General features: G+C 40.4%; 1 long non-coding RNA gene across 1 annotated transcript; it reads right to left on the reverse strand.

Moving 5' to 3' along the window:
* Positions 1–29,563: 29,563 nt before the first annotated feature.
* LOC140690735 (uncharacterized) lies at positions 29,564–59,893 on the reverse strand. The gene is made up of 3 exons (XR_012066013.1): positions 59,693–59,893; positions 59,202–59,336; positions 29,564–29,745 (listed from the first exon to the last, which is right to left on the reverse strand). It is a non-coding gene; the product is annotated as an uncharacterized lncRNA (long non-coding RNA).
* Positions 59,894–65,162: the final 5,269 nt, after the last annotated feature.

The raw sequence follows: 65,162 nt of genomic DNA on the forward strand, positions 1-65,162 counted from the left end.
TATATATGGGGAGGTACAAGCTCCAACTCGGTTTTACAGTGAAAATGGCAGGCACTTCAAACCGGCACTAGGAAACAGACTGAGAAACCAGAGTAAGGGTTTCCCCTGCAAACCGTTCCCTTTGTGCTGGATAAACGAACGTCTCTCCACATGCTCAGTTCTGAGAGATAAGTGTGTGTGAAAGCCGTCCTTCACCTAGCTTGAAGGGAACACAAAGTTTCTTTTAAGTTGCCAACTCCACTCCATACGTATATATGGGGAGGTACAAGCTCCAACATGGTTTTACAGTGAAAACGGCAGGCACTTCAAACCGGCACTAGGAAACAGACTGAGAAACCAGAGTAAGGGTTTCTCCTGCAACCCGTTCCCTTTGTGCTGGATGAACGAACTTCTCTCCACATGCCCAGTTCTGAGAGATAAGTGTGTGTGAAACCGTCCTTCACCTAGCTTGAAGGGAACACAATGTTTCTTTTCAGTTGCCAACTCCACTCCATACATATATTTGGGGAGGTACAAGCTCCAACTCGGTTTTACAGTGAAAACGGCAGGCACTTCAAACCGGCACTAGGAAACAGACTGAGAAACCAGAGTAAGGGTTTCTCCTGCAACCCGTTCCCTTTGTGCTGGATGAACGAACGTCTCTCCACATGCTCAGTTCTGAGAGATAAGTGTGTGTGAAAGCCGTCCTTCACCTAGCTTGAAGGGAACACAAAGTTTCTTTTCAGTTGCAAACTCCACTCCATACATATATATGGGGAGGTACAAGCTCCAACTCGGTTTTACAGTGAAAACGGCAGGCACTTCAAACCGGCACTAGGAAACAGACTGAGAAACCAGAGTAAGGGTTTCTCCTGCAACCCGTTCCCTTTGTGCTGGATGAACGAACGTCTCTCCACATGCTCAGTTCTGAGAGATAAGTGTGTGTGAAAGCCGTCCTTCAACTAGCTTGAAGGTAACACAAAGTTTGTTTTCAGTTGCAAACTCCACTCCATACATATATATGGGGTGGAACAAGCTCCAACTCGGTTTTACAGTGAAAACGGCAGGCACTTCAAACCGGCACTAGGAAACAGACTGAGAAACCAGAGTAATGGTTTCTCCTGCAACCCGTTCCCTTTGTGCTGGATGAACGAACGTCTCTCCACATGCTCAGTTCTGAGAGATAAGTGTGTGTGAAAGCCGTCCTTCACCTAGCTTGAAGGGAACACAAAGTTTCTTTTCAGTTGCCAAATCCACTCCATACATATATAATGGGAGGTACAAGCTCCAACTCGGTTTTACAGTGAAAACGGCAGGCACTTCAAACCGGCACTAGGAAACAGACTGAGAAACCAGAGTAAGGGTTTCTCCTGCAACCCGTTCCCTTTGTGCTGGATGAAAGAACGTATCTCCACATGCTCAGTTCTGAGAGATAAGTGTGTGTGAAAGCCGTCCTTCACCTAGCTTGAAGGGAACACAAAGTTTCTTTTCAGTTGCCAACTCCACTCCATACATATATATGGGGAGGTACAAGTTCCAACTCGGTTTTACAGTGAAAATGGCAGGCACTTCATACCGGCACTGCGAAACAGACTGAGAATCCTGAGTAAGGGTTTCTCCTGCAACCCGTTCCCTTTGTGCTGGATGAACGAACGTCTCTCCACATGCTCAGTTCTGAGAGATAAGTGTGTGTGAAAGCCGTCCTTCAACTAGCTTGAAGGGAACACAAAGTTTCTTTTCAGTTGCCAACTCCAATCCATACATTTATATGGGGAGGTACAAGCTCCAACTCGGTTTTACAGTGAAAACGGCAGGCACTTCACACCGGCACTAGGAAACACAATGAGAAACCAGAGTAAGGGTTTCTCCTGCAACCCGTTCCCTATGTGCTGGATGAACGAACGTCTCTCCACATGCCCAGTTCTGAGAGATAAGTGTGTGTGAAAACCGTCCTTCACCTAGCTTGAAGGGAACACAAAGTTTCTTTTCAGTTGCAAACTCCACTCCATACATATATATGGGGAGGTACAAGCTCCAACTCGGTTTTACAGTGAAAACGGCAGGCACTTCAAACCGGCACTAGGAAACAGACTGAGAAACCAGAGTAAGGGTTTCTCCTGCAAACCGTTCCCTTTGTGCTGGATGAACGAACGTCTCTCCACATGCTCAGTTCTGAGAGATAAGTGTGTGTGAAAGCCGTCCTTCACCTAGCTTGAAGGGAACACAAAGTTTCTTTTCAGTTGCCAACTCCACTCCATACATATATATGGGGAGGTAAAAGCTCCAACCCGGTTTTACAGTGAAAACGGCAGGCACTTCAAACCGGCACTAGGAAACAGACTGAGAAACCAAAGTCAGGGTTTCCCCTGCAACCCTTTCCCTTTGTGCTGGATGAACGGAAGTCTCTCCACATGCTCAGTTCTGATAGATAAGTGTGTGTAAAAGCCGTCCTTCACGTGCTTGAAGGGAACACAAAGTTTCTTTTCAGTTGCCAACTCCACTCCATACATATATATGGGGAGGTACAAGCTCCAACTCGATTTTACAGTGAAAACGGCAGGCACTTCAAACCGGCAATAGGAAACAGACGGAGAAACCAGATTAAGGGTTTCTCCTGCAACCCGTTCCCTTTGAGCTGGATGAACGAACGTCTCTCCACATGCTCAGTTCTGAGAGATAAGTGTGTGTGAAAGCCGTCCTTCACCTAGCTTGAAGGGAACACAAAGTTTCTTTTCAGTTGCTAACTCCACTCCATACATATATACGGGGAGGTACAAGCTCCAACTCGGTTTTACAGTGAAAACGGCAGGCACTTCAAACCGGCACTAGGAAACAGACTGAGAAACCAGAGTAAGTGTTTCTCCTGCAAATCGTTCCCTTTGTGCTGGATGAACGAACGTCTCTCCACATGCTCAGTTCTGAGAGATAAGTGTGTGTGAAAGCCGTCCTTCACCTAGCTTGAAGGGAACACAAAGTTCCTTTTCAGATGCAAACTCCACTCCATACATATATATGGGGAGGTACAAGCTCCAACTCGGTTTTAGAGTGAAAATGGCAGGCACTTCAAACCGGCACTAGGAAACAGACTGAGAAACCAGAGTAAGGGTTTCCCCTGCAAACCGTTCCCTTTGTGCTGGATAAACGAACGTCTCTCCACATGCTCAGTTCTGAGAGATAAGTGTGTGTGAAAGCCGTCCTTCACCTAGCTTGAAGGGAACACAAAGTTTCTTTTAAGTTGCCAACTCCACTCCATACGTATATATGGGGAGGTACAAGCTCCAACATGGTTTTACAGTGAAAACGGCAGGCACTTCAAACCGGCACTAGGAAACAGACTGAGAAACCAGAGTAAGGGTTTCTCCTGCAACCCGTTCCCTTTGTGCTGGATGAACGAACTTCTCTCCACATGCCCAGTTCTGAGAGATAAGTGTGTGTGAAACCGTCCTTCACCTAGCTTGAAGGGAACACAATGTTTCTTTTCAGTTGCCAACTCCACTCCATACATATATTTGGGGAGGTACAAGCTCCAACTCGGTTTTACAGTGAAAACGGCAGGCACTTCAAACCGGCACTAGGAAACAGACTGAGAAACCAGAGTAAGGGTTTCTCCTGCAACCCGTTCCCTTTGTGCTGGATGAACGAACGTCTCTCCACATGCTCAGTTCTGAGAGATAAGTGTGTGTGAAAGCCGTCCTTCACCTAGCTTGAAGGGAACACAAAGTTTCTTTCCAGTTGACAACTCCACTCCATACATATATATGGGGAGGTACAAGCTCCAACTCGGTTTTACAGTGAAAATGGCAGGCACTTCAAACCGGCACTAGGAAACAGACTGAGAAAGCAGAGTAAGGGTTTCTCCTGCAAACCGTTCCCTTTGTGCTGGATGAACGAACGTCTCTCCACATGCTCAGTTCTGAGAGATAAGTGTGTGTGAAAGCCGTCCTTCACCTAGCTTGAAGGGAACACAAAGTTTCTTTTCAGTTGCCAACTCCACTCCATACGTATATATGGGGTGGTACAAGCTCGAACACGGTTTTACAGTGAAAACGGCAGGCACTTCAAACCGGCACTAGGAAACAGACTGAGAAACCAGAGTAAGGGTTTCCCCTGCAACCCTTTCCCTTTGTGCTGGATGAACGAACGTCTCTCCACATGCTCAGTTCTGAGAGATAAGTGGGTGTAAAAGCCGTCCTTCACGTGCTTGAAGGGAACACAAAGTTTCTTTTCAGTTGCCAACTCCACTCCATACATATATATGGAGAGGTACAAGCTCCAACTCGGTTTTACAGTGAAAACGGCAGGCACTTCAAACCGGCACTAGGAAACAGTCTGAGAAACCAGAGTAAGGGTTTCCCCTGCAACCCGTTCCCTTTGTGCTGCATGAACGAACGTCTCTCCACATGCTCAGTTCTGAGAGATAAGTGTGTGTGAAAGCCGTCCTTCACCTAGCTTGAAGGGAACACAAAGTTTCTTTTCAGTTGCAAACTCCACTCCATACATATATATGGGGAGGTACAAGCTCCAACTCGGTTTCACAGTGAAAACGGCAGGCACTTCAACCCGGCACTAGGAAACAGACTGAGAAACCAGAGTAAGGGTTTCTCCTGCAACCCGTTCCCTTTGTGCTGGATGAAAGAACGTATCTCCACATGCTCAGTTCTGAGAGATAAGTGTGTGTGAAAGCCGTCCTTCACATAGCTTGAAGGGAACACAAAGTTTCTTTTCAGTTGCCAACTCCACTCCATACATATATATGGGTATGTACATGCTCCAACTCGGTTTTACAGTGAAAACGGCAGGCACTTCAAACCGGCACTAGGAAACAGACTGAGAAACCAGAGTAAGGGTTTCTCCTGCAACCCGTTCCCTTTGTGCTGGATGAACGAACGTCTCTTCACATGCTCAGTTCTGAGAGATAAGTGTGTGTGAAAGCCGTCCTTCACCTAGCTTGAAGGGAACACAAAGTTTCTTTTCATTTGCAAACTCCACTCCATACATATATATGGGGAGGTACAAGCTCCAACTCGGTTTTACAGTGAAAACGGCAGGCACTTTAAACCGGCACTATGAAACAGACTGAGAAACCAGAGTGTTTCTCCTGCAACCCGTTCCCTTTGTGTTGGATGAACGAACGTCTGTCCACATGCTCAGTTCGGAGAGACAAGTGTGTGTGAAAGCCGTCCTTCACCTAGCTTGAAGGGAACACAAAATTTCCTGTCAATTGCAAACTCCACTCCATACATATATATTGTGAGGAACAAGCTTCAACTTTGTTTTACAGTGCAAACCGCAGGAACTTCAAACCGGCACTAGGAAACAGACTGAGGATCCAGAGTAACTGTTTCTCCTGCAAACCATTCCCTTTGGGCTGGATGAACGAACGTCTCTCCACATGCTCAGTTCTGAGAGATAAGTGTGTGTGAAAGCCGTCCTTCAACTAGCTTGAAGGGAACACATAATTCCTTTCCAGTTGCAAACTCCACTCCATACATATATATGGGGTGGAACAAGCTGCAACTCGGTTTTACAGTGCAAACCGCTGGAACTTCAAACCGGCACTAGGAAACAGACTGAGAAACTAGAGTAACTGTTTCTCCTGCAACCCGTTCCCTTTGTGCTGGATGAACGAACGTCTCTCCACATGCTCAGTTCTGAGAGATGAGTGAGTGTGAAAGCCGTCCTTCACCTAGCTTGAAGGGAACACAAAGTTTCTTTTCAGTTGCAAACTCCACTCCATACATATATATGGGGAGGAACAAGCTCCAACTCGGTTTAACAGTGCAAACCGCAGGAACTTCAATCCGGCACTAGGAAGCCGACTGAGAAACCAGAGTAAGTGTTTCTCCTGCAACCCGTTCCCTTTCTGCTGGATGAAAGAACGTCTCTCCACATGCTCAGTTCCGAGAGGTATGTGTGTGTGAATACCGTCCTTCACCTAGCTTGAAGGGAACACAAAGTTACTTGTCATTTGCAAACTCCACTCCATACATATATATGGGGAATTCAAGCTCCAATTCGGATTTACAGTGCAAACCACAGGAACTTCAAACCGGCACTAGGAAACAGACTGAGAAACCACAGTAAGTGTTTCTCCTTCAACCCGTTCCCTTTGTGCTGGATGAACGAACGTCTCTCCACATTTTCAGCTCTGAGAGATTAGTGTGTGTGAAAGCCTTCCTTCACCTAGCTTGAAGGGAACACATGGTTTCTTGTCAGTTGCAAACTCCTCTCCATTCGTATATATGGGGAGGAACAAGCTCCAACTCGGTTTTAGAGCGACAACGGCAGGCACTTCAAACCGGCAGTAGGAAACAGACTGAGAAACCAGAGTAAGGGTTTCTCCTGCAACCCGTTCCCTTTGTGCTGTATGAACGAACGTCTCTCCACATGCTCAGTTCTGAAATTTAAGTATTTATGAAACCCGTCCTTCAACTTGCTTTTTGGGAACACAAACTTTCTTTTCAGTTTAAAGCTACACATTTGGAGTGACTTTCGTACATCTAGCACAGTTGAAACTTGTTTCTGGTGGAACCCTCACCCTGCTTTCTCAGACTTTTTCTTATTGCCGATTTTAAATTCCTGCGATTTTCAATATTAAACAGAGTTGGAGCTTTTACCTCCCCTTATATATGTTTGTAGTCTGGTTTCCAAATGAATAGCATCTTTTTTCCCACAAAGCTTGTTGTGTTTTTTTTTTCACACACACTTCTCTGTAATAATTGAGCATGTTTATTGTCATTCGTCTATCTAGCATTAAGTGAATTTTTGTCAATTTTAACACTTACTCTTGTTCTGATTATGTTTCCAAAACTGCTTAGACGTTCATGCAGTTTTCACTGTTAAATCGATTTCGAGTTATTACTTCCCAATACATATCTATATAGTTTTTTTCCAGTAGAAGAAACTATGTGTTCACAACATGCTTTGTGATTCACGGATTTCACACAAACTTTATTCTGAGAGTTTAGCATTTGAGCAGACGTCCTTTCATCTAACCTAAAGTGACTGGGTTGCAGTTGATTCACTTACTCTGGTTTCTCAGTATGTTTTTTGTGTCAATTTGAAGTTCATGCAATTTTCACTGTAAAACAGGGTTGAGCTATTTCCCCCATATATATGTATGTAGATTGTTTTCCCAGTGAATTAAACTCTGTGTTCCCTTCAAGCTAGTTTATTGATGGCTTCCACACAGTCTGAACTCTCAGTACTGAGCAAATGGAGTTACGTTTGTTCATATAGGATAAAAAGATTAGGTACCAGTAGAAACTCATACTCTGTTGTCGCAGTATATTTAATATTTTTGGTTTGAATTTCATGATGTTTTCACTGTATAACCTAGTTGAAAACTGTACCTGCCAATGTATATTTATGCAGTGTGTTCCTCACTGTAAACAAAGTATTTGATCCCGAGAAGATTTGTGATTTTCGGCTTTCACACACATTCAATTTTTGAAACTGAGTATATGAGGTGGGATTCGTTCATCTAAACTAAACAGAATGGATTCCTGTAAATACACTTACTGTGGGGTCTGAATATGTTTCCTAATTCCGGTTTGAAATTGATGCATTTTTCACTTTAAAACCAATTTGGAGCTAGTACCATCCCGTATATATATATATATATATACAGTGTAGTTTCCTGCTGAATAAAACTTTGTTTTCCCAAAAAACTAGCTAATTGATGACTTTTACACTGACCTAAATCTCAGAATTAACATGTGGAGAGATATTCGTTCATCTAACCTTAAGGGAATGTCTTGCAGTAGAAACGCTAACTTGGTTTCTCAGTATGTTTCCTAGTGCCGGTTTTAATTTCATGCAGTTTTCACTGTAAAACCGAGTTGGAAATATTACCTTCCCATATGTATTTATATAGTGTAGTTTTCCAGTGTAAAGAAAGTGTGTGTTCCAAACAAGCTAGTTGGTTGACGGCTTTCACACACACTTAACTCTCAGAATTGAGCATGAGGTGTGAATTTTTTCATCTAACATGAAGGGAATGTGTTGCAGTTGAAACATTTACTCTGGTTTCTCAGTATGTTTCCTATTGCCGTTTTGAAGTTCATACACTTTTCACTTTAGACACGAGTTGGAGCTTGTATCTCCCTATATATAGAGAGAGAGAGATTAGTTTCCCACTGGATAGAATCTGAGTGTTCCCAAGTTGCTTGATGATTGACGGCTTTCACACACAATTAATTCTCAGAATTGAGCATGTAGAGAGACGTTCATTCTTTTAGCAAAAAGATAATGGTTTGCAGTAGAAAGAATTACCCTGGTTTCTCAGGATGTTTCCTAGTGTCCTTTTAAAGTTCATATATTTTTCAGTGTAAACCCGAGTTGGAGGTAGTACGCCAATATATATGTATATATGTAGTGTCGTTCTTCACTCTTTAGAAACTATGTTTTCCCTTCAAGCTAAGTGATGTTTTACATTTGCACACATTCATCCCTCATAACTGAGCATGTGTAGACGCTTTCGTTCAATTACGATAAAGGGAATTCTTTGCAATTGAAACACTTACACGGGTTTCTCAGTCTGTTTCCTCATGCCGGTTTGAAGTTCATGCAGTTTTCACTGTAAAACCGTGTTGGGGCTAGTACCTCCCCATATAAAATCATGTCATGTATTTTCCCCATGAAAAAGATTGTGTTTCCCCAACAAGCTAGGTGTTTGACGGCTTTCACACTCACTTACTCTCAGAATTGAACATGTTAAGATACGTTCTTTCATCTTGCATAAAGAGAAGAGGTAGCACTTGAAATATTTACTCTGTTTTCTCAGTATGTTTCCTAGTGGCGGTTTGAAATTCATGCAGTTTTCAGTGTAAAAACGACTTGGAGCTATTACCTTCCAATATAGATATATGTAGTGTATTTCCCCACTCAAAGGAAACTATGTTTTCCCTACAAGCTAAGTTATAGTTTACATTCACCCTTATTCAACACTCAGAACTGAGCATGTGGAGAGGTATTCTTTCAACTAGCTTAAAGGGAATGATTTGCAGTAGAAACACTTACTTTGTTTTCTCAGTATGTTTCCTAATTCGAGTTTGCACTTCATGCAGTTTTAACTGTAAAACCAATTTGGAACTAGTACCTCCCCATATATAGGTATTTAGTGTTGTTTCCCACTGAAAAGAATTTGTGTGTTCCCAAAAGTTAGCTTCCTAACGGGTCTCACACTCATTTAACTCTCAGAATTGAGCATGTGTAGAGACGTTCATTCATATAGCATAAAGGGGATAGTTAGTAATAGAAACACTTACTCTGGTTTCTTAGTATATTAACTAGTGCTGGTCTGAACTTCATGCATTTTGCACTTTTGAACCGACTTGGAACTAGTACCTCCTCATTTATATGTATGTAGTGTATTTCCCCCAATCAAAAGTAACTGTGTGTTCCCTACAAGCTAAGTGATAGATGGCTTTCGCACAGAGTCTGCTCTCAGAACTGAGCATGGGGTGAAGCGTTAGTTCATCTAGGATGAAGGGAATGGGTTGCAGTTGAACCACTTATCTGGATTCTCAGTTGTTTCCTAGTGCCAGTTTGAAGTTCATTCAGTTTTCATTGTAAAATCGACTTCGGGCTAGTACCTCCCCGTATATATGTATGTAGTTAGTTCGGCACTCAAAAGACACTGTGTTCCCTACAAGCTAAGTGATAGATGGTATTCGCTAGCATTAAACTCAAAACAGAGCATGTGGACAGGCTATCGTTCATCTAGTATAAAGGGAATGGGTTGCACTAGAAATAATTACTCTTGTTTCTTAGTATGTTTCCTAGTGTCGGTAAATTTGCTGCAGGTTTCACGGTGAAACACTTGGACCTAGTACCTCTCCATATATATGAATATATTGTAGTTTTCCACTCAAAAGAATATGTTTGTTTCCAACAAGCTAGGTGACTGTCGGCTTTCACACACACTTAACTCTCAGAATTGAGCATGTGGAGTCTGGTTCGTTCATCAAGCATAAAGGGAATGGGTAGCATAAGAAACACTTACTCTGATTTCTCAGTATGTTTCCTATTGCCGGTTTGAAGTTCATGCAGTTTTCACTGTAAAATCGACTTGGAGCTAGTACCTCCCCATATATATATGTAGTGTAGTTCCCCAGTCAAAAGAAACTGTGTGTTCCCTACAAGACTAGTGATAGATGATTTTGCACACATTCAACCCTCAGAACTGAGCCTGTGGAGAGACGTTCGTTCATCTATGATGAAGGGAATGATTTGCTGTAGAAGCACTTACTGTGGTTTCTCAGTATATTTCCTCGTGCCGGTTTGAATTTCATGCATTTTTAACTGTAAAACAGAGTTGGAGCTAGTACCTCCCCATATATATTTATATAGTGTCATTCCCAACTCAAAAGAAACTGTGTGTTCCCAAAACGTTAGGTGATTGACGGCATTCACGCACACTTAATTCTCAGAATAGAGCATTTTAAGATATGTTCATTCATCTACCATAAAGGGAATGGGTTGCATTAGAAAGACTTACTCTGGTTTCTCAGTTTCGTTCCTAGTGCTGGTTTGAATTTCATGCAGTTTTCACTGTAAAGTTGACTTGGAAATATTACCTCCCATATATATGTGTATATTGTTTTTCTCCACTCAAAAGGATCTGTGTGTTCCCTACAAGCTAACCGATAGATGGCTTTTGAACACATTCATCTCTCAGAACTGAGCATGGAGAGAGGCGTTCATTCATCTAGGATGAGGGCAATGGGTTGCAGTAGAATCACTTAGTCTGGGTTCTCATTATTTTTCCTAGGTCCGGTTTGAATTTCATGCAATTTCCACTGTAAAACCAAGTTGGTGCTAGTATCTCACCATATAGATATTGTGTAGTTTCCAATAGAAAAGAAACTGTGTTTTCCCAACAAGCTAGTTGTTTGATGGCTTTCACACACATTCAACTCTCAGAATTGAACATGTGTAGAGGCATTCGTTCATGTAGCATAAATGGATTTTGTAACTTTAGAAACACTGCGATTTGTACGTATGTTTTCTAGTGCTGGTTTGAAGTTCATGCAGTTTTCAGTGTAAAATCGTGTTGGAGCTACTAGCTATCCATATATATATATATTTAGTTTAGTTCCACACTCTAAAGAAACTGTGTGTTCACAACAAGATAGGTCATTGACCGATTACACGCACATTCAACTCTCAGAATTGAGCATGTGGAGACGCGTTCGTTAATGTCGCATAAAGGGATTGAGGAGCCATAGAAACACTTAATGTGATTTCTCAGTATGCTTCTTAGTGTGAGTTTCAAGTTCATGCACTTTTCTCTGTTAAACCGAGTTGGAGCTAGTACCTCCCCATATATATTTATGTCGTGTATTTTCCCACTGAAAAGAAACTGTGTGTTCTCAACTAGCTAGGTGATTGACGGCTTTCACACACACTCAGCTGTCAGAATTGAGCATGTGGAGAGGCGTTCGTTCATCTAGCATAAATGGAATTTGAAAGCGATTATAATGACCTATGTTGGTATTAAAACAGTAAAGGGAGGATTAATTTAGAGCCTGTATAGTTATGATCAGCATACATGACAGAATTTCATTTTCAGCATAAATTTCTTTTTTTAACGTTCAGAAAACTTAGTTCTTTCCTGTAACTGGATATAGATAGTGAATGTTTTAAAGTCTTTGAGCAACTGCTTTAAACTAGAATTGTTACTTTGCTTCTGGTCTTTAACCTAAGGGAATATCCAGAATTCCAGTGGCAGTTCAAAGCAAGGGCCTGAAACTTGCCTATTACTTGTTTTAAGTACAGTAAGAATAACTGTATACTAGAGTACTGTGGATAACTGAAGGGCTGCTTGGATATGTTATATGTAAGTTATATTTTCAAAAATTATTAATATCATGAAAATCAATCAACCTTGGTGATCTATTTGGTATAATTTAATCTTTAATAATGTAAATTTTGATAGCCCTTTTATTTATGTAACTTATGAAAAATAAGTTGGCTTTATATAACTACTTTTTAAATAAATGATTAAATTTTGGGTTTTTTATCATTTGCTTATTAAAAATAGGATATTAATTACACAATATGTATTTTCCTTCAAGTTCATACATTTTTCCCAAAACTATCTTGACTTGTTTAGATAAGTTAACCCATAGTCTGATTTATTTTAAACACTCAGAATGTTCTTATGTATGTTGCTTTATTAGAGAGCAAGAATTCCTTATTATTTTTAATAAAATATACTTGCAGGAAACTATACTGGGATTCTTTCATTCACAGAGTCAAGCAATGATTCCTGTTTTGTTAGATCAGGTGTCTAGGTCTCTCAACTTCCAAAAGATTACATGGACAAAGTTAAAAACGCCATTAATGATCTACTAAGAAAGTTTATTGTGTTCCTTGATTAAAAGTATAAATATGGGTCAGCCTTAAATTCGGATGTAAAACTGTTATGAATTACATGAGTCTTCTCCAAAATTCTTTTTTTAAACATTTTTTATTGATTTATAATCATTTTACAATGTTGTGTCTAATTCCAGTGTTCAGCACAATTTTTCAGTCATTCATGGACAATAACACACTCATTATCACATTTTTTCTCTGTGAGTTATCATAACATTTTGTGTATATTTCCCTGAAAAATTCTTTAATTTGGGCTTTAAACCCTCCAGTAAAATACTGGTTTGAAGGAAGAAGAAAGTTGAGAAATGATTCAATCCAAATTCTATGGGAATAAACAAAGCTAAATGTTTCAGTCATTATTTGAAGCAGAACAGATATGTTTTCTGCACCATATGATTTTAATATTATTCATCTGAACATACGGTATAGACACCATGAGACCACAAGCCAACAAACAAGATGTCAGGTAAAGCAAGAAAAACAACTGAGGGGATTTTCTACTGCAAAATTTCCCCTAACTCGAACTGTAATAGAGAACAAATCTGACGCCACATTGGATCTGTTCCTTTAGTTTGAAGCACTGTGCCCTGTTTTCCAGGCTTAATCTTGCTGGCTCTGCACCTTTTGTAAAACAACGTTGCCTTTAGCCTAATACCTACAGGAAAGCCTATTCTTGGGGCTCTGACCTTTAATGATGTTAGCACTTCTGCACTTATGCAGGGATGGCAAGTTGCAAAATAGAGAATAACCTTTGTTTTGTTGGAGATTTACAGGGACACCACAGCCTGACACACATGGATGACTGCAAGAACAAAGAATGCCTGCAGCAAGAAGTTTGCACAGCCAACCACACTCCCTCCCCTTTTTAGCTTAAAAGGGGCCTGAATTCTGACTTGGGCAAGATGATTCTCCAGGACATTAGTCCCCCATCTTCTTGGTCTGCCAGCTTTCTGAATAAAGTTACTATACCTTGCTCCAAAACCTTGTCTCCTGATTTATTTTTTTATCGCTGTTGTGTAGCGAGCAGAACAAGTTTGGCCTCGGTAACAGAACCAGCTTTGTCATTTCGTCTGATGTGAAATCTCTCTGGGTGTACACGTGCTTGCCTGGTGGTGGTGGTGGTAGTAGGCAAAAATATTTCACTTCTCCTGATTTCAATAGGCTAAAATTTCCTGCTATTTAAGTCAACTCTAGACTTTTACAGAATCACCTGCAGATGTGCTTCTGGAAGCTAGAAAAATTCCAACAATGAAAATAATTGTATTGTCTCCAGACAAGATACTTTTCCTCAAAACTGAGTAGCTGTGAGACACAATTCAGGAGTACAGATAGATGCAGTGTGCTTCATTTCCCATGTTGTTCCAACACAATTTTCCAGTTATATCAAAGTAAATTAAAATCAGTCTTCAATAGCAGATGCTCTGGCATGATACAACAATGTCAATTCCACATATTGAGCCAGAGCAGCTTTAGAGTAAATAATTTTATACCAAATCCTGCTTGATGTCCTGTCTTCTCCCTGGTGGCTAATTCCTTCTTCTGTCTTCCTAAAAGTTCTCCTGTTATGGGAAGTTAGCCTTTACTGTGCACATTCAATTGAGAAGACACAAATTAAATATAGGAGGGGATGACATGCATATTTAATTCTTACTTATACATAAATACACACACACAGGACCTGTGTCTTGGAAGACGTCACTTCCTAATATGGGCAAGAGGATGGTCTATAGTTCAATCAATGGTCTAAAAGCAGTTTTCTAGGATATAATAAAGCAATGCCTGAGTTATAAGACAGAACAACCCCTGGATATGAAACAGTGGCACCAATCAGTGGGGGCACATGTGTGCACACACACGCCCATGCACACAGAGCAGCCTTGGAGACACTCCATCTGTGCTGATGGAGCAAAGTCATGCTGGGGAGATGAGGAAAAAGTGCCTAATACAATCAAACCAGGACACCTGAGGAATGGGTCATAGGAGTCAATTAAATTTTCTGGTTAGCTGTAGGTCAAACAAAAACACTTTTAGTTTCAAACGTCATTATTAAAAATTTTGTTAAAGCACAGGAGCCTGTTTTCCTGCCTTGCTTAGTGTCATATGCCATATTAAACATGACAGATTCATGCTTCTCTGACTGTGGAATGGGAAAGGCCTTGCTGTCCTATTCTGAATATTAGTCTATGTTTTGCAGCACAGTGGATACTGAAAATGGGGCAATTTGAGTGAATGGGAATGGACATAACCTAGCAGTCATTCACTGTGTGTGATCTGCCAACTTTCTCCAAAAAGAAGGGGTAGCAAGCAAATCAGATTAATTCAGGGATCTTGGGGTGGGGAGTCGGGTGGGCTGACAGCTGGGTGGTCTCATGTAGCTGTTTTACTGTGTAAAATAGTGACTATGAGCCACAGTGACACATTGTCAAATTCTTGTGCCTGTAGCTGTGATACCTGGCCAAGTCTGTGCAGCCAATTTTATCGATGGTGCATAATGAAAATAACTAACCTTCCCTGAGGACCATCTTATGTGAAATCCATTCATTGTCTCACTGAATTCCCTAAGCACACTTTTTGGTACATAACAGTCTTAAAATATGAAGCAGGGATAAAATGAAGCTCTGAAGTGTTGAAGCCTTGCCCGAAATCATGCAGTTGGGAAGACGCGGTGCTGGGAGCTAAGCTCGAGCCAGACTACAGAACCTGAAGGGCCCAGCAAGTCCCCTCACCCAGGAACCTGGCCCACAGCCACTGCCAGGTCCTGTTCTGTTTCTATGAGTGCTCATGGGAAAGTGCCAGGGACTTAGCGTAAATATGACTTGATTAAGAAATTCAAACTGGGATAGCCTTTTGTTTGGGACTGCAACCTGGGAGTGAAACTGGCAGTGAAGTAAGGGAGGAAACAGCCCTGGTTGTAAGAACATTTCTAGGGAAGAAGGCTCCCTGATGGGCTGGCATGGGAATCGCTGTGGTTGTGAGCCCCCTGTTGCCCTGTGGGGGTGTGGGCAGGGAAGGAGAGAGACTGTTCAAACTGGTCATAGTCACTACAGTTTGTAAACAGCTGAGTTCTGTTCCCTCACAGCTCAGACACATGCAGGACATGAGGCTGCTTAGCTAATGACCAACAGTGGGTAGCAAAGGCCAAGAGTGGGGTGGGGAGGAGAGATGGGACCACCTTCTAGAAGAACCTCTGCCCCAGGGGTCCAGGAATGTAATGAATGATTGGGGATTCATAAAGGGTTTATATGACCTCATCAGGTAGTTCCTACTTTAAACTGAGAGTCTGGAATATATGGTAAAATACGGTGGAATGACTGCTCTTATTTTAGGTTCTGCAAAAACTTAAACAGATGGATTTCTATCTCCATTATACAAGCACTGCTGGGTAACCTTTAGAGCCATGTGAGGATCAAACGAGTGAGTACTTATTAATACTATTACCATGCTTCTACTGAATTAACACTTCTGCAACAGTATAATGGACACGCTTCTTAACAACTGCCTCTGTAAGAGCTCTTGTAAGTCATAAATAATATTTATAAAGAAAATATATTAAAATAATAACAATTACAGTTACAACATTTATGTTGTTTATAGCGATGTCAGTGTTAGCATCTGCCTCTCATATTAAACAATGCCCAACACTGGATTCCTTAGGAAGTAATGCCAATGCATGTTTGGACTTTTCAAAGTCTTCAGCCCATGAAGACTTTTTACTCACATTGGTCCACCACAGCCAGAATTGCTGTTCCTTGCATGGTGGGCTGCCATGCTGCGATGTCCTGGGCTTTTTCTGGTACCATGCGTCTATACAGGGTAGTCAAGTTTCCACATACCCACTCTGATTTGCAATATATTGTTCTCCAGAGCCAACAGATTGGCCACTGGAAAGAGGCCACAGATAAGGTGGTGAACCCAAACTGAATACCTGTTGAAGGAATGGACACACAACATGGAGTGGTGGATGGATGGAAGGACAGCATCAATTCCTTTACTCCTGTAAAGAGAGAGGGGCAAATGGTGAACTAAATCCCAAAGAGAAAAGACATTCATGGTAATAATAATGTTCAACAGTGAAAGAATCCAAACAAAAGGCAAATATAAAATCTCTCGGAAGAAGACACATTACAACCTGTTTCTTTCACGTATATACCCTTAGTAGGAATAACATATTTAAAAATCTTCAACCAATCATAGTTATTTTCTGGTAACAAACTTGGGAATCTTGAAGCATATTATTCACTCTCAGTGTTGAAATAATACAATCTTGGAAGATGATTTGTCATTGAGGATTAAGAAAAAGAATATTGTGGTTGTATATAAGAATTTAAAAAGGAATAAGGAATGTACTTTTGGGAAAGCTCTGCATAGAGAATGTTGGAGGAAATGCACTGAAAATAGGCAAGTGAGCAAGCTCCCTTGAGTCTGGGAAGGTGAGTGCAGCACATTCAGAGAGTCTATGAAGTTATTACAAGTCACAGAAAGGTATGCAATTAAAGTGTCTTCCTAAGCAAAATATCCTTCTTCAGTAATTTTTATCTTGATATTTCTATGGTCTGTGTGGTCACAGGAAGTCAAAGTTATGGTGGTGGCTTAGAAGTTCTTTTCTCTCTGTCTGTAATTTACAGGGCATTGCTACAGATGGGGCAGCAGAGATCTGCGGTAAGCTGTTCCATGGGGTGGGGGAGCAGTTAGAAATGATAAGGCCAGAGATCTAAAAGACTTTTAGACCCTAACTGGCAGACTTTTAAGTAAACTACCACAGGTATGTAACTAAGACAGTGGATGAAAGGCAAGTTTGTAGTCCCTTTAGTGTTACTGCTCAGTCAAGGGATAGGGACCACTCTGGCCAGGAACGGCAAGACCGTGGATTGGGTGGATGAGTAGGAGGAGCTGACATTTGCTTCTGACCTGAGAGGCAGGGGTGTGTTGCCGAAAAACCGACAGTGCTGGAAAGAAGCCTCATGTCCCCAGCCTAAAAGGAGATGTCATATTCAGGGAAGTCACAGAGAAAGAACCAGAGTTAGTGATGCCACAGGGTCAGCAGCGTGGCAGCAGTGATGTCAGTATCTGTTTCCATAACCCACCTAACCCTACATGAACAAGTCTGCCTACAGGGGGCGGGTAAGTATCAGAAAAATGTGGAGTAGGTGCAGCCACTGGCAAATTGGCAAGTGGACATCTTAATGAAATGCACTGCTCACAGTCACCATATTGGAAAGAGGGCCCCACACTGTCAGATCCCTTTCTAATTCAAGAGAAACTAGAAATTAAGACTTCATTAGCAATCATCCCTGTTCAAACCCAGAAAAGATATCATTTATAATGACAACCAAGGCACAGACTATTCAGAAATAAATTAATGAAAAATGTTAAAATGATTCTGATAAATGACTTAAAAAAGAAAAAAAATGATGATTGAATGAACAATAGAATGCACCATCCTCTTCAGTTGGCAGACTCAAATTTGGGGGACATAGAACATTTTTTCTCCAAAATAAATTTAGTATCTGAATGCAAATTTACTTAATAAACCCGAATGGATTTAAGAAAAATTTCTGAAAGGTGATCCTAAATTACTTCCAGAAATATACACAAATATACAAATAAAATAATGAGGAGAGATGTTTGAATTTGTAATATTAGGCACACTCTGGAAAAGGATAAAATAGGACCAACTGTAGGAGATATTAATCTATGGTCATGGAAACAGTATAGAAATAGTGCACTGAGAGTATGAATGAAATAGAATACATTTCAAGAATAGATGTGGATATTTAAGAGATTTTAGTAATATTATAAAACTGACACTTAAAATCAGTGGATTCAGGTACTGGTGTAATTAACTAAATCATTAGAAGGCCTGGTACATTGTCCGCACTTTTGACATTAAAATAAATTCCAGAAAATTTTTTAATTAAAAATAAAACACTAGAAATAACCCAACATGATTTAATCTGTTCAGATAGTCAAGCGAGAAGAACTTTCTAAAAAGCTTTTGGAACAAATACCAACAAGAGCAAAGGCCTAGCAACACAGCAAGGCCAGAAACGCCCCCTGTAAAACAAAACTGACCCTTGCCCAACCCTCTCTCACTGCCCTGTATTGCTCTCTGATACTTTCTATACTTTCTTCTTCCCTTTAAAGTCCAGTATCTTGGAGAAGTGCCTGCGCTGATGACTCCTCCAGGGCTCAGAGCCCTGCATCCCCCACGGCCCTCACCGCGGCACTGAGAAAGGAGTTGCACTGCCTGTGGCTGCGTGTTTCAAACCAGTGGGCATTTTCAGCTCCTGTTTATTTGATTACCAGGTAGCTTTTGCCGTGGACAAATATTTTCCTCTCAGTGGAATGTTTTCCCCCCTTAATTTTTGTTTTAATTAAATAAATATTAAAAGCCCAGGCAGAAAAGTGTGTGTGCACATATGCACACACACAGATACACACAGATCTGTTTTTTAAAAGCTACCTAAGTGTAGTCCTCCTCCGCCTTTTCCTCAGTTTAGACAATTAGAGGTGGGCTTTAGCCCTTGATTTTATGCCCCACACAACCCCCTTTCTCACTACGCTCCTTTTATTCAGTGTTCAAATCCCTCTTAAGCCAGGTTACAGCCTTCTCTGTGTTGCCTCAACTCGTTTTCTCTCAACTGCACTGCTATTCTTCTTTCTCTTGGTGGACCTCTCTTCTCCCATTTGCCATGTACATGGCCCTTTTCCCCAAGGCCTCGTCTTCAGTCCTCCACCTGGCAGGACTGAATCGCCCCCACAGCCTCACCCACAGCTCCTCTGAGCTCCTGACTGGTGAAACCAGCTTAACAATGGACATCACCCCTTAGATGTCCCATAGACACTTCACACTCCAAATGTCACACACAGAACCATCTCCTCGAAACCAGCTCCTCCCCTTACACTCCCCCTGCAGATCTGCTCTCTGGATGGGTCACTGAAAGTCAACTCAGCAGCTCTGCGGCCCGCCGCCCCGGTCCTGCAGTCCCCACTGCAGCAGTCACCACTTATGCCGCCCATGTCTCTCTCCTTCTGCCCATGGCCTCTCTGCAGGCATGTTCCAATTGTTGTCTGGGTTACCTGGGTTGGTCCCCGAAATATCCTTTCCCCCAAAATATGGGCCTCCCCCCAAAAATAGTATCTTCCATTCTGCTGCCAGAATAACCAGATATTCTGCAACATAAACATTATGCAATTCTCTTACAAATATTCCAATATATCCCTGCTTCCTTAAGGATATATTGAAGTCTAAGCACACAAGGCCCATCGTGACAGAGGCCTTGTGCACCTGATATTCCCACCTATGGATCCTTTGTTCTAGCTCTACTTGTTGTTCTTCAGTCTGGCCAAGCCACTTCATGCTGTGTACACATATATGTCTCTACCTCTCTGCATGAAGTGTCCACTCCCTCTACCACAAAATTGAGAGCTAACTTCCTTTCACCTTTCAAGATTCAGTTCAAATATTTCCAGCTCTAGGAAGTCCAATTTGTGTTCACCTGCTTAGCAATCCATTAACTACTTGCCATGCCTCGCCTGGCCTGGGAAGTGCAGACACCAAGTCTTACCTGTCTTGGTCTCCCCAGCAGTTGATGCAGTGTTTGGCATAGCAGTACTCAATGTTTGTTGGTTGGATAAATGAATGAATCAGTAAAGAGATGAGAGGTCTAAAATCGCCCCCAGTTACTCAGCTGCCATTTTGGAAAGTTTATTCTGCGGAGTTAAGGAAATGTCAGTGCAGGTGGTGGGCAGTCAGAACAGAGGTGAGGGCGTGGGGGAGACAGGCCTGTTCCTGGAGAGTGCAGGAGAGGAGTGGGTGGGAGAGCACTGGAGAGATAGGGAAAGGAGGGGGCGGGTGCAAGGAGATGTTGAAGAACAACTGATATTAAATGCAGTAAATTAAATGGAGAACATAATATATGAAGGGAAGATCAAGTTAACACAGCAAGGGTGGAAAAGGCAGTACCAGAGATGCAGAGCTCTCACTTCATCCCTCACAGCATTCCACTTATGGCACCCGCCCTCTGGGAAGGCAGCGTCAAATTCTTGAGAGACTGGTGTTTGTGCTGTGGGTGCTCTAAGTACAAAACGGTATCTTATGGCTTCCAGATTTTAAGACTGATAGATTATTTCTCTTATGTCCCATGTCTGAGTTCTCAGGCAGCAGGATCATTCACTGGTGGGGGGAGAGATATTGTGGTTAACAACTCAGGGTTACTCTAATAATCTCAAAGGACAGTGGGGAATTCATGAAAACAAATAGAAGAGAAATTTCACTCAGAAAAAACCATTTGCCATATAGAACCTTGTGGGGGCATTGGGGGCAATGTTACCGCCACCTCATCTAATAGTTGTATGTGAGTGTGTTGAAACTCCAAGCTCAAGTCACTTAAACACGTAGGAGAACCAGGGTCCAGGCTGTGGTGCTCCAGACATGGACGGGAAGATGAAAAGTCTGACTACTGCCTCCGACAGGATCACTACAGTCGGGGAGCACAATGGACATGGACACGATCATGCAACATCAAGACAAGAATCAAGTACAATTCATGCCTAGACAGGAGAGCAGATAATCTCTAAAAAGTGGAGGGGTCCCTGTCAAGGCTTGGCAAGAGTCCTTCCAGGCAGAAAAGCAGAGAAAGGTAATTCAGGCGAAGGAGACTAGGGTTGGTGGCTGCGTGCAAGGCCTAACGAAGCACGGGTGGAGGGCTCCAGGGTCATCTATCAGTAGCTGTTCCCCTTCAGCAGCTAAGAGGCATAACTAAAAGGCAGGTGGGGTGTCATTAATGATCATGGGGAAAACTGGGAGGAGGAAACTGAGGTCAGGAGATCACCACCAAAGGCAATTTATTTTAGAGGAACAAAAATAATTCAAAAAGCACTTGGAAATTCTATCTCCCATGAATGAAAAGAACACAAAATAAGTTTCACTCCAGCATTGAATACAGAATAACAGACTTCCTACTCTCAGAAATGGATTGAATTTTCTAATTCGTCAGGGATTATTTAGATAATAGGAAAACGAATAAATCTGAAAAATCTCTCTAGAATAGCTGTTACTCCATCCTGTTATGTAGGGTAGAGTTAGGCTGAATTATTTAATTGGTATTTTAATGAGACTATAAAGTTCTAAAAGCCCTATCAATTTCTCCCAAAAGCGTACAATTTTTCCTTTCATGACATTTATTTGACTTAATTAGAACAATAACTTTTTTCCAAGGCTTTTTTTTGTGTGTGTTAAAATACCTAATGATATGCTGCTCCCAGAATGTTGTTGTTATTATTAATGCTGATAATACCCCCAATAAGACATATTTACCATTATGACTCATTTTGGAATAACAGGTCATTGGCTTAAAGTCCTTTTGAAAATAAGAAGAATAAACGAACATAATTTCTACACCAGGGACAGCAGCTGCACCCTTCATGGAACCTGGTCACTAAACACAGCAAAATCAAAGATGAAACTCAAATCAGACACCAGGCCACAAAGCATAGCTGACTGAAGATGCCACAATATCACCTTTCATTCACCGAGGGAACCAGATGCATTTCTATGTATAATGTATATTTTTAAAAGCAATTATTTTATATATAGAATGTAATTTAGGAAAAAGAAAACTCCATCTGTAGACTTATAAACAGGAAGCACAAAGGGTGCCTTTGCAGACAAGTACCTGCATGCATAAATGCAAAGCCTATTGACAAAAATCCTTTCCTGTCTCCTAAGTTTAAAAAAAAAAAAACTACTTCAAGGCAGTGGTAAGCTGAAAGGTTTCAGATACAAAACGTGCACATCAACAGCCTTCTAGTAGATAAAAGTGCACCATGCATAATAGAAAAGATAACGTTTCCTATGGAAATCTATTTTGAGATGCAACAATTTAAAGGCAACTGAGAGCTCAAAACCAAGTTCAACCAAGAGGAACAGAGCCCAAGCAAATGTACGGAAATGGACAAAGACATTGGAGAAGGAGGGGATCTGTGTTCTACCGATACTCCAGATCAGCAAATTCATCCTGAATTCAAGCCAGTGATGTGTCATGAGGTCACTCAAGGAACCAGGCAGAAACCATCAGCCAGAAGAAATAGGAACAATATCAAAGGCAGGTGTGAGATGTGGAAGGGGTGACCCGGTGCACCTTGCTGCAATGAGGCAGGATGCTCTTGCGGGCTTTCTGTACAGGCTGACTGGCTCACATGACTCTGTTTAGAAGGATATCAGCCAACAGCTGTGCCACACGGGCTACAGCCTGAGCTGAGTCACATCTAGTAACGGTTCTGAGTTCATCCTTAGACGACATGACCAGAAGGATCTGAGAATCAATGGTGGAGACATATCTGAATAAGTATTCCATTTCATTCCTTGGCAGTAAATCTTCAGCTTTGTACAACATAAATATTGACAAAGATATACACAGGCACCCTATTTGAAAGCCTGACTGCATAATTGCATCTAATGGAAAAAAGCGGGCTCCGTTTCGGTATGCTAGGACATTGTTTGGCTTGGTAACCGATGCTTCTGAGACCCAAAGCATACTCTAGTATAACCGACAGCACAGAAATCTCCACTGATGACTTACTCATTTCAGGGTATTCATAAAATAACCCCAGTTTGCTCATGGGATACAGATGGTTTTCCCGTTCCCATCGTGGGTTGGTCTGTTCTGCTCCCGAAATTGTGGCATCATTAGATTCATGATCCAGCTGTCAAACAGATCAAATTATAAGGCAGGATATTATCAGACCAAGGTCATAAAAGTATTACTGATATCTCAAGCTGAACACATCATCTTCCCAAGAATTTAATTTCTTGTTTTCAGGATAAATTTCTTTTTATTGCTGCCTCCCTATCCTCAAATATTGTGAAAACTAGTCCTGACTACGTGCCTTGGGTTTACCAAAATTGTAACGACTACTACTACTTTATCTCCTACCTCCTTTTCAGGTGGGCATTTTAGCTTTTAGAAGATGCCTTCCCTCATTTGTCTTTTTTACCCCCACTTTTCTGCTATTATCCACCATGGCCTTTCCAGTCTGAAAATCGTCAGAGAAAATAAGTAAAAGAAAGAAATACAGGTTCTGTGAGCTGGTGATAAGTGCTGCGGAGGAAAATAAAGGAGAGTGAAGAATGTGTGCTAGGGAGGAGTGGGGATGGGGCAGTGACCTTTGAATAAGGCAAAGACGGGAGCAAAGGGGTTTGCAGAGAATGGGCAGAGGAAACAGTGATCACAGGCCTGGAGGTCCCTCACGCTGGACAGACAGCATGGAGACTGGTGTGGGCCACAGTGAATAGGAAATAAGTGGTGGTTTTGGGGGTGGAGCCTTAGAGGCTGCCGTGAGGATGTGGGCATTTTTCCCTTTGAAGGAATTGCGGAGCCCTGGAGGGTCACCGAGCAAAAAAGTGATACTCTAATTTGGATAGAACAGGTCCATGACCCTAATATAAGCTGAACAAATCAAGGGCCAAAGAAGTGACATGCCACCTCAAATTCAGTGCAGAGCTTGAAAGAAACACAGCCTCGACTCGCAGCCCAATGCTCTGCCCCCTTCTGGATGCTGTCCCACAGAGCTGTCTCTAACATTATGTTTTTTCCTCACTCAGAGGCTTGTGGGCCAACTGAATGCTTCCCCCTTTTTCAAATGGCAATTTGTCCTGAAAGGAAATCAGAGTTGGCAGTGAAACAAGGCATGGACCTGTAGCCTACAGAGCTGTTGTCTCTGAAAGCAACAGGTGGCACGTGGTTTACTCATGGAGTTCAGCAGAAGAGACAGAGCAACAACAGACAACTTAGCATCTGGCTGAGCTTCGGCTGACAGCACTGCACGTTTGGATGGATTTCAAATTTGGACAGTGAGGCGGCTTCACACGAAAGGCAGGTGTATACATCATACATGCCCACACGTCTGTATGCATACACACGTAGACACACACAGAGCATATGATGTGACTTGTAAAGAGCTGCCTCTGCTTGGTTTCCCACGGCCTCTAATTTCAGCATTAACCTTTCATTGGCCATGCTCCCAGGTCTGCTACGAGATTTCTTTGCAATGGAACATGCCCTTCGCTTCACAATCTTTCCCCACTTCTTTCAATGACATTAGGGGAAGAGCAGGGAGCCCTGGGAAATGCTGGGGATATGGAATCGAGATACCGCTGAATCTGAATCCACACTTCATGGCTTATTTGTTATTTAACTTTATTTACATTCAAAATGCAATTGTTGCAGATCTCAGAAGATGATTTACACTCACTGCTATGGCAGAATGTTGTGGTTAGTAGACTCACCACTGGATCCTCTTATTCAACACGTTCTTCCAATATTTCAGATATTACTGTATCACAAATGCCCATTTCTATATTTTGATATCTGCTTTTCAGTATAATTATCTTCCTTCTTTATTCTCTAAATCTTATGGTTTTAAAACATTTTTCTGAGAAGTGTTCCACAGGCACTTTACATATGATAATTTGATAAAGAGATCCTGGAGATCAAAACCACATTTAAATCCTGAGATAAACTCAACTGTGTCATATACATGGCTAGGTTTAGTCTGCTTACTTTGTTACTTCGTTTAGTAATTTTTGTTTCAAACAACAAGATCCTTCTGTATAGCACAGGGATCTACACTCAATAACTTTTAATAGCCTTTAGTGGAAAAGTATATGACAAGGAATATATATATATATAGTCCAAGAATTAAACGAGAATTAACACAATATTGTAAACCAACTATAGTTTCAACAAAAAAAGTTGAAATAAAATTGAGAGATGAAACTTCCACTGCCCAGGCTGCTATGAGGATGAAAAAATTCAAAGCAGGCCAGGTATTAGCAACCCCCCTGACACAGCAAAACCCCATGTGGGGTCTTCCTTTTGAGCAGCACAGGCTAACCGGCTGTGGTCAACTGTAAATAAGGTTGAAGTCACTTAGACCCTTGGCTTGGGATCACCGTGGCCACAGGGGTGGGGGTCACTGTAGCACCTACGAAAATGACGGGGCCAGCCTGCTGCTGAGGCCACTCCCCAGGCTGCAGCCCAGAGCGCTGCAGGCAGGTCTGTGGTCCGGCCGGGGGCGCACAGCTCCACAGCCCCTCGGAGCCCTGCAGTGCGGGTGGCGCTGGGACCGCACTCGTCCATTACCCTCCCTGGCACCCAGACTCGGGATTCTCCTGGGGGAATTTTTCTCTGCCTCATACTTCCTGTCTCAGCCACTTGTGGAATCCAGTCCATGCCCCAGGGAAGAAGGGCTTTTACCCTCTGGGACCCAAATCCATCACGGTTTGGATCCAGAATGAAACTTCCATGTTAACTCACCTGGCGCTCCCTTCTTGTGCTGAACTGCCCTCCCCCGTCGATGGCATTAGGTCATATTAGAAGTCCCGACTTGCTTGTCCTTAGCTAAGACTCTGAGCCTCTTGCTCAGTGTTTCTGAGTGGAATCACTCATCTGTGGCAGAAAAGCTTGGGCTGTCGTCTACCCATCATTGTCCACGGTCTTTTGGGCTTTCTGTTGGTTTAAGGTTCTTGTGCAGGGATATCAATTTGCACATGAGAAGCAACTGTACACATTTTAAAAAATACAGACACTGGATCCTCCCCCCTCTCCTGCCAAGGCTGGAAGCTTTCTCCCTCTAGCAGGGGTTACACAATCATTTGCTTGGGAATTGACCACACATATTGGCATAATCATAGTATATTGCCCTTTACTCTGTGCTTGCCACGTGGCATTTTCTACTTCATGTTGTCTTTGTACCTTCATTATCACATTTAATCCCTGCATTATAGATTATCACCATTTCTGTTGAGGACACTCCTACTTGCTAATCTTGAATACAAGTATCTTTGATTCTCTTAAACTATTTCATTCCTGAGTTTCCTGTTCCTGAATTTAAAGAGTGAATTATGGACGCATGTATTTAAGATTCTCTTATTATATGTATCTGACTCATCCTCTAACCAAATCATATCTGGAGAAGAGAAATTTTCTCTTTTAAACATTTGCTTTTTCTTATTATATAGTAGTGCATACACACAGTGGAAAATGTAGAAACATATAAAGTAAGAAAATTACAGCCATACATTATCTAAACACCAAAGGACTATGCTATGTCATTTTGGGCATTTAACTATTTTTCTTTATATTTTATCATAAAATTTCCCTAGGAAAGTTGCTTAACCCTGGAATTGTACTAGCCTTTTGTCCAGTACAGAATAACATTCCCAGAAATGACCCCAACATCAAAATAGTATGTGAGGCTGGGAAGGCCACAGGGCACTCAGCTTATTGTCTGAGTCCTACAAAGAATGCTGTTAATTCACTGATGTTACGCATTCGATGCCTGTGAGTCATTCACTCACTCAGCTGGCTCGGACTGAGACCTACTTTATACCAGGTGCCGATCCAAGTGCTGGGGAGACCCCAGAGGGAGCCTGGATCACGGCATCACTGTCCTTAATTTGCTCCCAGAATCCTACTCAAGAACCCTACATGGGATGGGGGGGCGGAGGCAGGTGAGATATGGTGAAATTCATTTCATTATGTTCCTTTAGACATATTTAAAAAGCATGAAAATAGTCGCTAATTTTGGTAAGTTTTCTTTTCCTTTCCTATGTATTTTTGAGGATGGGTATAGTTTTGGTGCAGCAAGAGTAATTGATAGATCTTTGGTTTGTTAGGATTTTATATGAAAAATTAAGAAGGAAACTGCACTTATACAAAGAGAAGAGGCAGTGAGGAAAAAACAAGCCACCCTCGAACTTGGCTACAATTCAGAATTCCTGGTTTTCAAAAAAGGGAAACATAATTCAAAATAAATTCCCTAAATATTTTAGCCCATAGTAGAAATACATGGAGGCAAAGTTCAGCTCACTGGAACCTAGAACAATGTGCTTACTTAAGCGAAGGTATAAACAGACCACAGATACTATAATGCATCCTTTATTTTAAACTAGTTCATGTGAGCAAGTTTCATTTCACATAAATTGCTAAGTAACAGTTTTGGAAATATATCCTTCTTGATTGGTAAAAATAGCTCATGGATTACCAGATTCAACAAAATTTAGTATTAAATAATTTACTTATTTCCTTCAGGAAATTCTTTTGTGTAATCTGAGTTAAGTGTTTCCTCTATCTGATCTATTACTTTTCACAGAGAAAAGTAGTATTATTTGCACATGACCTACTTTTACTCCTCTGGAAATATCTGACTGTGAGCTCAGGTTAAGGGTTGTCTACTGCACAGTAGGGAAAAAAAAGTTTCATTTCACAGCGGAGATCAGAATCATTTTTTTGAGGGGCATGGTGAGCTGGGGGACAAGGGAAATGCCTTTGTTTCGAGACAGACCCCAGGAATCCACACTGAAGCTGAAAGATGAAGCCCTTGTGAAGAAATGTGGAAGGACACACTGACACGAAAATGTGTTCACTCTGCAAAAACAGAAAGAAAGAAAGAAAAAATAATTTAACTGCCCTATAAAGAGAATGGACAGAAACTTGGTAATAAGGGAGAGAGAAGGAAGGTTAAGAAAGGGAGGAGAAACAATGAAAGGAAACTTGGATGCGGTGGGCAGAATACCAGGTTTCTGGAGCCTACAATGAAGGATGATAAGAAAAAAAGTACAGTTTAAAAAAAGTTACAAAGTTTAAAATAGTTTAAAAATTAAAAAACAAAGTTAAAAAAATAAAATTTTATAGTGGCATGGAAGATTTTAAAATGATGGTTTTTTATTTCAAAATTCAAGTTGTTTGAGTTTCTCCCCCATGCTACAAACAACAATAACACCTGCTTGTGTAAGTGGTTTTGGGGGACACCACAGAGAGGGACGAGCTCTGCAGTTAGGTTGGCCAGGAGCATAATGCTGGTGTGGAAGGCAAGACAGAAGAGAGATCAACAGTTTCATGAAAACAGATACTCAAAGCCAGAAATTATCTTAAAAAGGTTAGTGTGGTAGGCAGAAAAATGTTCCCCGCCAATATGTCTATGTCCTCATCCACAGAACATAGGAAGAGGTCAGATTCCCTGGCAAAGGGGCCTATGGTTGCAGATGTGGTTAAGGTTGCTAACCAGTCGACTCTAAGAGAGACCAGCTGGATTATAGATTTGGGCTCAGTGTAATCACCAGGGTCGTTAAAGGAGGAAGAAGGAGGCAGAAGAGGGGAGAGAGGAGAGGAGATCTGACCACAGGTTCAGAGTCAGAGGCACACAACCATGCTGACCTTGAGACAGAGAAAAGAGGTCACAGGCCAAGAGACGCAGGTGGCCTCTGGAAGACAGAAAAGTCAAAGATACAGTTTCCCCTGAGGCCTTCAGAAACAGCCGTGTCAACACTTTGACTTCATCAGGCTTCTGCGTTCAAGAACCCTACAAGGTTAAATTTGTGTTGTTTAGTGGAGACTTTTTCTTTTTTCTTCCTACTACCATGATGTTTGGGGATACTAGTTACAACAGCAACAGAAAGCAAATACAGTAAGCTCCTTGAAATGTTCAGAAATTGCAGATAACACTGGACTGTCCACTTTGATGTGGGATTGGGCTTATGTGAAAATCAAAAGGACAGTGTGACCTTTGCTAACATCTGCTTTTCTCATTTTTAGGAAGAGAACAGTAAGTCAAAACCTCTGTTGTTATTATTTTAGACAGTGTCTCTTAAAACATTATGTAACCCTGTGCCTTAGGACCCTAAGAGAGTCTCTGTTCTTAGAAGAACCTGGATTCAGAGAGATAGGGTCTTACATCTGAGTCCCACAGTGGTCTCTTATTGGCAATGAGAGCTTGGGCAAATCAGTTACCCTCTTTAAGCCACAGGATCTTCATTTGCAAAAGGAAGATAAGAATAAGGATTGTTTGGGTGATTAAATTGTACACACACACACATGCACACATACATATATGTACAACATTTAATACAGTGACTAGCACATACTAGGCACTCAACAAATTCCTGTTATGGATTTTTAAATGCATATATAAAAGGAGGAGAAATTTGCAGGAAGTTGTAGGAAAACTTAGTTCATGGCCCCAAAAAGGGCTCTGATCAGTCAGTCCCCAGTGCTGTGCTAATAAGCAGAGACTATAGCACTTGAGGATTTATGTTAAACATAAAAAGGAAGGTATTTAAACATAATTATTAAACAGCAGGTACATTTATAATGTTGGCTGGATCATCTTATCTGGAGAGCTTTAATAAGCAGAGAGTCTCCCCTGTTCTAGAGATGGCCACGCAGGAAAATGACGTGGGTGGGTGGGCCGTTCTCACCCCAAGATCACATGACTGAGTACTCACGGAAGTAACACCTCTTGTATGTTATTCCAGATGGACTGTCCTCCCATGATTATTGTCAGCTGTGTCATCAGTTCAAGGAGACAGCCACTTGAGTCACACTGGAATATTAGAAAGAAAATCTCATTTAAATTTTGGATAGCTCTAACATGAAATAAAGTCATTATTTTATGCCTAAAATATCTAAGGAACAGAGAGTAAAGACACTCTTCATTGGGCAACTAAGAGAAAACCTGAAACAGGTTAGACTGTCAGAACACAAAGCTGTATTCACACCTCTTCATTTCTGTATTTTTACAGCCAATACACCAGATCTCACAGATAAGTCACAAATCTGCCCTTAAAGAATGTGTTGTAGAAACACGAGGAGTAGTAGTTGACAAAGTGGAACAAGAACACCTTCATGGCTGGGTTGTTCTCATAGTCAGTCTGGTCCTTGGGAGCTCTGCAGCTAGAATAAAGAAAAGTTAAGTCTGCAAAATTGTGAACGGCTTTGAGACCCTAATCAAAGCCACGGACACATGAGTTAACACGCTAAATATGTATATATATATATATATATATATATATATATATATATATATATATATACACACACAATTCACACTGTTTTCATATCAGCTCTTTTGAATTTCTTAACATATCCACTATGTTAATTCCAACTGTACACACTGTTGTAAGAGTTTCTCCCACTAAGAACGAAATATCCCACAAGGCAAAAAAAAAAGTCACCCGTTCCTTAAAATTTATAAGCACAAAAGTATCTAATGGGCAAGAAATTTCCTTTGTCAGGTGTAATTTGAAAGAAAGCTACTTCTAAACATCCTGCTAAATAATATTCTCTTGTCTCCCTGAACGGCAGTAAGGTAGGACTATTGAAGAAGACAAACAAAACACGGGGCAACTTGCTAGAAGCATTTGGGGAACATAAAACGGGTCATCCTTCTAGTTCAGAATTTGAATTGGTCTTAGTATTTTCAGAAGATGACAACTGAGCAGACCACTGGGAGAACCACCCAGCCACATGCAACGTGTGGGAAGCACTTAACTTAGGCCGCTAAGCCGCTGGGTGGGATACAAGCCAGAGAGAAGAAACATTTATTATAGAAGTCGCAGCTGATGAGAATAGAGCTACACTAACGGGAACAGCATGGGGGGAAGACATATAACAGTGTGATTACTTGTCCTCTCCGTAACGCACAAGCAAATCTGCCACTGGAACCACGACCCTCTTCCACTTATTTGCAATACAGAGACTATTTACTTTCAACAATAGGGTACATTATCTAACGTAATTGAAATTGTTATTAAGCACTGACATATTTACACAGAGTTTGGACATTCTAAAGCTTCCTTTGTCCCTTTTACTAATGCAAAAATGGAGCTAATTCACTTCTCAAATAGGCTAGAGAAAATACGTTTACACTTGAAGTTAACTAAAGACTGTAATGTACTGCAATTGAAGTGCTTAAAAGATAGTCTCTGTTTTGACCTGGTTCTAAAACTAGTGTAGAAATTATCTCAGCTGCAGGAGGACCTTACCAGAGTCAGTCATCATGATTGCCACTTTCTCATATATGGCGTTCAGGGTCACCATGATGATAAAACTGATGAGGGAAGCAGTGATGGGTGTGGCCCACCTGCACAGTCAGGTACTTTTGGATTGGGTCTGTTCCATTCAGGTTCTTGGGAAGTTTTGCAGAAAATACAATGAACACTGAAAGTCCTTAGACAATGATCCCAATAACTGAAGCAATGGTCAACAGGACCTGACAACCCAAAAACCCAGCAGCATAAGACTCACTAATGATCATATTTTTACACAGAAAACTTGCCCCCAACCCAGCTTAAACAGAAAACATGCATGTGTTGTAAACCCCACATAAACGTGAGAAGTGATATAAATCGCACGTAAATGCCATGAGACGTGAATATCAGGCATGTTAAATTTTAGGGGAGGAGGAATGAAAGATGTCAAAAAGAATGAGTGCATCCAGTAATGTAACATGCTGACAGCAGGAGCAGCTGTGTGCAGGGCATAGGGAATATATGGGAACTCCACTTTCTGTGAATTTTTCTGTAAACCTAAAACTGCACTAAAGAAGGAAGCCTGTTAAGTATATTTTAATGGGTGAAAATGGGGTAACTGGTGGCATGATATTTTGGAGGGAAGTCTGTGATAGCAGAACCAATGAAAGTATCCCTTCTACATCTGTAGAATTACTTAGGTTATGAACTAGTTGTAACCCATGAAGGGGATATGCTTCCTTTCAAGGGAGAACCTATCACTGATTCAGGGGTCAGCAGGTGCTAGCTATCGTCTTCATTCTGAATAAAACCAGTGAAGCTGTGGACATGCCCTGAGGGAAACAGTGGAAGTGACAGCAGGTCTCTGCTGATGAAAGCTTCACATGCTTTTCATACTCCTTGAGATCCTAAAATGGCAGGTATTCCTACTCCCTGCATTTACATAAGTTTCATGTCCCTGATCCCCTGTAGTTCTGACTGTGTGGACCCAAGGGCAGCGGGGGTGTCTGAAGCATAATTTGCACGTGGCTGATAGGGTTTCAGTTCCTCACTTGGCAGGTTTTTTCCTGCCCATTGAAGAATGCACATTAAAGATCCCATTTTTAAACTGTTTTCCTTCCATCTACCTTCTTGGTCATAGTCCAGAAGCATGTACTCAGTGTCCCTGGCTGCTCCTGATGACTGCCCCAGATAGAAAGCTACAAAGAATGTGAATTTCAGGACTAAGTGAACCACATCATGTTATTTACAGTAACAGCGGGTGGCTGGCTTGCACCTGCAGGGGAGAGCAGAGGGAGTGTTTACAAGCCCCCCCTGGAGCCACACTCCTGCATCTGGATCCCAGCTCCGATGCTAGCTGTGAGGACTTGTGGAAATTTCTTAACCTCTAGGGGCTTCAATCTCCTCACCCATATAATGGGAGGATAATAATAGCAATTTATAGGACCATTGTGATGAGTCAATTAGTTACTAATTGTGAAAACAATTGGAACATTAACCGCAGGCATGTGAAAAACTCTACCTAAGTATTAGCTATGAATATGGTGACCAAAGTCTTTTTTTAATTATTATTTTTTTTTTACATTTTTTATTGATTCATAATCATTTTACAGTGTTGTGTCAAATTCCAGTTTTCAGCACAATTTTTCAGTCATTCATGGACATATACACACTCATTGTCACATTTTTTTCTCTGTGATTTATCATAACATTTTGTGTATATTTCCCTGTGCTATACAATGTTATCTTGTTTATCTATTCTACAATTTTGAAATCCCAGTCTATCCCTTCCCACCCTCTACCCCCCTGTAACCACATGTCTGTATTCTCTGTCCATGAGTCTATTTCTGTCCTGTATTTATGCTTTGTTTTTGTTTGTTTTTGTTTTTTAGATTCCACATATGAGCGATCTCATATGGTATTTTTCTTTCTCTTTCTGGCTTACTTCACTTAGAATGACATTCTCTAGGATCATCCATGTTGCTGCAAATGGCATTATGTTGTCGGTTTTTATGGCTGAGTAGTATTCCATTGTATAAATATACCACATCTTCTTTATCCAGTCACCAGTTGATGGACCAAAGTCTTAAAAAGGCGTTCTTCTTAGTTTTTAAGCCATCAGTTTGTAGAGAAAGCATTTTATTTTCTCCTCTACTCTCTTTCATCATCCTTTCCTTCACAGTTAAGTCTTCATGCTTGTGAAAGGAATAACTTTTTGGTGTGTGTGTGATTAAATGTGAAAATTAGTTAAGGCTGAGAAAAATGTATTATAGAAGGTATATTAAGCCTTCCTCTCTTGTACAGCACATATAGGCCATTTAAATAGTATGCATTTTTTAAAAGTCTGCATAATAATTTTTTAATTATGTATTAAGTAAACATAAAAGTTAAGAATCCTTAAATGCTTACTATTGCCTCAGCACACATCTATTTTTCAAAATCCTCACAATTACCCTGTGGGGAAAGTAATATTATATCTCTTTTACAGATGAGGAAATAGAGCCACGTGGAAATGATGCAATTTGCCCCAAATGAAGCAACTTTTATGTGAAAGTACTGAAATACTCAAAGAGCCCAAAGACACACTAACTGTATAGCACTGTCTCCTACATGGTCTGTAAAATCAATTCTAATTCATTTCAGAACTTTTACAAACTTGAAACATTTCCATTTTTCTTCCAAGCACTTAATGGGTTCAATATTTCTTAAGAAACAGGAAAGCTTTCCATTTTCCTTCCTTAAGTTTCTTATTTATCATCTTTTCTGATCATAAATTTAACATTTGCTCATTAAAGAAAATTTGAAAGCACTCAGTAATGGACAGAACTTCTGTCCTGTATCTGTCCCCAGTCTTAGAAGAGGACCCAGAACTTGCTTTAGGATAAGTAACCTCCCTTTCGTTTTTAGTCCTGTGATTTAACCTCGATTGACCCACTCTTTCTGAAGCACCAGAAGTAGATCTCAGTTGGTTTAAGACAAATAATACCCCTCATTGTATTGGCCTCGCACATGATTGGAGAATTGGCAAATAACCCAGGAAGAGCCACTATTATGTGAGGAGATATGTGCTGGTGCCCATGTGAATCATAAGCTTCCTCTATCAAGAGAGAAAGGGGCCAAAAGGGACCTGTCTTGGTTTGGATGGATGATCTGGGATGCTGCGTGCCTAGAAGCATCATGCTGAGACATCTTTGGACACAGAATGAAGACAGGACAAAAGCAGCCCTTGACATCATCTGGGCTAGAGTATCTCTCCTTGACTGAAGCCAGACCTCAGACTGGAGGTTTTCATTTACAGGAACCAATAAATTCCATGCATCCCCATTTTTTGGTTGTTATTTAAACACATTGGAGATTGATTTTGTCACCTGCAATCAAAAGACCCCAACTCTGAAAATGAATAAAAAATAAAATAAGAATAATTGCTTCGACCTTTAGACATAATTCCTTCAGAACGGTGCATTGTTTGTATATTACAAATCATTTTATATATTAATTTTATCCTCAAATCTATCATAACACTTTGACATGTCATAAAATATTTTCATGGACATACTTTTTCATGACTGCATACTATTCTACTTTGTGAAGGGTTGGAAGAATATTTTGGCTGAGATTTTATATATATATTTATACACATACATATAAAATTATGTCTGTGACTTGCATCCATACTGACTTTTCCCTGCCATTTTGAAATAATTCCTGATTAAAAGTTTTTCAAAGCTGAATTAGTGGATTAAAACATATGAGTATTTTTGACTCTTGATATCAACTGCTAGACTGCTTTCTAAGAAGGCTTGAGGAGTACACCAGAATTTAACACAGCATTGTAAATCAACCATACTTCACAAAAATTTTCCAGTAACTAGGCATGATATTGGTGATCATTGGCATTTCATCCTCATAAACAGAGCTGTGTCACTTGAGAGGTGGAAAACTATTTCATTTTGATGTGCACTGAGTTAATTACCATTGAAGTGTGACATCTATTTTTTCCTTTGTGAATGTGTGTTCATCTTTTCGGCCTTCTGCGCTCCTGAGATTTTTTGATGTTACCTTTGAAGTGATCTGAACTCTCTATGTATTGAAGGAATTAGCCCCTGGTCGGATTTGTAAACAAATAACATCCTCTGGTGTTTTGTTTAAAATTAGGATGCTTCTGATGCATGGAAATCTTTGTATACTTTCCTCTGAAACTTACTGTTCATCTAGAGGCTGTATACTCATCCATATTTATTTCTAGTTTTTTTTTTCTAATTGTGTTACTTTTTAAGTGTTTCTGGAATTTATCACAATATATGGTTCACTGTATGATTTCAATCTTTTCTTTTCCCCCCAAGTAGCTAACAAGTGTTCTATTCACTGAATAACCTTTATTTATCTCCCTGATTTGTAATGCCTTCCATCTCTTATATTAAATTATTATTGATATCAGAGCCCATATCTGGACTTCCCGCCCTATTTTCTAATCTGGCTATTCTTGAACAAGTAAAACTCTCATTATCTTATTAATTATTATATTACTAATATTATTTTATTCACAATAAACCCAAAAGAATTTTATAATTTCTGATACTTTGGAGATATGATCTTTTAATCTAGAATCATGTGATTAAAGCACCTTTTATACCTTTCAGTAATTTTTACTTTTATTTTTTGATAGTTCCTACTATCCTTTTGTTAGGCTATTTTTGGATATTTTACCTTGGCTGTTACACTTGGAAAATTTTAGAAATCTTAATGCCTCCAACTGGTCTCTTAATCAGACCCTGGAGAATCCTAAACCACTGATCTGATTTGAACAAATGAGGTGAAAAGAATTGGGTGAAGCACTGTGAGCAGAAGAGACTGTGGAACCTCCAGAGTGGCACGCTGCATTGGCTCAGATGTTCTCTGGAAAAAGTTTTCTCTATGAGACTACATAGTTCCCAGCTTGACTTTCAGTTTTCTCAGCATTTCACATTAGATTTTAAAAGTCTGTGGCAGGTTCTTACCCAGAAATAGAGCACTTGCACAAAGGGTTATATGTATACACTTTCCCCAGGTGGTAAAGGGAACACACTCTTCTTCCTAATTAAAAAAACAAGTTTAGTCAATCAAGGGATTACACCAATGAAATGATATTTTTCCTAACTGGTCACTAAATCCTAAACATAATATAAAAAAATAATAATTTTCAGACATAGCCTCATTGTTTTTAAATACATGGGTTTTTTTCTGTTTTTTTTTCTTTTTCTTTTCTGTTAACGATGTCAAACGCACAACAAAATATGTACAGTGTTCATTTTAATACTATTTTTTGAAAATTCACATGTGAACAGTAAACTGTTTCCCTGCCATGGTCTGAACACCTGACCAGGCCAAGCTTTAAAGCTCTATTCCTTAGCTTGCCTTTGATTTCAGAAGTGACGGTAGTTACAGCTTAGAGTCTGTGCAGGACAGAAAATATCACAGCTGTCTGCAGCTAACTGGTCTCTACTGTGTGTTTCTTGGTTGGACTTTATGTGTTAATTAGCTACAACTATGAAGTTTAAGAATTTCCATTTTAGAGTTTATATTTAGAATTTTTTAAGAGATGAAATCAGTAAGACTCAAGATTTACCTGGATTATAAAACCAGATATAGTATAATAATAGCTGTAACTAAGTACATGGCCCTTCCTCTCTGCCAGGAGGCCTTCCAAGTAGATTCTGTACATTACTTCGACCCGTCTTTACCACTGTCATGAAGAAGCAACTCTCTTATTCTTATTTTATAGGAACCAATGGCACAGAGAAGTTAAGTTGTCCAAGATCACTCAGGAAGTAAGCTGCTGTGTTCAAATATGAATTTAGGCAACTTCATTCGCAAGATCTCACTACCACGACGCTGGCCTCTCTAAACAATGGAGCATGCTTTCGCAAGTAAAGTAAAATACTTCAAGTAAAAAACTAAAAAAAAATAAGGCAATTTTTTAAATAAGGAAGAATGATAAAGTTAAATGAGTCTTCATCTTCAATTTTTCAACAAGCATGTTTCAATGAAAATTTAAACTTATTAGTTGGCAATTTTAAATTTAAACTTGGCAGTTTAAATGACCAAAAAACTTTTCTTCAGTATTTTTTGTATGCTGCCAATATGATAAGTTTTTGTTTTTCAGGACTCAAAAGCATTATGAACATCTAATTTTGTCTTAGTTTCAGCTTTCAACTCTGAATGTACAGTCTTTCACCAACATACGCTTTTACCCACATCTTCAGTTGTAAACAATGGGAACTATTCATAATGGGGATTATTAGAAGCTTATTACATTGTAAAAGACCAATGTCACTTTCTATTGGTAGCTGAACCTCATTTTTGTTCATTTATAAAAAGAGGAGTTTGACCTACTCCCTCCATATCTTTTCAGTGCCAACATTCTGTAGATCTGTGATTCAATTTATTAAATCAATATTTGGAGACATTTTCAGATGATCCTAGTAAAAGCATTTTTTTCCCAAGAGTTATTCATGCTCACAACCTACTGTCCTGTTGCTGCTGACCGCAAGCACCATCAGCTCTAAATTATCTCAGCTGATGGAAAGAAGCAATAATACAGATGACTCAAAAATCATCTTTTCATAGCTCTGGAATGTTGATACAAAGATATATAGTTTTATTTTTTTTAATTTTGCAGCAGGAGTGGCAGCAATAAATTTACATTTCCAATTATGTAAAATGCCTAGCTCAAACACTGCTCAAATACTGATGGCACCTCAACAAATGTTTCCCTGCTTCTTCTACCCTTTCTCTGACTTTAGGATGAGAGTCATGCTTCTTTGTGCACATCCCAATAGGAAGGGGGAGCAGTGACCGGGACTTAGTTCAAGACAAAGGGGCACCTAGTCTACGATGAAAAGGAGGCCGCAATAATGAAGGTGCATGTGAAAAAATGGGAGTCAACTATAAAAACCAATTTGTCTTTCCTTCTACATCTGTGTCATTGCAGCTAATTTATATTTTGCATTTTTTTATTGGTGTTATGAAAGGATACAGATCAATGCCTCTTTTCATATACACTTATACCAGTCTTTTTCTTTTCCCCTTTTTTCTGTTATTATGAAGGAAGGACCTCACTTCCCTTCTGTGTCCACCATTCCAGGCAGTGCTCCTTCAACTTGGCTGCACATTAGAATAACCAGAGGAGCTTTAAAAACTTCCCTATGCCAGAATGCACCCCAGGCCACTGAGTACCATCAGAGTTTGCAGTGATGGAATCCAGGCACCAACATTTTTTAAGGTCCCCTGGTGATTCCAACATGCAGCCAAGGCTGACAAGTCCAGAAGTAAACACACTAAAGTGCATCTAAACAGCACCCGCTTTTCCTGGGTAATCTCATCTATCTCCACGTGGGGACAACGTGCCTCCTATTCTGGCCAGACTTGTTCTTCCTGCTCAACCGTGTCCCATTTGTACTCAAGCACTGCCTGGCGCCGATTCCAGAACTCCAGAAGTAAGGTGACTAACAGAGAGAGAGAACAGCAGAATGTGGATCTTCAGTGATGACTGATGCTTCAGAAATCTGTACTTAATATTTATTACACTTAACACATTGGTAAATGGTTAATAAAATCACATTTTATTTATAGGTGATACTAAAGAGAAAAATGAGTTAATACCTTTTTTTAAGAAAAAAGAAAATGAAGATAATTTATTGAACTTTTGGAAACAGACAAGCTCTCTAGCTCAAGGGAAAGGTATTAACGTGATGGTCAGAGGCAGGTGACTGTCTGATGCTAAAGTACCTGCTTCCAGCATATTGTGCCCACTAAAAACACAAATATTGGGGGGAAGGGTGGGTATATCTCAGTGGTAAAGCACGTTCTAAGCATGCACAAGGTCCTGGGTTCAAGTCCCATTACCTCCATTAAAAAAATTTAAAAAAAGCACAAGTAACTGTCACAATTTAAAAGCAATGCACGGTGCACCCTCCAAGCCTTCTCACATCACTCTGTCTCTTCTGTCCAAAGGATCTGAGGGTGGGGAAGGGGATGAGAATACTTTAGTAGCCCCTGCATTTCTATTTTCCACCACCCCAGTCACACAAACTTAAAATAATATTCTTAAATATGGAAAACTGCCATTTTCCTCAATCATCGGTAATTTTTAGAAATCATCATTCTGTTTTAAGACTCGTAATTTTAAATAGTAGACAAAAACAACATGAAATGTTAATTGAAAATGAGGCTTCAGGGTGAATCCCCTAAGCCCTTCTTCCCACCAGACTGTTACCCCTAGGCCCCAACTCTAGAGAAATTGCAGAATAACCACTGTGTCCTCCACCATTGTACCTGAGTCTCTACAATGCTCTGAGAATAAAGAGGAAAAAGACACAGTCCCTGCTTCCGGGAGCTCCTAGGTGCACAGGACTCATTGTGAAATGATGGCTGAGGAGGCGTGTTAAGAGGGCTTGGATAACAGTCAGCAGAGGGTGCTCGGGGCAGGGAGCCGGAACTGTAGCCAAGGCTCTCCCAGAGGAGAGAACCACTGTGGTGAGCTCTGAGATGCCCTAGAATTGATCAGGTGAACTTATAATGTTAAGGCCATTTCTCCCTGGGGAGCTGCACATGCAAAGGAGGGAGGCCAAAGAGAGCCAGGTCCCTTCCAGGAACTGCAAATAGTCTAGAAGCGAGCACAGGGTGTGGGAGGCAGGTGAGGCAACCAGGTGGAGAGATCACAGGGGCACATCACAAAGGGCTCTGTGTGCCTCCAAGGTAGAGGAGACATGCAAAGTGATCTAGAAAGAGACAAGATAGAGGCAGGGAGGACTATTGGCAGGTTCATGTGAAGGCCTGCTGAGGCCCTGCCAGGAGGAGAGAGAAGAAAACATTTCAGCAGGTGGACGGATTGGCCACAGGTGTGATGGAAGGGCAGGAAGGGGACAAAGATGCCGACCAGCTTTCTGGCTTTGGCAGTGTCTAATTTATAATGCCATTCCCTGAAATAAGAAAGGCAGGAACCTCCTAGAGGAAAACATAGGCAAAACATTATCTGACATACATTTCAAAAATTTTCTCCTAGAAAAAATAAAAGCAAGAAAAAACAAATGGGACCTAATGAAACTTACAAGCTTCTGCAGAGCAAAGGAAACCAGAAATAAAACAAGAAGAAAACCTACGGAATGGGAGAAAATTTTTGCAAGTGAAACCGACAAAGGCTTGATCTCCAAAATATATAAGCAGCTCATACGACTCAATAAGAAAAAAATAAACAACCCAATCCAAAAATGAGCAGAAGACCTAAACAAGCAACTCTCCAAGGAAGACATACAAATGATCAAAAAGCACATGAAAAAATGCTCAATATCACTAATTATCAGAGAAATGCAAATCAAAACTACAATGAGGTATCACCTCACACCAGTCAGAATGGCCGTCATTCAAAAATCCAAAAATGACAAATGCTGGAGAGACTGTGGAGAAAGGGGAACCCTCCTACACTGCTGGTGGGAATGCAGTTTGGTGCAGCCACTATGGAAAACAGTGTGGAGATTCCTCAAAAGACTAGGAATAGACTTACCATATGACCCAGGAATCCCACTCCTGGGCTTGTACCCAGAAGGAAATCTACTTCAGGATGACACCTGCACCCCAATGTTCATAGCAGCACTGTTTACAATAGCCAAAACATGGAAACAGCCTAAATGTCCATCAACAGGTGACTGGATAAAGAAGACGTGGTATATTTATACAATGGAATACTGCTCAGCCATAAAAACTAACAACATAATGCCATTTGCAGCAACATGGATGCTCCTGGAGAATGTCATTCTAAGTGAAGTAAGCCAGAAAGAGAAAGAAAAATACCATACGAGATCACTCATATGTGGAATCTAAAAAACAAAAACAAACAAAAACAAAGCATAAATACAGGACAGAAATAGACTCATGGATAAAGAATACAAACTTGTGGTTACCAGGGGGGTAGAGGGTGGGAAGGGATAGACTGGGATTTCAAAATTGTAGAATAGATAAACAAGATTACACTGTATAGCACAGGGAAATATACACAAAATGTTATGATAAATCACAGAGAAATAAATGTGACAATGAGTGTGTATATGTCCATGAATGACTAAAAAATTGTGCTGAACACTGGAATTTGACACAACCTTGTAAAATGATTATAAATGAATAAAAAATGTTAAAAAAAAAAGAAGGGCAGGAAGAGGGGCAAGTCATGAGAGGAGACAACTGATTCAGTTCTGGCTGGGTGCCTGTGGGCTCCAGGAGAGATGTGCAGTAGGCAAATAAAAGTCTAGAAATCGGGAGAAAGTTCTAGGCTGAGCCAAGTAGTTTTCCTGTTTCAAGAGGCTAATTGGTGTGAGTGGACAAGCTCACAAGAGGTGTATAGGGATAGCCCTCCTGCATATGGGATGCATTTGGGAGCCTTTAAAAAATAGTGCACCACAGCCTGGAGTGGGGCCTTTGTACTGTTTATTATTTTTTAAATACTTCTTTTATTTTTGTGGGGAGTATTGAGCTTTATTTATTTTAATGGAGGTACTGGGAATTGAACCCAGGACCTCTTGCATGCTAAGCACGTGCTCTACCACTAAGCCATACCCTCCCCACCTTTTTTTGTTTTTAGACGTTAGCTCTACCCAGCAGTTAGGGTTGAGAATCAACCTGCAGAGAGCAGAGAGCCTTGGGGTTAGAGAACAAGGAGAAGCTGCCCAGAGCCCTGTAGACCCCACCAGGGGCAGCCGGAGATGCAGGGAGCCTCGGAAGGGCTATGAGGAATGTGAACTCAACACTCCCCAATGGCAAAGACGTCAAACATGTTTCAAGCACCCACTTCCCAGCAGTGTTTGTTCTGACTTTACTAGTATTCCAGTAATACTGAGTGAGAATAGAAATTATCTGGACACAGGGATCAAATTCAAATGCTGATTATGACCATTCTTAGTTGCATGATTACTGATTAAAAATTACTCGTCTGCCACGTGTAAAACGGGGGACCTAGCACAGTGCTCGTGGGCTGCTGTGAGCGTAATGAAATGACATCTATAAAGGCGCTCCTGACTCTCAGAGGTAATTGCTACTATTGTCCCCATTTGGGACACCAAGAAACAGAGGCACAGAAAGCTTCAAACATTTGCCCAAGATGAGGGTTGAGGTCAGGAATCAAGCCAATGACTTCTTGGATCCAGAGCCCAGGATCTTCTTACGAACAACACGGCACTGCCCAGGCTCCCTGCTTCAAAACCAGCCTCCCTTTGGCTCAGTTCCATGGCACCTGCACTGCACAGATGTCCTCACTGCCTGCCTGCCCTCCCGGTGTCTGACCCCAGCACTCCTCCCTCTGTCCCACACAGCACTTCCTTGGGCACACCATCGCTCACGAGGCCATTGCTGTGGCTACTCGGATGTTTACACGGAAACGCAGGTGGCAGCCCAGCTTTTTGCTATACATGCTGCTGTCAGTGGAGGCAAAGAGCTCACAGTTGGTGGGGGAGGCCACTTGTGGTCTCCTCCTTGGCTGGAGAGCTGGATGAAATCCAGTTTCCCTTTGCAACTTAGACATCCAGCATGAGAGATATGTAAGGCCATCTGGCCTCTCAACATAGAAATGATGCCCCCGCAGTCGTTCTTAACATTGTAATCTCCTGGCTCCACCAGGGAGCACAGGCAATGGCCTGTTGTCCACCAAGTTTTGTTTCCTTGCACAACAGCTACAATGGGGTGAGTTAACACCGGACCAGAAAATCTACAAAGCCCTCGTGTACTATTTCCTGACACTTGCAGGTCACCAAAATACCCCAGATCCTCCAAGTAAACAACTAGTAAGAGGAACTGAGCTGGCTCGTCTGTCAGACCCCTGATGGCAGGACTGATTTGGCCTCTCCTGCTCTCGGGATGATCCGTTCTCCTTCTGTGTGCCCTTCCCCGAGTGAAAGGGACTGTTCTTTGTTTATGGGCTAGGGAGTATTTATGGCTGTCTGACCAGAACCTTCAAAAGTAGAGCTCTTGGTGAGAGTGGAAGCATGGCACCCACGTCTCATGAGCTCAGCTACTCAACAGCCTCATCTAGCCAAGACTGTGGCCAACACCAGGGGTCCATGCTGTTGAGTGTTGGGTCTGGAGAGCAATGCCTTCGCCACTGAGAAGCTGCCCCACCACTTGTGACCTTGTCCCCATCGAGGGGGAGGTGACGCATCCATGGGATGGAAGCCGCGAGGGCACTAGGTGACTGTGGACCAAGCTGTGACTGGCTGGTCCTGCCCCCCATGTGACCCATGTTATCCTCAAGTGCAGAAAATCCCCAAAAAGACCCCTGCTTGAGTGAATGGGTCACCTATAAGCCAACTGTTCTTGAGCCGCCTAAGAAGCAACACAGTATATACAGTGAGCCACCCACTCACTGAAGTCCCCAAGGCTCACAGCTCCCTAATGTGACACCAGGTAATCCCAGCAAACAGAAGACCCTTACTTTATAATTGACTTGAGAATTCTACTACCAACACTGCCTTCCACCTTCCACTTATGAAGTTCTTTCCACTCTATCCCCTGCTCTGCAATTGTGCAATCAGTCCAGAGCTCCTTCATGAGACAGGAGGGAAGGGGGAAGGGCACTGCCATTAAAAGAATGGCACAGCCATTAGCACCGAGACGGTGGAAAAGTCAACTCCCAGTAGATCTTGAGCTTCAATACACACTCACTGAAATACAGCAGGATGCTATATGGCACTCCCACAGGTGCCAGGACAGGTTCAAGGCTGACCATGAAAGGTCAAAGGGTGAGTGGTGGCCCAATTTCTGGTAATCGCAACACCTTCCCCAAAGCGGTTGGAATATTCCTCCCACTTATTAGCATATGAAGATACTGAGGGCATAAAAACTAACAACCACACCTCGTGGCTGCTCTCTCTGCTGAGGGAGACAGCCCACACTCTGTCTGTGGAGTGTGTATCTACTTTTCCTTTAAACTGGAGCACCCAACCCTCACGCCTCATGGCCTTTCTGTTGCCTTCTGAAACAGCCCACTCTGTCTGTGGAGTATATATCTCTCTGAATAAATCTACATTTACTGAATTGTGGCTCTCTCTTGGATTCGTTCCTGTGCAAACCAAGGACCCACACATCACGAGGTGCATCTCAGGGACCCAAATAAGACCTGGGATACGGCCATCCTCTCCCCCACATTTTCCTGTATCATACATTCCTTCCCAAAGGATCTCACCTTGTGCACTCCAAAGTAGACGGCACTCATGTGTCCTGACGTGGATCTGCTTCTGCGTTTATCATTTCTTATGTCCACTAGAACGTCATCTTCATGAGGACAGGGATTTGGTTCTGTTCACAATGGAAGCACCAGCACATGACAGGTGCAGAAGAAGTATTAGCTGAATGAATGAGCTGTGGGAAGTCCTGGGAATTCAACCTGGAACTCCTAGCCACTTGGGCCCCAGCTCACTCCAGTTGCTCCCTCCTACTCATGGCTGACCTCTTGCCACCACTCTCTGCTCTGCCATCACCTGAGCCTGGATGAGCTGAGATGAGCACACACCACGGAGAGCATGGTGAATGGTTCACGTCGTTGCAACACACTCGCCCTCTGACTGCCAGGGGTTACTTAGGATGGACAAACTGAAGGGAGCACCATGTGCACCGCCCTAACCTACAACTCACTTGAAGCACCAGGAATGCACACATGGGAAGCGCAGGCCCTTTCCAACCTAAGGAGAGGGACTATGGGTGAGAAGAGGGTCTCTGTCAACTAACAGTCTCTTTACAAGCCCAGTCTTAGAAAAGCTCTTTAAAGACACTTTTGGTATCTTCCTTGTGTTTCGGTAATCCCTCTAGATTTTGTCATTTTAATCTATGCATCAGAAATACAGATGCTCTTGAAATCTCTATTGATTTTCAATGAAGAAAATCCTCAATTTCCTTCTCTGCTAGGAAAATTACTGCACTTTATATAAAAAAAGGCAGCTTCCTTTCATGAGTTTCTATCTTCAAACACCTAATTTCACAAGAGTCAGTGAAGCAGGACATGAAAATCTCGCTGTGCTTTATCACCTACTGGTGGGCAGGAATGAAATGAATGAGTACTGATCTCATGAGATGGGAAGGCTGGGGCTGTCTTATTCCTGCTACAGATGGAAGGGTCCATATCTGTGAAGGGGAGGAAGGACCAAGGATGAGAAACCAACATTTTCTAACCCATTTCTCTTTTTCAGAGTCTCAGACAAAACGCTGTGATTTTATAAACAAAACAAGAACATCTGCACCCTTTTAAAAGCACGCTACAACTTTACTACTACACACGGCACTCTGTCATTGACCTAAAGGCGAATGACAGCCAAGAAATTTGCGGGGATCTTATTCTGTGCTCATCCCTTTTGGTCTTTGGAACCTCAGGAAGTTTGCCTCCTCTCCCTGAGTGTCGTTTTTCTCATCCTTCAAATGGGAGTGTAACAGTCATTCATTTGCTCAGTGTCCATTCGACAACAGGAGACGGCTTATGAAAACAATAATAAAAAAAGCAAAACAGCATTTCTGATCTGTGCTTCTTCCTCCTCCTCCCTGAACATGAACTTACAGGCTAAAATGGCATCTTTCACTAAATCCCGAACGTAAGGAGCAGTTCTGATAAGGAAGTCACAGGACTGCAGGTGTAACCGAGAAATGACCCAGTGAAAAAGAATGAGTTGCCAGCAAATCCTCAAAACCCGTAAGGGTGCAAACCCTGGGAGTTACAGCCATGGGTGGGAGTTCCTTAGTTCCCCATTTCACAAAGCCGAGAACTTTGCAGGGCCCATGAAAGACACAGATAACCCAGTAAAACCACACCATGTTTTGGAGTACACCGGGGCCACATTGCTGCTGACCTGCACTGCTGTGTGTCCCAGAGCAAGAGCCCTCGGCGGGGGTGACTGTGTTTGAGGCTGGACAAGAACTTCCTGTTCTGTCTCTTTTGCTCTCTCTCTTCCTGCAATAAAACAACTGGTAGGACTCTGGTGGGGAGCACTGCACCCACATTCTCTGGGAAACCACACAACAGGCAGCTCTAGCTGATCTGAGAGAGGACACGTCAATGAACATATATACACCAAAGTCAGGCAGAAGGCTGCCTGTGGCCTTGGGAATCCAAACTAGCTTGTCCTGTTAATCAGGATATTACACATCTAAAGAAAGTGTGCACCAGATGAAGACGATGCCTTAGACAGCGTCGGTGGTTATGTCCAGCAGTGTCTAAGGACAAGTCATGCTCTGGTAGATGGGAGCATTTTGGTTGCTTTAAGAGTTTGCTACTGAAGGGCTGGGACATTTCATTGGGACTTGAAACTCCAGACCTCTTTACTCACAAAGGCAGACAAGTAGGTGAGCCAGGTCAGCCTTTATTCCAACTTCCTAACCAAAAGGCTATGAGGTCGAAAATATATTTCTCAGACTCTTCCGCAACAAGGATTCCAGATGTGGCTTTAAAAATTCCCATCAGAGACTGAGATTTGCAAATATTAACTACTATATATAAAAATAGCTAAAAAAACTAAATTTCTTCTGTATAGCACAGGGAACAATATTTAATATCTTATAATAAACTTTAGTAAAAAAATATGAAAAGGAATTCATACATATATATGTGAATATGAAAGACTGGAACATTGTGCTGTACATCAGAATTTGACACATTGTAACTGACTATACTTCAATTAAAATATATATATATATATATATTATATATATATAATGCCCATCAGCAGCATCTGAGTGTCACTGAAAGAAGAAACCCAGATGAATGGATGCTGAGGTGGTTGGATGAGCTACGTTATTTTGCTGGGGTGGATGCAGCCTGCATGGCAGAGATCTAGAAGGAATGCTCACAACAGCCACTCACTGATCTGAAAGTGAGTTAGGTTAACAGCTTTCTGAAATCCTCACTGCCCCTCCTGATGAGCCAAGTGTCTGGCGTTTCTCTGGAAATCACTAGGCGCAGTCTGGAACTCAAAGGTAAAAATTAAAAACTGCAGTCAGGTAGCAAAGAGACTGGCAGGACGCGTTGGACAAAAGTAGGTCAGAATCAACAAGGAATGGGGAGGGGATAGAATGTGTGTTGAGGACCCTGAATTCAGGGGTGGATTGTCTATGTTGAGGACTCTGAGTCAGTATGAGTAGATGGATTTGTGTGGACTATGGACTAAAATGGTGGCCATTGTTCAGATAAGTGTGATTTGGAGTATATTTACTTGAGGAGGGTTTTTTTTTTTTCCCCTTCAACATTGATCATTTCTAGGGAGCAGAATAATACTCTGCCACACAACATCTAAGTGCAAAAGAGATGCTATGGGATGATGGTGGTATGAAAAATTTCAGTACTGCAATTTCAAGCTTTCCTTAATGAGGTGCACAGCAGTAGGTACTTAAAATAAAATAAGGTACTTATATTAAAGACATCATCATATGTACATATCCTTTAAGATACACATATGGTGCTATAAGTGGGCCTGAAATGTGTTCTGCATTCTAAAATCCGATGAAATAAAATCAGTAGTTCAATATGCCTGTCGGCTCTAAAAACATGATGTAGCTCATGATCACAGAAAGCAAGATCAGCTAGGGAATTTGAGATTTGTCGTTTCCAGTGTCAAAGTTAATATTTTTTGCTTTACTTAAAAAGCATTTTTTTAATTAGGTCTGTCAGCATCCATTGGTATACGGGGTTCAGTAGATGTGTTCAGATATTCCAGACAGTGAATCAGAGCAAAGACTGAGGTTTAGACAGTAGTTAAATGCCTCACCCGTGTGATCAGCATCCACATACTGCTTTACTGAAAATCCTTAAAAGTGAGAACTTCATTAAAGCAACGATAAGTGAGGGGAAAAAATAGCTACAGACTAGTGGAAGTTTTATAACGTGTAAAAATGACAAAAGGCTATTCATGAGCATATTTTTAAAAACCCCTACACTTTAATAAGAAAAACAACAATCTGACAACAGGTTGTACACTGCTGTAGGAGAATCCATGCAGATGGACTCTTATGTGAATGGGGCTGGAGCTGTAGAATTAGTTAGTCTTGCAAGTAACTCAGTTAAACACAAATGCAAATGGGATACACTTCTAGAATATCTGAGGAAATATCTTGGAAAACTTACTCCTCTATGAAGCAATGACAATGGCAAAATTTCTCAAAATTAACCTCTGTAGAACTCTGGAAATTAAACCAAGACTTCCAGCAATCCGGGGAGTCTTTATTTGAGAAAGAAAAACAGCTAAATCTCCATAAAGATAGTGAGTTTTGAGGCATTGTAACTTGATCTACCCCATCCCTGTATCCTCACCTAAATGGTGGCCTTTATAAGCAATAGTCTCACAATCAAGGTAGGGGCAGAAGTGATTTAAAGTTACCCAAAAAATCCGCCCCCAGAGAGCTGTCACTATGTGACCTGTCACAAACTCATGCTGTGCAAACAGCCTGTCCCCAGAGTGTGTGTGGGAAAAAATCAGCAGTGAGTATCTAACATTACAACTGCCTGAGGCAGTGGGACCAGTAGAGGCTAACTAGTTGCTGACTAGGAAACTTAGAAGGCAAAATTGAGTAATGAGAAGTTCTGGGGGTGAAGGTAGGGTTAAAAAGCTCCAAAAAATTCTGAGAATTGTAGAAGGCAATATACATGTGTGGCACAAGGCAAGGAAAGATCTGAGAAAATCCTAAGCCTTCAACACTGGCTGAACTTGAGGTTCTGCATAAGCAAGAACTAAAGGCTACGGAAGAGCTGCTGACTGCATGCTGGTGCTGAGGGCATCCCTCAGCATGCGGACACACAGCCACCTGGCAACAGCTCAAACGATTGGCTCCAGGCATTGAAAGAAATCACTGTCCAATTATTACTACAGTGATGACAACTAGGCTTTCTTCACACACACTGATCTCATGGTCATGCATGATAAAGAAAACAGACTTTAAAGAATTTGTTCAGGAAAGTAACTAAATAAATAGCTGCAGCAGCAATGACAATGGAAGCAACAATAAACCCTTGAGATGAGGAAAATCTGGCTTTCAGATCTGCCACATTGTAATATTTTAAATGTCCAGTTTTCAACAGAAAATTAGAAGATGTACAAAGAAACAGAAAAGTTTGGTCATAACAGATGGGGAAAAAGTAGTCAATAGAAACTCCCTGAGGTAGCCCAGACACTGGACTTACTAGACAAAGATATAAATAAGCAATTACACACATGTTCAAAATACTAACAGAAACCATGCCTAAAGGATTAAATTATGTGCACATCTCATTGTACAGAGAATATCAATAAATAAAATTTATAATAAAAACCAACTAGAAATTCTAGAGATACAAATATGACTAAAATAAAAACTTCAATAAGAGGTTTCTCTGTAGATATGAACTTGTTGGAGAAAAAGTCAGTTAAATTAAAACTACTGAAATTATCCAGTCTGTGGAACAGAAAGAAAAAGGAATAAAAAAAAATAGAACACTGTGTCAGAGATAGGTGGGACACCATCAACAATATCAATACACACATAATGGGAGCGCCAGAAGGAGGGAGAGAAAAAAAGGGGCAGAAAGAATATATAAAGAAATAATGGCTGAAAACTTCCCAAATTTGATGACAGCATTAATTTGTACATCCCAGCAGTTCAACAAACTCCAAGTGCTATAAACGTAGAGACATCTAAAATAGGCACATCAGACTCAGTGTGTCAAAAGACAAGAATAAAGTATCTTGACAGCTGAAAGAGAAAAGTGGTTCAACATATAGAAAGGCTCCTCAGTAAGACAGTTGATTTCTCATCAAAAACCATGGAGACCAGAAGGCAGTGGATGGTATCGTCAAAGAGATAAAAGGAAAAGACTGTCACCAAGTATTTTATAGCCAGCAAAATGATTCTTTAAAAAAAATTAAAGGAGAAATTAAGACACTCCTACAAAGACAAAATCTGAAAGAATTCATTGCTAGCAGGCCTGCCCTACAAGAAATACTAAGGATAGTCCAGCAGGTGTAAATGAAAGGACACTTGCCTGAAAAATAAAGAGCACTACTACATGAGTAAAAAAATAAAACAGTATAAATCGAGTATTACATGTAAATGTTTTGTTCTATTTGATGTAAAGGACAACTGCATAAAACAATACTTATGAAACTGTGTAGATGAGCTTATAAATGCATAAAGGTGCAATTTGTATGACAGTGACAGCATGAGGAGGGGGAGGGAAAAGACTGATACCAAAGCAAAGTTTTTGTGTACTGTTGAAATTAAGTTGGTATTCATGTCAACTAGATTGCTTTAAAACAAGATGTAAATTATAATCTCCAGGGCAATGGAAGAGAAGGAGGAGGAGGAAGAGGAGGAGGAGAAGAAAAAGATAAAATAAACAAATTAAAATGACACACTTGAAAATGCTTACTTTGTACAAAAATGTGTAGTAATAGAGGAATGGGAAAAAAAGACATATAGAAAGTAGACAGCAGTTGTAACTTCAATCTGATAAGAAATTACATTAATGTAAATGAATTAAACATTCTAATCAAAATACTAAAGGCAGAAATAAATGGAATAGACAATAGATGAACAATAGAGAATAATCAACAAAAGGAATAGTTGGTTCTTTGAAAAGTTCAATAAAATTGACAAATTTTATCTAGTACTGAAAAAAAAAGAGAGAAGATTCAAATTACTAAAATGAGAAATGAAAGGAAGGATGTCACTACTGCCCTTACAAAAATAACAAGGAATGTAAGGGAATACCATGGATAATTATATAGCCAATACATGAGATAATGTAGATGAAATGGATAAATTCCTAGAAGGACATAAATGACTGAAGCTAATTCAAGGAGAAATAGAAAACTCAAATAATCCTACAGTAAGTAGTAACTGAAATAGCAATCCAAAACTTTCACACAAAGAAATGCTAGGCCCGTATGGCTTTGTTGGTGAATTCCATCAATTACTTAAAGAAAAAACAAAAACAAAAACAAAAACAAACAAAAAATGCTTCACAAATTCGTCTGAAAATAAAAAGGTGGGCACACTTCCCAATTCATTCAATGAGACTAGTATCACACTGATACGAAAACCAGACAAAGGGATCACAAGAAAACTAAAGACTATCTCTTATGAATATAAATGCAAAAAATCCTCAACAGAATACAAGCAAATCCAAAACAGTAACATATAAAATAGACCACCATTATGTGGGATGTATCCAGGTATGCAAAGGCAGTACAACATACAAAAGTCAATTCATGTAATACACCATATTAATAGAATAATGGATAAAAACTAGGAATAGAACTTCCTCAACTTGACAGAGAACATCTATGAAAAACCTGAAGCAAAGATCATACATAATGCAGAAGCACTGAATTATTCCCTCCCAAAATCAACATTGTACTAGAGGTTCTAGTCAAATCAATCAGACAAAGAAAATAAAGCCTCTAGATTAGAAAGAAAGAAATAAAACTGTTTTGATTCCAGATGACATGATATTATATATTGAAATCACAAGGAATCCACAAAGGAAAAATAGAAAAGAAAAAAAAATCCTCTTAGAATTAATAACCCAGTCTGACCAAAATTGTAAGACACAGATGAATATATGAAAAGTAATTACATTTCTATTCAACAGCAGTGAATAATCTAAAAATAAAATGAAGGAAACCTTTTCATTTACAATAGCATCAAAAAGAATAAAATAATTAGTAATATTAAGAAAAAATATGTGGAATACTGAGAAAAATATCTGAACCTTGTATAGTGAAAACTAAAATACTACTGATAGAAGTTAAAAATGACCTAAAATAAATGGAAAGCTCTTCTGTGTTCATGGATCAGAAGCCTTATTATTGTTAGGATGGCCATTGTCCTCAAAATGACCTATATATTCAATGCAGCTCTGGCTTTTTGGCAGAAATGAACAAGCTGATCCTAAAACTAATATGTAAATGCAAGATACCCAAAACAGTCAAAACAATCTTGAAAAATAACAAAGTTTTGAAGTTTCCAAATTCAAAACTCACTAACAAAACTGTGATCCATACAGTGTGGTACTTGCAGAAAGGACAGAAAAATAGATTGAGAGAAAAGAACTAAGAGACCATAAACAAAGTCTTACATGCAGCCATTTAATTTTTGACAAAGGTGCCATGACAATCCAATGGGGAAAAATAATCTTTACAAAAATGATGCTGGGACACCTGTACATACACCTGGAAAGAAAGAAAACTGAACTTTTATCTTAACATCATTTATGGAAATTAACTCAAAATAAATCACAGACCTGAAACTATAAAACATTTAGAAAATGAACAATGAGGAAATCTTCAGGACTTTGGATTACAAATACTTGAAATATATGACACCAAAATCACAAACAACAAAAGAAAAAAATCAAGTAAACTGGACTTCAGTGAAATTAAAAACTTCTGTGCTTCAAAGGACTTCATCAAGAAAGTAAGAAGACAATCCACAGGATGGATGAAAATATTTCCAAAATTTTCCCTGATAAGGGACTTTTATCCAGAATAGACAAAGAAGACTTAAAACATGACAATACAAAGACAAATGTAATTAAAATGGGCAAAGAATTTGAATATATGTTTCTCCAAAGAAGACATACGAATGGGAACTAAGCACATAAAAAGATGTTCAACATCAGTAGGCATTAGGGAAACAGAAATCAAAATCACAATGACATACCACTTCATACCAACTAGGATGACAAATATATATGATATATGATATATAAATATGAATCTATAAACCCAGTAATAAAAAGTGTAGATGAGGATTTGGAGAAACTGGACTCCTCATACATTACTTCTGGACATATACAATGCTTCAGTCACTTTAAAAGCTATATTAGCAATTCCTCAAAATGTTAAAAGCAGAATACATCCCAGCAATTCCATTTTTTGATATATCCTGAAGAGAAGTGAAAATATGTGTTCACACAAAAACTTGTCCATGAGCATTTACAGCAGAATTATTCAGCATCAACTGATGGATGGAATAAGCAATGTGGTGTATTTATAACTACGGCATATTATTTGAATACAAAAAGGAATTTGGGTATTGATATATGCTACACTGTGGATGAGCCTTGACAACGTCACACTAAATGAAAGACGATAATCAAAAAAGGCAGCATACTGTATGGTTCTACTTATATGAAATGCCTAGAACAGGCAAACCTGTAGAGGCAGAAAGTAGAGTGGTGGCTGTTGAGGGCTAAGGGAAAGGAAGGTTAGGGACTGACTTACTAAAGGGTACTGGTTCCTTTTGGGGGTGATGGCTACACAACCCTGAAATGTACATAAAACCCTAATGCACACTTTCAAAGGCTGCATTTTACGGTATGTGAATTATATCTCCATAAACCTGTTATTCTTGAAGCTGAGCCCACCTATGGAGCAACTGACACAGCACTGACTGTGGCATCCGAACGGGGAGTGACCCACCCGCCCACCGCAAAGGAGAGCAGCACCTGACCCAGTGTTGGAGGGGTGCAGTCTTCTTGCCAATGGACACTGTGAGCAGCACAGATGAGGGGGCCAACAGAGCAAGCTGAGTTCATGAAACAGGGAGAAGACACAAAGACCTCTCAATAAAACCATTAAGAGCGTTCAGTCTCTAGGAGAACACATCTTTGTTTTTAAAATCTTTTTATACCTGTTTTATTTTCTATTAGCTTTTTAATCTTTACTTTTTAAACAGTTCTATATGTTTACAATTCTCATTTCATTTTTAATTCTCTTGGATTTGATCTGTTATTGATTATTCACAGGTTTTAAATATTGTGTTTTGAGTTTTTTCTTCTTTGCATTAAGGTTTTAAAAAGACATCTCAACTCGATTCCTATTCTTCTTCAACTTGCTCTTCTATTATTGATTATACACTGTTTTCAAACCTTCTTTTCCTCCATTCTTTTAAAATTCTATTTCTCTCTCTCATTTTTAAGTTTTATTCCAGCATAGGCCTTAGATAGATAAAGAAATAAACCCCTTTAAGGGCCACAATAGATAACTGATACTCCTTAAGCCACAGTGCCAGAGAGATATGAGCAGTTGAAGAAGCAGAGAAAGTATTCCCAATTAAAAGAGAAAGAGAAATCCCCTGAAAGAATGATCAATGAAATAGATATTAATGGCCTATTAGATCAAGATTTCTAAAAAGAAGTGATCGAATTACTGAAGGAACTAAAAGAGATAGTATTTAGAGACATAAAATATGTCAAAAACAAAATAGTAGCTATAAAGAAGAGCCAAGTAGAATTGGTAAATTCATTGGCTGAAATGAGATCTGACCTAAAGGCAGTACAACTCAGGCTAGATAATGCAGAGGAACGAATAAGTGACCTAGAAGACAGGACAACAGAAAGCACACAATCAGAACAGTTGAGAGAAAAAAATAAAAAACCATGAAAACAATATATGGAACCTATGGGATAATATAAAGCATGCCAATCTATGCATCATAAGAGTTCCAGAAGGGGAAGAAAGAACAAAGGGGATGGAGAAGGTATTTAAAGAAATCATAACTGAAAAATTCCCAAACATAAAGAAAGAATCAGACACCCAAGTACAGGAGGCTCAGAGGTTCCCAAACAGGAAAAGCCTAAAGAGACACACACCAAGACATAACAAAATCAAGATGGCCAGACTGAAGGATAAAGAAATGATCCTAAAGGCAGCAATAGAAAAACAAAGAGTGAGTTACAAGAGATGGCTCTCAGCTGATTTCTCTACAGAAACACTGTAGGCCAGAAGGGAGTGGAAAGATATATACAAAGTCCTGAATGAAAAAACAGATGCAGCCTAGGATACTTTCTGCAGCAAGGCTATCCTTTAGAACAGAGGGAGAGGTAATGAATTTCACAGAGAAGAAAAACTAAAAGACTTTAGCAACACTAAACCCATGATAAAAGAAATATTGTAAGGTACACTCTAAATAAAAAAGAAGCAGGATGATACAGAAATGAGAGCTCATAACTGGAAAGGTGATAACTACCATGAATTACAAATAGAATGAACATGAAATTGTAAAAGAAGACATCTAAATCATTGAGTGGGAGAGGGAGGCAAGAAAATATAGAGTATTTTTTCTTTCTTCTTTTTTCTTAAATTTTTCGTTCTAGGTAGGATGGGTTAGAGATTGCTTTACTATCTGTTTAGTACACAAAGTTACAGTAATTGCTTAACAGGCTTACAAAAAAGTGCAACCACAAGCCAAAAACTTACAAGTGAGTAACAAAAACTAAATACAATCCAAGATAACAGAAAGGAAAATTACCATACCACAAAAGGAAGAAGAAAGGAACAAAGAAGAAATATGAAATCAACTGCAAATAAAAGTTCAAATAGCAATAAACACTCATTTATCATTAATTACTCTAAATGATAATGGACTAAATGCTCCAGTCAAAAGACAGAGTGGCAGACTGGATAATAAAGCAAAAAACTTCAATAAACTGCATACAAGAGACACATTTTAGGGAGAAGGACACATATAGATTGAGAGTGAATGGACGGAAAAGGATATTCCATGCAAATGGAAACTCCAAAAAAGCAGGTATAGCAGTTCTGATTTCAGACAAAATAGACTTTAAAACAAGGGCCATAAAGAAAGATAAATAAAGGCATTTTATAATGATTAAAGGAGCAATACAAGATGAGGATATTACAATCATTAATATATATGCATCCAACATGAGCACCTAAGTACATAAAACAACTACTAACAGAGATAAATGGGGAAATTGATGGGAATACAATCATTGTCAGAAGTTTTAACACCACATTAACATCACTAGACAGATCTTCCACACAAAAAATAAATAAGGCAACAGAGAAATTAAATGATACAATAGAAAAATTAGATTTAGTGGATATTTTCAGAGCATTACAACCCCCCAGAATAGGATATACATTCTTTTCAAGTGTGCGTGGAACATTTTCTAGGATTCATCATGTACTTGGTCACAAAAGAAGCCTCAAAAATTTTAAGAAGATAGAAATTATCTCAAGTATCCTTACTGACCACAATGCCATTGAAACTAGAAATCTCTTTAGAGAAACAAAGCATAAAAAAAAGGAAAGCATAGAGATTAAACAACATGCTATTAAAAAAAATGGGTCAATGATGAAATCAAAGTTGAAATTAAGGAATACATTGAGACAAATGAAAATGAAAACAACCACAAAAAACTTATGGGACAAAGCAAAAGCAGTGCTAAGAGGAAAGTTTAGGGCGATACAGGCCTTCCTCAAAAATGAAGAACAATTTCAAAAAAACAATCTAACCCACCAGTTAAAAGAACTAGATACTGAAGAGTAAAAACACCCAAAAAGTCAGCAGAAGGAAGGAAATAATTAAGATCTGGGAGGAAATAAATAAAATAGAGATTAAAGAAATAGAGAAAATAATCAATCAAACCAAAAGCAATTTTTTGAAAGAGTAAATAAAATCGAGAACCTCTGGCCAAACTCACAAAGAAGAAAAAAGAGAGAGCACAAATTTGCAAAATAAGAAAGGAAAATGGAGAAATTACAACAAATAACATAGAAATATAGACTATCATATGAGAATATCATGAAAAACTACATAAAAAAAGGGATAACCTAGAGGAGATGGACACGTTTCTGGAAACATACAGTCCACTAAAACTGAATCAAGAAGAAACTGACCACTTGAACAAAATGACCACTAGGAATGAAATCGAATTAACAATAAAAAAAATCCCTACAAATAAAATCCAGAACTGGACAGCTTCACCAGGGAATTCTACCACACATACAAAGAAGTACTCATACCAGGCCTTCTCAAACTCTTCCAGAAGATTGAAAAGAAGGAATATTCCCAAACTCATTCTATGAAGCCACAATCACCCTGATACCAAAACCAGGCAAAGACACCACCAAAAAAGAGAATTACAGAACAATATCACTGATGAACACAGATGCAAAAAAAGTCCTTACCAAAATACTAGCAAATAGAATTCTACAGCACATAAAAAAGATTATACAACATGCTCAAATGGGGTTCATCTCAGGGACACAAGGGTGGTTCAACATATGCAAATCAATCAATGTAATACTTCACATCAACAAGAGAAAGGACTAAAACCACATGATCATCTCAATAGATGCATAAAAGCTTTTGATAAAATTCAACACCCATTTATGATAAAAATTCTCACCAAAGTGGGTATTGAGGGAACATAACTCAACATCATGAAAGCTATATATGACAAACCTACAGCCAGCATAGCACTGAACGGTGAAAACCTCAAAAGCTTCTCACTAAATTCTGGGACAAGACAAGGATGCCACTATCACCACTCTTATTCAACATAGACTTGGAAGTCCTGACCATAGCAATCAGGCAAGTAAGAGAAGTAAAAGGGGTCTAAATTGGAAAAGAAGAGGTAAAAGTGTCACTACATGCAGATAACATGACACTATATATAGAAAACCCTAAAAGGTCCACACCAAAACTACTAGAGCTGATCGAAGAATTTAGCAAGGTAGCAGGTTACAAGATTAATGTTCAAAAATCAGTTGCATTTCTTTACACTAATGATGAATCAACAGAAAAAGGAAGTAAAGAAATAAAACACTTTAAAATAGCACCCAAAGTAATAAAATTTCTAGGAATAAATCTAACCACAGAGGTGAGAGAATTTTACACAGAAAACTATAAACCATTGGCGAAGGTAATTGAAGAAGACTTTAAAAAATGGAAAGGTATCCCAAGCTCTTGGATTGCAAGAATCAATATTGTTAAAATGGTCACACTGCCCAGGGCAATATACAGATTTAATGCAATCCCTGTAAAATTACCCAAGACATATTTCATAGAACTAGAACAAATCACAATAAAATTTATATGGAACCATCAAAGACATAGAAATTCCAGGGTATTACTGAAGAAAAAAAAGAAAGAGCCTGGAGGAATAACTCTCCCAGACTTCAGACAATACTATAGAGTTACAGTCATCAAGACAGCATGGTATTGGTACAAAAACATACATATAGACCAATGGAACAGAATAGAGAGCCCAGAAATGAACCCAGAAACTTTTGGTCAACTAATCTTCGACAAAGGAGGCAAGAATATACAATGGAATAAAGACAGTCTCTTCAGCAAGATAAACATAAGACAAGATACAATAAACCTCCTAGAAGAAAATACAGGCAAAATATCTGACATACATCTCAGAAATGTTCCCTTAGGGCAGTCTACCCAAGCAATAGAAATAAAAGCAAGAATAAACAAATGGGACCTAAAGAAACTTACAAGATTCTGCACAGCAAAGGACACCATATGTAAAAAAAAGACAACCTACAGAATGGGAGAATATTTTTGCAAATGAAACTGACAAAGGCTTGATCTCCAGAATATATAAGCAGCTCAAATGACTTAATAAGAAACAACCAAATAACCTAAACCAAAAATGGGCAGAAGACCTAAACAAGCAATTCTCCAAGGAAGACATACAAATGATCAATGGGCACATGAAAAAATGCTCAATGTCACTAATTATCAGAGAAATGCCAATCAAAACTACAATGAGGTATCACCTCAAACCAGTCATAATGGCCATCATTCAAAAATCCACAAATGACAAATGCTAGAGAGGCTGTGGAGAAAGGGGAACCTCCTACACTTCTGGTGGGAATGCAGTGTGGTGCAGCCACTGTGGAAAACAGTATTGAGTTCCCTCAAATGTCTAGGAATAGACTTGCCATATGACCCAGGAATCCTGCTCCTGGGCATGTATCCTGAAGGAACCCTACTTCAGGATGACACCTGCATCCCAATGTTCATAGCAGCACTATTTACAGTAGCCAAGACATGGATACAGCCTAAATGTCCATCAGCAGATGACTGGCTAAAGAAGTGGTATATTTATACAATGGAATACTACTCGGCCATAAAAACTGACAATTTAGGGCCATTTGCAGCAACATGGATGCTCCTGGAGAATGTCATTCTAAGTTAAGTAAGAACGGTAACAAGGAATAAAGACAATTACCCACAGGTACAGTTATTTTGATTAAAATATCCACACAGAAAGCAAGTCACCCCCACGACTGCTGCCAGGAGGAGCATCTGAGTGTAATAGCCCAGCCAAGCAAAGTAGATTCTGAACTTCTCTCCTTAGAATTTCCTGCAGAAAGACAGAAGGAAATTTCAGAAGACACAAATAATCACTCTGTAGCTTCATCCTCATGTTAATTTATTTTTTTCTTTTTTCGGGGGCATAACTAGGTTTATTTATTTGTTTTTAAATGGAGGCATTGGGGATTGAACCCAGGACTTCATGCATGCTAGACATGCACTCTACCACTGAGCTATACCCTCCCTCCATCATATTAATTTCTGATTCTAAATCAAGGGGGCTTTAAGTTTAATCCTCCGACTCAATTCACTCTTAAAACATATGCGTTTTCATAGCAGCCCCCAAATTCTACCGTGAAATAAGAAGTGTTTTATGTATCATAGAAGTACAGATCACTGGCTCACCTGCTGAAGAGAGATAAATGAGAACAGAGCAAAGGAGAGGACGAGGCTGACTCCAGAGCAGATGCAGGGGATCATCACCACTCACTGGACAGTCTGGCACATTCAACAAATCCCCCCAAAAATCATTCTTAACAGGCTTGACACAAGTGGACATCAACAAGTGGCTCAGTCATCTGCTCCTGCCTTATCTCGGGAATGTCCCTGGAGCAAATACATCGTAAACCACAGATAATAAGGAAATGGCTGATAATGATAACAACTGGGAGTGCAATGTCTGTCTGACAAAATATTTATAAAACTCATTGTGGGAATGGGAGAGGGCAGGAGGGATGTGACTGAGGAAGGCACTGCCTTGTATTCTTTGTATCTAGCACGTCTGTTGTTCCTAGGTTTTAAAACCTCTTCTCAGTTAACCTGGAGTAGATGGAACAGGCCAGGGAGGCAAGATTAGAAGAAAGGAGGCAGGGCATTAAGTGGTGCCAGGCTGATCCTAAAAGGGAGACCGACACAGACAGGCAGACACAGAGAGTTTAGGGATGAGGCGGAACAATGAGATGGCGGCTCAGGTGTGTCTTGCTGTTGCTGAACCTTCCCTCAACTGGCTCACTGATGACTCGGCAGTGCTGGGTAAAACCTGTGGATTTCCTCAGCTCTGAGTTCTCTCTGAGGCTTCCAGCTCAGTCTGGAGCTGAGATGAGTTCCGTGGGCTTAGCCTAGGGGGGACTCAGCTCCGAGAATAGCCTGGAATCCTGGAAAACTTCACGCAGGAACCCCGGAGGCTGGACCAGCACTCACAGGGCTGCTGTGAGACCAGCTCCATAGTCAGAGCCCTGGGCATGGACCATTCCATGGGGAAAAGGGCTGAGCCCGATGCCAAATCAGATAGGAGCGAAAAAGTGTGTTCATTCTCATGTGACTGGGCTTTGTGGCCTGGCTCACGGGTGGCAGGCTCAGGATGGTGTCTGGCAGAGAAAACCCTGGCAATGGGTTTGAGATGTCTTGGACTCTTTCTTGTTAAGCTTTTTGTAATACATTCTTATCAACTATCCATCCTGAAAATGCCAAATTCAAAACTGAAAGAATGTTAGAAGTTGCCTGCTCTAACTGCCCAATGGTAAACACACCCTGCTACAGTTAGAGAGCTGGTCAGGCAGCCTCTGCCTGGATATTTACAGTGACGGGGAGTTCATTACTTCCAAAGGTTACAAGTCGGCAGGAAGGTCAGACAGAATTTTTGAACCTTAAACAGATATCTGCCTCCTAGTCCTTGCTGAAAGGCAAGGAATAATGAGGATCCCTTCAAATGTAGTTTTGCCTGATTGTTATCTCTGTCTGTCAAAAGCACCCCAATTTTTTTTTCAAAATTCAGCTTTGATTTCTTTTTATCAAAGTAATGCCATACATTTAATAAAGAGTCAAACAGTTCTCGAACACCGATTGTAAAAAGGAGCAGTTCCCATCAACCACCCCATTTCCTGGCCAGAAACAACCACGTTCAGCTCCTACTGCTGACTCTTGGAATACTTACTCCCTTTCTCTGACTAATATCCTTGTAACACAGCCTACTGACTTTTTCAGCTTTATGTATCACCTATTTAACTTTCTATTTTGGAAAATGAGGATTCAGCTCTCTTTCAAACCCCATCTCATCTACACACCCAAACCTTCATTCTTCCAACCTTTTGATACAATTACATTATAATTTTCATCAGCTCAGTATCCTTGATTTACATTATTATTACTCTGTACAGACTATTCAAAGCTGTAGCAATTTGTGCTAGTCTTACCTTTTCTTCCCTACTTCGTTTTCCTGGAGTTAATAATTGTCTTGGTTTTTCATAGCTTAGATTTCTGTGCACTTAATAATTCAACCTCAGACCTTCTCTTAACGAACAACTTTCACAATACTTTCCAATACATTGTCTACAAATTTCATCTCCTTGAATAAATCTCTTCAGATCTCCTTCCACATGGATTAAGGACATGCTAGTCTTGTCACAGAGCTCATGGGGCCACTAGTGGGAAGTAACATGGGAATACATGGACCAGGATCAGGGAAAAGATCAACATAATTGCCTTAGCAATACATACTTAAAATAGTAGGAAAATTGTTTTCTTTACAAACACAAACACACACACAAACCCCAAAAGCCCATAAAGAATGATTAAAGAGTGGTCAAACCCATTGCCCTGCCTTCAAATTCTGTATAACATAAAACAAAAATAACAGAAGGAAGATATCATATAAATATGAATCTCAAGGGGGATTGGGTACACTCAGTGGCAGAGTGTGTGCTCAGCATGCTTAAGGTCCTAGATTCAATCTTCAGTACCTCCATTAGAAAAAAAAATTAAAAAGAAAAAAAAATTATCAATTTTAAATATTTACATATTAACAAATATCCTCCTTTAAAACTGTGTTCTAAAGGATAACCCGGGTTAAGGAGAAAGTACCTCTTCATGACTGTGATCCTGCTGATAATTGAGGGAGGAAATTAGAGTATGACCACATGAAATAAAATTCCTTATGAAATAATGATCCCGGGTGACAATCATTATTGGCTGCTGTCATCACAAAAAAGAGAGTCGAATGTAATATTATGTACCTTATGACAGGAGTACAAAACTTCACATAACAATTATTTTTGCACAAAGTTGAACCTCAATCAGATCAAGCTTTTAGGGGAGGATTAAATCACTTAGCTAAAGCCAATACATAGGATGGAGAAACAAGTCTAACACCATAGGGGAGAATGAAATCAGCCAAACAGGAAATAGAGAAACCCCTCAGCAATTTCAAGGAAAATGAGAAACAGGAAAATTATAGATTAGAACGCACTTGAGAGATATGCTAGCTGCAATGTCTGAATCTTGTCTGGATCTTGATTTCAACCCCAAAACTACTTAAAAGTGTATTTTTGTGACAAGCAGGGAATTATTTTGTAACCCTAAAAAAAAGGAATATTCCAATTTTATTTGAAAGAGACCTTGTCATTTCACTAATGAAAGGTTAAGCTATGTAGGATTGTCTTCAAAATGACCCCATAGTGGGGGAGGGGAGGAGATGGAGATGAAAGATGCAACAACAGTGACTCTGAGTTTATAATTCTGGAGCTGGGTGACTGATAACACCCAGGCAGGCTGGCTGTACTGTTCTCTCTATTTCTGTACATGTTTGAATCTTTCCATAAAATGTGAAACAAATAGACTTCAGTGTTTTAAAACCCTCACTTTGAAGGTTAAGAGGTTTGCCCAAGTAGGTGGGCACCTGCATGGGGCACTGAGATAAGAAAGAACAGACACCTGGCTCCAGACCGACCTGGGGCTACCTTGACCCTCCTCTTCTCCTAACCATCCACAGCCAGCCCATAACTGCATCCCGTCAGCCCCACTCCCCAAATGCATTCCTCATTGGCTCCCACCATCTCTCAACTGGCCCAATCCAAGAGCCTCCTACCTGGCCTCCCTGCTTCCTGGGTCCCTGCCATACATTCTCCACATTATCTTTGCAAAATGTGAGTGAGAGAAAATTACTTAAGTGCTTAAGCTATCATGACTGCTTCTCACTGCGCTTAGAGTCTACACTCCTTTCCGTGCTCCTGATGCCCTTCTAAACCTCGCGTCTCATCACTCTCACCAGCACTGGCTCCAGTGTCTCCACAAACCTGCTGAGCACATTTGTGCCTCGGGGCCAATGGACAAGCTGCCTCTATTCCATGGGTGACTTTTCCCAGATCTTCAAATTCCAGCCTCCTTATCGCCATCTCAGCTCACATGTAACCTACTCAAAGATAGCTTTCTTAACTCACTTCCCCCCAAGTCTCCCATCTCAACACTGTGTTATTTCTTCATTTCAATCTGACATTGTTTCCTTATTTGCACGATTATTTTTGTTTTCTCGGTTGTCCTTGGCCTCCATCCCCCCAGCAGCCTTGCCCAAACAGCATAAGCCCCCGGGGAGCAGCCGGCGCTGGTGCTCTGAGAAGACACATGCTGAGCGTGACATTACAATCACGTGGTGTAGTGAAACGGTGTCGAACAGCAGATACAGAAAAGCAGTGAGAATTTCTCTCTTATTTTATAATTTAAATGAAATATAACATTTACTCCTATGTAATGAAGAATTTGGTAGGTCTTTGTTCCCAGTTCCTAGGCAGCAACCGCTAAAGCCTCGAAATTTCCCAAGATAAGAGTGTCTTTGCTATTCATGGTGGAACCTTGGATGGCTTGTGTTCATGAGATGACTCAGGATGGGGACTGGCCAGCCAGAGACACCAACCATGTGATTAGAGGAGTGGGGCTTTGAGCTTTGTGACAAGTGAGTGGCCACCAGGAGAGGAAGGGGCTCAAAATTTAGGGCTAAGGAAAGGTTTGACTTACAGTTAGGGTTTGGGTTAGCCATGTCGGTAGTGACCCAATAAATCATGGCTTTGTAATAAAGCCTGCAGTAAAAACTTGGGGCAACGAAGCTCAGAGCTCCTGTGAGCTTCCTGGTTGGTAACACTCTTGGAGGACTGTCACACTCAGATGCCATGAGGACAACCCTGAGCCCTTCCCACTGGGGTGCTCTCCACAACAGCTCACCTGATGAGACCTAAGGGCTGCTGCTTGTCTGTGCTTCGAGGAGGAGCCCATTCCCTGTACAGAAGGCCCTGATCACTGGGGCAGCTGAGGTCCTCTGACGGAGGCTGAAGTGGCACTGGGAATCAGAAGCAAACAGGTGAGCGTCACTGTCACAAAATGTTCACATGTTCTGTTGATAAAATTTGGTGCTAACACTTCATGGTCATTTGTAAATAAGGGGCCCTCACTTGCCAGGAGGGATGGAGGTACCATATAATTTTTCATAATTCTCACCCAGGATTAATATTAACCCCTTGAGGGTCATTTGCAAACGTGGGTGGAAAGGAACGCTTGGATGTCACAGTCCTGGGACCACCGTGGGTACCTGGTGAGAGCCTTGCAGATGCTTAATGTTCTACAACCGGGCCAGTGTTCCACAGCAAAAATCTAGTCCACCCAAGTGCCCAAACTGCTGCAGTGGAGGGACACCTGATGGTCCAGCCCCCTCTTTGGACACCCGGAGGAACTTGGACCCTGACAGGTTAGGGGCAGTGTCAATTCTAAAACCCAGGCATTTTTGTCCCCACAATTCAGTAGTTATTCGGTGACAGCACATGGAATATAAACAACAAAGTAACTTGACATGATGTTATATATTTAGCTTACTCAAGAAACAAAGTTTAAATCCAGTCATTCTCCTTCCCACCTGACCTACTTTCCTTTGTCTTGTACTAGCACCAGATTATTACCCACCCAGCCTTAACAAGGGTCCTGACTCCACTTACCTCCCTCCCAAACACCACATGAGATGATTCCTCAGCCTGGATGTGGGACCAGCAATTACAAGAAGCTTTAGTGGAAAAGAACTGGTTATGCACAGATACCAACTAAACACTGTAGATTCCTG

This window comes from Vicugna pacos, chromosome 31 (assembly GCF_048564905.1).
Source record: "Vicugna pacos chromosome 31, VicPac4, whole genome shotgun sequence".
Classification (NCBI taxonomy): domain Eukaryota; kingdom Metazoa; phylum Chordata; class Mammalia; order Artiodactyla; family Camelidae; genus Vicugna; species Vicugna pacos.